The following is a 60948-nucleotide window of genomic DNA, read 5'->3' as shown; positions in this document are numbered from 1 at the left end:
GCAAGGTGGCTTGTGGACAAACGAGAGGGTGTTCCGGGTTTCTCGTGGATATCCGTCTCTGATTGGCTCCCTCCTCCTGCTCTGCAGAGAGATTGTAATGGGTTATAGACTCGCCACTTCCCCGGGTAGTACTGTACAATAGACCCGTTCAGAGTCTATGTCCTCATGAATGCGTGCGCATCGTCGACTCAAACACGCCAGAGATATTGTATGGATATTACAAGAGACTCCACTTTTCTGGGTGGTACTGCACTCTAAGGGGAGTGCAGACTCCATTCAGAAAGAAAGGGCTGCTGCGCTCAGAGCCGTATGTCGACAGCGGCCACTAGAAGAACTGCCAGCATGGGTAAAATCGGGAGTGGTGATTCTGTATGTAATACTGGGTGACAGTGCAGATGTTAAAGAGAGAAAAACTGCCGTTCTGAAGCGTGTACATTGATAAAAAATAGAGATTCCGAAAAGTACACTTGTTATGCTATTTTGAGAGGGAAGAGGCTGTTCCAGAAGCTAGGAGATGTTTGTTGTTACAAGACATTAAACTACTGACTGGACTGATGACATCACCAGGAATGTCCCCCGTGTCCCCGTGTCCGTGGTGCCCACTGCATATCTGAGGTTAGCGTGAGCATCCGTTTACTTATTTCGGAAAAAACACCTGTCGAGTCTCTGTACAAGTGAACGGAGCATGGACGATTTTGAGGCAGCGGTGCGCACGCAGCCAAATTACGTCATACCTGTTTACAAACTCTAAAGGGGTCTATAGGGGCGCCAACGGAGGCGTGCAGGCTCCATTCAGGGCTGTGCTCTTTCGACAGCGACCCCTAGGCGAACTGCAGGCATGAATCGACCAGAGTGGGGAGGCTGTGTAAACTGGTTTTGTTCTCTGTGTGTATCTGAGAGTAGCAACCAGCTGATAGCTAAGCTAAGCTGGTTTCGGGCCACCAGGCGTTCCTTGTTTTGAAAACAAGCAGAAAAAAATTACTCGACATGTTTTTAGAAAAGTGGGTCGACATAAAACTTTGTGGGCAACACCTTCTTTCGATGTGGCGCAACACAGAAAGGCTTTCGTGATTTGCTCTTGGCTCTGCATTGTTTATGTCAATTGAGATAGTAGTTTTGGGTAGGGTGCGCAGTGAGCACATCCAAAAACACTTGTTGCAGGTGCCAGACAAAAAGTCAGACATTTGAAAAAGGTAGGTCTGCACACTGCCGATAAGCTCCAAAAATAAACTTTATTATTTAAAAAGCAACGTTTCGATTACGCTGGATCTTCATCAGGCATGTCAATTGGGAAACACAGCCAGTCGAGGTGACGCACCACTATGAAGCCTTGCATGTGAGTTTAACTTGTGACCGTCTGATTTTCAAAAGGAGTGAGAAAAACTGTTTTTCATCAGAAGTTCAGAAGAAAAAAATCTACAGCTTAAAAAAAAAGAAAAAAAAAAGATCTTATCTGGTGGCCAGGCATCGGACACGACATACATCGAAACGCTTGTCAAGGACTATGTACCACGCCTCCTGAGTGGGAAGACTGGAACTCCAGCGCCAACGCCCCTACAGCCTGTCCCATGGCCGTCTCCAGCGTTTCAGATGCTGGGCTGGGAAATTGAGCTGTCATTGGACAGGCTCAAGGCACAAGGCGTGGCAGCATCTGCAAGGGGCCATGACAAAGAGCAAGTGGAAAAGTCGGTGCACAGACACAAGCAAAAGATGTAACAGTACTTCAACAGGAAACACAGGGTCAAGGACACACACTAACATCACAACAGGTGACTGGGTCAAAGCTCGCAGACCCCATCGGAACAACAAGATGACTTCATTCTGGAGTCAGCCCTGTCAATTTCAACGGCTGCTGGGCCCATCTACATTTCAACTTAGCGATGGATCACGCTGTCATGCTAAACGGCTGAGGAAAGTGCTGCGTCCAGGGGAGGGAATGGTGGCTTCACAGCCATCGACCTGTTCTGCACGGCTACCTAATCTAGCTGAGGCACAAGGGACACTCACTTCTCAAGACCCACAGCCACCAGTGCCTCAGTGTCCACAAGTGGTGCCTGAGGCACAGCCAGAGTTGGGTCCTGACAACCCCCCAGCTCCAGGGTTGGGGCAGCCGTAGGGCTTGATCCGAGTGCAGCCGCAATCAGTGAGTGGGGAAGGTCGCCCTGCTCGTCCCAGGGTCCGTCCCTCACACTTGGATAGGGGTGTAAATAATAATCGGAATGTGTCGATACAGGTATATCGTGACATAATCTGACTATCGAATCGAATGGCATCCTATCGTGGGGCATTCTGAAGTATCGAAAATAATCGAATCACTGACCTCTGCCCAATGCTCAAGCTCCATAACATAATAGAAGTGGAAAACTAGTTGGAAAAAAGTGAAATCGAATTGTATTGTATCGTACCGTGGGGCATTCTTAAGTATAGAAAATAATCAAATCGCATCGCATCGAATAAGATATCGATATTGAATCGTATTGTCTTGGAGGCTGTGATTTACACCCATACACTTGGATGACTTTTCATAGAGTTTTGACTTAAATTTCAGTTTATGCCCATTGCAAGGGCGTTATGCAGTTATGCGTTTGAGTTAGTTCAGAAGGATGGTTCTTGGGGAGGGGAGGGGAAGGGGAAAATGTTGTGTATACTAATGCACAAGTAAGAGTACTTTAATTATGAAGTCACTGGGTGTAGTGTCTGAGTGATGTGTGTGCACATGCGTGGTGTAAGCGTGAATGGCAGAGTTAAGTTAAGTTTAGTGTTAACCAGTAGGCCTACCTGTGCCTCTGCATCTGTTATTCATACATAATAGTGTAAAACAAAATCAGAAAGTCTGGAGCTCGCTCTCAAAAAAAGACTTATATGTGTCTACATTTGAAAAATCATGAATAAAAGAGGCAAGAAACAATTATGGGAAACAGGTCAAGTCCAAATCCTCTTTGAGGCCCTTGGGAGACAATGTTTGCATGTAAAAAAATCCATTTGGCTTCCATTGCAATAATTTGGATTCCACAGCACGGTTTCTGCGGCTGGGAGCCAAACGGTCAATCCCAATGAATTGCAGTTGGGCCATGGTGTGTGATGTGCTGTGGAGAAATGTCTGGCAATGGGTGACTTTGGGTCATTCCTGGAGATGGCGCTCCTGTGTTCATTTATGCGGACCCTCAGTTGCCTGTTGGTCTTGCCGATGTATTGTAGGCCACAGGGGCATGATAGTAAGTAGATCACACAAAAAGAGCTGCAGGTGATGAACTTGTTGATGTTTTATTCTTTGCCCGACACATTGCTCATGAATTTGCTGGTCTTCTTGATGCCTGCGGTGGTACAAGATGTACAGGTACGGCAAGGAAAAGCCCACACAGCATCATCAAGTCTGTCTTTTGGCGCCTTGGAGTGGTCAAAGGTGTAGGCATGGACTAGAATGTCCCTATGTTTCTCGACCTGGAATAGGTGAACAATGGAAGATCTTTGAACAAGGCTGAACATACAGGATCTGTGTTGAGAACATTCCATGTTTTTTGATGATCTGATTGATCTGGTTGCTGAGGGGGGTGTAGGTAGTGCAACATATCAGAGAGTGTTCTTTCTTTTTCTTCCTAGTTAGGGTGTGTGTGTGTGTGTGTGTGTGTGTGTGTGTGTGTGTGTGTGTGTGTGTGTGTGTGTGTCAGTCACATTCACACACATACTGACAATAGCCTGTGTGTGTGTGTGTGCGAGAGAGAGAGAGAGAGAGAGAGAGAGAGAGAGAGATCTGACCTCGTGAATATATGTATGGTGAATATACTGTATGTGCAATGTTGTTTGTGATGTATTTGTGTCTTCTTCTGCATTTATGTAGCCTATGTATGCTAGGCCTACTTGACACCTTAATTTCCCTCGGGATCAATAAATGATACGCTACTCTACAAAATGAAAGGCATTCATATGTTATCCCTGCAAAAATGAGGAGAAACACCGAGCCATGCATGTCCTGTTCCAATTTAATTATTGGTAATTAAATTATTGGAACAAGTTTGGAAGTTATTGTTGTAGCATTAGGACAAGAAATGTAGCCTAAGCATTTGCAAAGTACATTTTGTTATTTCTCAGAGTTGATCGACTCAGAATTAAGTTGGCACAGAAGGTGCAGAATGATATCATAGTTCTAAACAGACTGGATTTGTAGGCCTGCTTGAATCCTTTCCGACCTTCAGAAGCACACCGTTATGTCTTTGAGATGAGCTATTTGGTTATGCAATTTATGAAAACCGAACATAAGTTGCAGCAACATCATTGGTCAAACCCACGACTGGCGGGTGACGAACCAGTAGAGTGATAGGCTTCTAGAATAAACCCCGCCTTTACGCGCTTCCTCATTAGTGAACTAGAGCGGATCAAAACTTGTCGTCAACACGCTCAGCCTGCTTGGAGAAGTGGGGCAAAAAAAATACGGTGTTTGATATTTTTTCTTTCCCTGGCGGATTATCTTTTCTACGTACAGCTGGTAAATCGATAACGCAACAAGGTACAATTAACTGACATGGGCTTACAGGAGTTATTGTTATTAACGAATAATAGCCCGCGAAACAGGCTATCATGAGCACATTTCATGTGGGCTGGATTTAGCAAGCTAACGTCACTTTTGTGTATGACTGTGCGGGACTGGGAAGCGTGTGTCACTAACAAAGGCTGGATTTCCTCTTGAAATTTCTCGTAAATTATCACTTTCATTCCGCACAATACACAGAACATTGGCTGTCATCCATCAATATGATCAACTGCAGGATTCAATGCTTCGATATTGTCCTTTAAATAAACACTTCTGACTTTCTTTTCCCTCCTTTTTTTGAAAGTCCAGAAGAGGACAAACCAGAAGACACGAAGTGATAAAGAAAGATGCCGCTTCTTCACAAAAAGCCGTTCGTCCGACAGAAGCCGCCCGCTGACCTAAAGCCTGATGAAGAAGTCTTCCTCTGCAAAGTCACGCATGAAATTTTCAGAACTTATGAGTAAGACGGAAATATTATCTTAATTTTATTCTCGTTTGGCTCCAATACAAACTGTCCCGGAGAACAACAGAGAAGTGTCAGTCGGAGCCCTGAAACAAAGTTTCATTTATTGTTAAAAGCTCTTTAAATGGCACAACAACTTTTGTTATTTATGTTAGTGGTGCTTGTGATGATAGTTTCTGAGACATATTTGATGAACTCCGTTGTAAATAATATTCCCTTTATTGTCAGTGATACTAGCAGGTGTAATTCGCTAGCTGACTGGCTACAGTGCTAGAAGCGACAAAAAACTAGCTAGCCCAACAACTCACTCTGAACTCATCATGAGGCCTTGACTTGCTAGTATGGAGCTAGTACGCTTAGCTCGTCAACTGTTTTCGTTAAGTTGAAACTGTGAAACTAGTAGAGCTCTAAACGTATTTATGCGGTGTTTCACATACACATTCACTATCGTGGAGTGTGTGTTTCTTTCCAGCTCAAGTGATGGACCATAACCTGTTAGGGGTCGTGATGTACAACCACCAAGCTATTAGCCAGTCTCGCTAACTGTAACGTTGAATGACGATTAACCAAGTTAGCTAAGCTTCGGGCAGGATGTTGTGAGAAACGTGGTAGCTTTGCTAAAGCCATTGTGTCTGGCACTAATGCTCCATGCAATATTAATTCGCTTGTGACTCATGGCCAAATTCGTCACCGACTCGATCAGGAAAGTGTGTAATGGCAGAGTTCAGCGATATCACTTTGTGAAAGTTTCTGTACAGTAACATCCATCGGCATTGACCGGTTCATTGATAACTTCATAACAATACCAAGTAGACGACCGCTGCCACGGCGCAGCATCACTCCGCCGACCCAACACAGAACCTTGGATGGTTCGAGGCGGACTGACAAATTCGAAACTAGAACTACTCAGTTTTTTTCTGGAGTTCCCTCATCTGTCAGATGATGTCAAAACAAAGACTGCACTCCTTACGCGTCTACAGACTTGCTGTAAGACCATTATGCCCGACTTTCCCCACAACTTTTCTTCAAGAGTTGTGAATATAGTTAACACAGATAGATCTTGGATTTAGGAGATGGATTCATGGAATGCCTGTTCAGAAGAATCTTGTCATTTATAAGCACAGCAATATATCCAAATGTAAACAATACATTCAGTTATGCCCTCACAACAGTTCCGCACACTCTGAGACAGTGTCTTCCCCTGTCAGTTTGAGTTTGATTATTTGACAATGTATTTTGTGTTTTCAGTTACCCACAGCTATAACACCTTTATTTATATCTGACACGCCATTTCTTCTCCCCGCAGTGAATTCTTTGAGAGGACCATCCTGTGCAACAGTTTGGTGTGGAGCTGCGCGTTGACTGGCAAGCCCGGGCTGACCTACCAGGAGGCCCAGGAGAGCGAGCGCCGGGCAAAGCAGAGCCTGCAGAGCTTCCCCACCAGCCTGGTGGTGCCTCTGCTCCACCTGGCCACCCTCACCCACCGCACGCGCCTGCACGAGGTCTGCGACGATGTATACCTGTATGTCAAGGAGCGCTACTTCGCCGGGGAGATGGTGGACTTGGTGGCCCGCTCAGGAGCCAGGTGCGTTAGTGTGTTTGCGATGGGCAGGAGTGTGTGTGTGTTTGTGTTTTGGAGTGTTGTGTGTGTTTTATAATAGATAGATTTTTATGGCTGTTCAATGAGTTATAACCATGTTTCATAGTCTGAAGTAAAAGAGCAGTTGATAATTAATTGGGCTCGGTATTGTAATTATGTTGTAAGTACAGTACAGTGGAGATGCTTTGTTAATTCCCAAGGAAATGTAGGTGTCGGCGAGTAAGATGGTACAGTATTACATATATACGGGTAAAGGGGAGGAGGAAAAAACGAAACGTGATTGCCATGTTGTGTTTGTGTAGCCTGTATTATTGTTTTGTGCTGTGTGTGTATGTGTGGTGTTTTTTGTGCCCGCTGTGATGCCACTCGTCAACACTGGGAATGCTGACTCAGAGAGTGGTCATCTTCTTCAGTAGTAATTATTTTAAATCCTTTGGCTAATGGCTTTGCATTGGCAAACGTTGTTGATGCATTTGAGTCAGAGTAGAGAGAGAGATCATTGAAAATATAAATAAATGATAATGTAGAAATCTTGAGTTGTAGTAAATTCGTAGTAGTAAAAGACGTCATCACTTACATTGAAATTACTTTAAAGTTGCAGTGAGATGGTGTAACACTTCATTATACAAAGATGTTGACATTATTTTTAGACTTTTTAGAGGCTAACCAAATGTAAGACTTGGAAGGAACGGTTGTGCCCAACTGTCAATACAACTTTCCATGCGGGGGGCCATTGAGCAATTTGGGGAGCAGCGCCTTTTGGTGCAGAGATAGGGATGGGTGTGTCTTAGTTCTTGCGTGTAAGCCAAATCCCCTCTAACCCACAAGCCTTGAGTTTCACACTGGAGGTGGTCCACACTACTAACCCTGTGCTTAAAATCTTATCATCCAAAAAAAGAGAGGAGGAGGTGGAGGGGGAGCAGACAAGGGCTTCATGTGTGTTAATCTCCAACCAAGGACACGCAGCAGGGCCCAGCCTTTTACAGAATGAATTAAAAAGGCGTGTCAAGATGGGAGCCTCTCTATCAGAACTATATTGTGGCTCCTTCGCACTTTCTTTTTCTCTATCTCTCTCTCTTCTCTCTCTCTCTGGGTCTCTATCTATGTCTCTCTCTCACCCCCTCTCTCTCTCTCGCCCGCCTGCCCCACTGTTTCCTGCCCGGGCAGGCAGGCAGGCTTTGCTCCGTGATCACAGTCAGCCATCGTGGGGCTGACCTCGCAGCTTGGAGATAGCACAAGGCTTGGAAGAGGCGGAGGGGGGGTGGAGCTTTAGAGATGGGTGCTCCGGATTGGCCGGCCCCCGGCAACAAGGAACACTTCCAGACATCACATCATCAGGAGCAGCAGCGGCAAAGTAGTAACAGCAGGCTTGAAGTGTGTCAGGCAGCCAGCGAGGCACCACAGAGCCCCCAGCAGGGGAGAGAAGAGGGGGGTGCATGGGGGTGGGCGGCTGCCGGGCAGATTTGGGGTGTGCCACTGCATGCGTGAGTGGAGGAAAGAGGGAGAGGGGAAGTTTAGAGATGAAAGTAAGGGGAGGGGCTGTAGTGTAAAAAAGGGGGGGCTCTATGATGAAACAAGGCTGGGTGCTGTTTCTTACACATCGGGCACGTGATCGCAACCCAGGGCCTTGCCACACCTGAGTGTGAACAGGTGGACTGGCTTTGTGGCAGGTGATCGTCAGGAGACTTCACGCCTCATCGCACTGGAGCCAGCTTTGTTTCCATTGTCTCCGCTGCCAGTTCATGCAGGCTGTCACTTGTTATTATGCTATACATGTGACTACTATCTTAGGAAGATGTAGTATGGCATCGCATTGTTGAACCCATTTAGCCTGGTGTATGTACGAAAATGTACATGTAGTAGTGTAGTACACATGGTACGCTTTCGCACAACATTATCTAGACCTTTTTTGTTTTAGTGGTATTTTTAGTGTTATGGAAAATAGTCTTTGGATTTGAGCAAGGACCATCATAATTCTTGTGAATTGTGATGCCTGTTTGGCTATTGACATGTGTGTCGTTTTGGTTTTGTTTTTACATATGAGCTTCTTTAAGTGGTTCAAATGCATATTCCTATGCCTGTTTTTCCCAAACGCTTGTCTTGAGATGACTATGCTGCTCCCTTTCCAAGTATACAAATGTTTGTGAAAACATTTGTCCAAATACTGCTGCCATATATTTATGCCCCAGAATTGATGGTTAAGGACAAGACAAGGGCAAAATGTATATTTGATTGATATCTTACTTAGTCATGATGGTTATTTGTAATTTGTCTTCGGTTGTTTTTTATGGAGAGCATAAAAATCAATAGTAGCACACTGTGTAGGTAACTGTCATGATGTGTCCTATGGTCACCTTAGCAGCCTCCAATGCTGGTGTGTGAATGTGTATATGTGTATTTGAAAGTATTGAATGTATTTGACTTTGAGTCAACTTCATAGTTGTGATATTGTGCTACAGTGCCCTCCATAATTATTGGCACCCCTGGTTGAGATGTGTTTTTTAGCTTCCAATTATTTTATTTTTTTTCTAAATAATATGGGACCTTAATGGAAAAAAAGAGAAAAATCCAACCTTCAATACAAGTGCATTTATTCAGTGGGGAAAAAATCCCACATAAAGAAATAATTATTTGACATCAAATAATGTGTGTCACAATTATTAGCACCCCTGGTGTTAATATTTTGTACAACCCCCTTTTGCCAACAAAACAGCACCTAATCTTCTCCTATAATGTTTCACAAGATGGGAAAAGACAGAAAGAGGGATCTTCAGCCATTCCTCTTTGCAGAATCTCTCTAAATCATCCAGAGACCTGGGTCCTCTCCTCTGTACTCTCCTCTTCAGCTCACCCCACAGGTTCTCAATGGGGTTGAGGTCAGGGGACTGAGATGGCCATGGGAGGAGCTTGATTTTGTGTCTGGTGAACCATTTCTGTGTAGATTTGGCCATATGTTTAGGGTCATTGTCTTGCTGAAAGACCCAGTGACGACCCAGCTTCAGCTTTCGGGCAGAGGGCAACAGATTTTGATTTAAAATGTCCTGGTATTTCAAAGCATTCATGATGCCATGCACCCTAACAAGGTTCCCAGGGCCTTTGGAAGCGAAACAGCCCCACAGCATCACTGACCCACCCCCATACTTCACAGTGGGTATGAGGTGCTTTTCAGCATGCGCATCTTTCGTGGTACGCCAGACCCACTTAGAGTGTTTGTTGCCAAAAAGCTCAATCTTGGTCTCATCTGACCAAAGCACACGGTCCCAGTTGAAGCCCCAATACCGCTTGGCGAACTCCAGACGCTTGCGTTTATGATTGTGAGTGAGGAAAGGTTTTCTCCGTGCATGCCTCCCAAACAGCTTGTTGGCGTGTAGACAGCGCCTGATGGTTGATTTGGAGACTTTGTGACCCCAGGATGCTACCATTTGTTGTAATTCTGTAACAGTGAGCTTTGGAGATCTTTTGATTTCTCTTACCATCCTCCTCACTGTGCGTGGTGGCAAAATAAACTTGGGTCCTCGTCCAGGCTTGTTTACCACTGTTCCAGTTGTTTTGAACTTCTTAATTATTCCTCTCACAGTGGATATGGGCAGCTGCAGTTGAGTGGCAATCTTCTTGTAGCCTCTGCCTGACCTGTGAAGGTCGACGCACATCTGCCTCACTTGTATGCTGTGTTCCTTTGTCTTTCCCATGTTTAAGAGTGGATAAGAGAAATGGCCTCGGTGTCACGTCATATTTATACCCCAGGGAAACAGGAAGTGATGAATTACTAATTAAATGTTCCTACATACTCTGGTAAACTTTGTAAACTACTGTAGAAATGACAGAAATGCTTCAATTATATTTATTTCCTGGGAATTGTTAAGGGTGCCAATAATTGTGGAACAGGTGATTTAATGAAAAATAATTATTTCTTAGTCAGGGATTTTTTTATTTTCTTACAATTCATTTGAGTTGAAGGCTACATTTTCCTACAATTTTCAGTGTGACAGTATTCTTCTGCAATAAACACTGAATTTATATTAAGGCTTTTAACACATCTCAACCAGGGGTGCCAATAATTATGGAGGGCACTGTATATGAATGCATATTGTACTCTATTCCACAGGCATCCATGTCAGGTACTGGAGGTGATGTCCCCCCAGGCCAACGGTGCTCTGAACGGCCACGCTCCACACCGCGTAGAAGGCGACTCCATCGTCATCAGTGATGACAGTGATGAGGAGCCCGCCACCCCCATGTCTCCCAAGTCCCCACACACGATGGCCAACGGGTCAGTTCACCAATGCCTGTGGAAATATACATTTCAGGAGTTATATTAAACGTATAGTTCTACACGAACATTTTTGAGTTAATGCATATTAAGTTTATAGAGTTTACCAGTGTCTTTATTTCACGTTTCACTTAACAACTCGGTTCATGGTTTCATGCTTCACTTAACTACACACTTCACCAGTCTCGCATTTCATCGCAAAATACACACTGTTATGACTGTGCATTGATTTCTACATTGTTTTGTTTGTTAATCCAGGAAAAAGAAATCATCCTTAGACCCATCAGTGTTCAAATACAAAATCCGCCTGGTCAAGGCTGAGAACGGTGAAGCTCAGATCGTCAAAGCTGCACAGCTCTGGTAAGTTATTACACAATCCACTCTGTATTTATTTTGTTTTTCACACATTCCGGATTGAAAAGGCTTTTACTGTCTTCTATGGCCCAAAGCTGTCTTCGGTCTTTGGCTGTGAAGAGATAAATGTGATTTTTTTTTTTCCCCTGTAGCTGAAAACTTGTTGTGATCAATGCTTCTCTCCTTCTCTCTCTGTCTCTCCCCCCTGCAGCCGTAAGAAGAACGTGTTCACGAGAGACCGACTAAAGCTTCTGCTCAAGCAGCACTGCGAATTCCAGAATGGAGTCATCAGAGTGAAGGTTAGTAAGGCCAGAATTAAGATGCGCAGAAGGGATTTAGGGAAATCTAGCTGTAATTTGCATCGTTATTATCCAACTGACTCAAACTGTTGTGTGAGAGTGTTGGACAGATGACGGAGGCAATCAATAAAGCTGTTTAAAAACGGAATGCTTCACTTGTTTGCAGGCAACCACATTGGCACATTATAAGCTATCAGAACAGAACTTCATTCAGATCTTTCCCGATGAGCCTCCAGCATTCCCCTTCAGTCCGCCTGGAAAGGGCAGAGGGCGCCGTCCAAACGAAGACTCCCCTGGACAGGTGAGACCCTACTGCTGGTCACAGATCATGCCACCGCTCAGCATTGTCAAGGGATTGCGTATACACAAGTGATGAAATATGTGAACAATTAATTATTTTACAATATAATTAAGTTGGCAATTTACTTGGTTGCAGTGCAATTTCCCATTAGCCACTTACTACAAACCCCAACTCCGATGAAGTTGGGACGTTTGGTAAACAGTGAATAAAATCAAAATGCTATCATTTTCAAAACATTCAATGTATTCATTAGATGGAGAATAGTGAAAAGACAACATATTAAGTGTTAAAACCGAGAAAAAATATTGTTTTGGGGGACATACAGTGAGTCCAATATGTATTTGATCCCTTGCTGATTTTGCCGGTTTGCCCACTAATAAAGACATGATCAGTCTATAAATATTATGATAATATGTATTCTAATATGGAGAGACAAAATTTCAAAAAGAAAATCCAGAAATTCACTGAAGAGAATATATATTAATTTATTTCCATTTCATCGAGCAAAATAAGTATTTGATCCCCTGCCAACTAATTACAGTTCCGGGCCCACAGACCAGATAGGCACTTCCGATCAACTTGTCATCTGAATTAAAGACACCTGTGCATACTAACATGCATAAAAGATTGAAAAAGATTGAATCAGCAGAATCAGTCCTTAGTATGAGTGAATCAGTCACACTCCAACCTCACCAGCATGGGAAAGACCAAAGAGTGGTCAAATGATATCTGGGACACGATTTTAGACCTGAACAAATATTAAATGGGCTGCAAAGCCACAAGAAAGAGACTGACTATTAATGACCCAGCTGTTGATGCATTTCTTCCAAAATGTGAGGAATACAAAATGACTATCCATCAGCCTGTCTGGGGTTCTATACAAGATTTGACCTTTTGTAGGGATTTGATAATCATGAGAACAGAAAGAAATCACCCTAGAGCTGTACGGGATGAACTAGGCAATGATATCAAAGCTACTGGGACCAAAATCACTGAGAAAACTACTGGTAGCACTTAATGCCACAGAGGTTTAAAATCCTGTAGTGCACACATGGTACCTCTACTTCAGAAGGAACCTGTGCATTCCCACTTGAGGTTTGCCAACGGACATCAGACTGGTTTAGGATATGATAAGGAGGTGCTGTAGTAAGATGAAACCAAAATCAAGCTGTTTGGCATTATCACAATTCAATGTGTTTTGAGAGAGAGTACTGCTGTCTTTGATCCCAAGAACACCCTGCTCACCATCATGCATGAAAGTGGTATTATTATGGTTTGAGGGTGTTTGTTCTGGCCAAGGCACAGGACAACTTCACATCGTCAACGAATGGATGGAGGGAGACATGTAATGTGCAATCCTGAGTGCAAACGTCCTTCCCTCCACCACTACACTGAAGGGTGGGTCATTTTTGGATCTCCCAACATGACAATAATACACAACATACAGTCAAAGCAATGAAGGAGTGGCTCAATAAGAAGCATATTAAAGTCGTGAAGTGGCCTAGACAGTCTCCAAATATTAACCCTATAGTAATTCTATAGAGAGAACTGAACCTCCCATTTACCAAGCTACAGCCACAAACTATTCATGTTTTAGAGATAATGTGCAAAGAAAAAAATATTTTCTACTATATGCACAAACATTGTCATCAACTAAAAGAAGCATCTGACCTCAGTGCTAGACAACTAGGACTTTGCCACAAAGCACTTTATCTTCTTTAGCTAAAGGGGTCGAATACTTATTGGCCTAAATTAAATACAAATAAATTAAAATATATTATTTTAAGTTATTCTCTGGAATTTCTTTTGGATATTCTGTCTCTCCATGTTTGAATACATATTATCATAAATTTATAGACTGATCATGTCTTTATTAGTGGGCAAACCGGCAAAATCAGCAAGGGATCAAATACATATTGGACTCACTGTATGTACTCATTTCTAATTTGATAAATCCAACACGTCTCAAAAGAGTTGGGACGGGGACAATAAATGGCAGCAAATGTCGAGGAAGACTAAAAACAAAACAAAAGACAACACTTAACAGTTAAATACATTAATCGATGAGATGATTTTATATAAAAAAAACAGTGTTAATTCCTATCTTGGACATGATTTCACCAGCTTAAATGGTGGGTGTATTCCTTGTCATGTTTTGCAATGTTTTCCTTTCTGTAGTGCTTACAGTGTGACAGGTATTGACCAAAAACCCACCATTTTATCACCTGCTGGTCCTTATGATGGAGCCAAACTGTTAAAACATAGTAGAGAATGCAATTTGACCTTACTATGTGGCAGTAATCGAAGATCTCCCTTCAAAATATAATGCATGAGTGGCTTTTCATGCTGTTTAAAACCCATTTATACCATTCAGCACTGTATTTAACTCTACAGATGAGTGAGAACATCTTAACCAATGCACTACTGCACCCGCATGCCATCATGGAGGCCGGTTTTTGAAGCCAGCACTAACACAAGTTGGATGGTCCATTTTCACTGTAGCACAGGATGTGCAATGCTCTATTATTGTCAAAAAAGAATGGACTTCTACAACTTCTGCTGACTTCTGTAAGCAAAGGACAGTTTCCCATGTCTTCTGGGTTTATTTCAAGTGAGCTCAGGTGCTTAGGAGAATGTTACACCCCTGTATCATTTGCACGCATTAAGCATTCTTAATATGGTCAATTTTCAATAGCTCTAGCACTCCAGGAATTAGAGTGAGACTACAGCCAATATATATTTCATGATGTCATGAAATATGTCATGATGTCATGATGTAACAAATATATGTCTTATATACACTCAATCGTGGTAAATCAAAGGGAATTCAAAAATGTATGTAATAACTATGGTAATTATTCCCTTTGCATCTTTAATTCTGAGTGACTCAGCCTCTCTGTGATGATCTTATACCTGGACACCTATATTGTCCGTCAGTACAATTCATTTTGAAATGTTCTTCTTTGTTGTTTTATCTTATTTGGATGTTTACTAACTTTCACTGATCCCCGTCCCAACTCTTTTGAGACGTGTTGGATTTATCAAATTAGAAATGAGTACATATGTCCCCCAAAACAATATTTTTTCTCGGTTTTAACACTTAATATGTTGTCTTTTCACTATTCTCCATCTAATGAATAGATTGAATGTTTTGAAAATGATAGCATTTTGATTTTATTCACTGTTTACCAAACGTCCCAACTTCATCGGAGTTGGGGTTTGTAAGTTGCTGACGGGTTAGCAGCAACACTCGAGAAACGGGGTCATGGTCATGAGATGGACTGAGTGCATACTTTTGTGTGTATTTTGTGCAGATGGCCTTTTCGCCAGGGAGCCCGGACATGATGCGGGCTGCTGAGGAGAAGCTGCTGCTGATGAAGCAGAGGGAGGAAATGGCTGCTATGGGTATGGAACAGTCTTTTAAAAAGATGAAAGATGGAAAAAGTCTGCTTCAACCAGGATTGTTCTGCTCCCACTTTTTCTTTTACGTTTTGGATGAAAATTCCTCTGTGTTCAGTGCTGGAAACTCCTCCAAAGCGGGAGCAGAAAAATACTGGTTGTAGAGCCCTTTTTTATTTAGACTTCATCTTAATACCATTAAATACTTTAAATAGAGCATGACTGCTGCCTATACAACGTGTTATGAAAATAATAAATTGGTTCACATGTTGGCCACTAACTCACATGCCTTATAAGTAACTCATAAGACATGTGTTAGGCAAAATCAAAGGCCTACTTAGTCATCATTACTATTATACTGTATCAATAGTAAGGCTTTATTTGTAACGAACAAGACATTTGTTAAGGCACTTGAACACACTTCTGCTAAATGACTTATACAGGCATGTATTATTGACATGTGAACCCTATTTATTGTTACCAAAATTAAGTACAAATTCTTCTTTACCATTTTACATAGACAGTAACTTTTCTTTTTAACTCTTTTGGTCTGGTTTGAAATGAATGTGTCTCCTCAGCTCAAGAGAAGGCCAGAATAAAGAAGGAACGTGAAGACCTCTGGGAGGCTAAGAAGAAGGAAAAGGAAGACCGCGAAAAAAAGAGGGAGGAGATTAAGAAGCTGATTGAAGAGGAACGACAGAAAAGAAAAGAAGAAAAAGAGAGGATGAAGATTGAGAAAGAGAGGGTGAGCTTTCAATGGCTTCTGACAATAATGTTTTCAGAAATCACATGCTACAAAGGCAGATGGCACTGAAGCCATGGGCATTTTTTTTTTTTGGTGAATTTAGGAGCGAGAGAAACTGAAAGAAGAGAAGAAACGGTATGCAGAACGTCTGAAGCTGTGGAACAAACCCAGAGAGGACATGGAGTGTGAGGACCTCAAGGTCAGAAAACACATACACACAAATGAACACATATTTGGTTTTATCAGTTCCAGGCTTTTAGACTCAAACCATGTCATGAGGGAGAGCTGAAACATTACCCAAAGCCAGGAGAACCTGTTACCCTGGAATACAATATTTATTATAATTTTTTTATCAAGTATGTAGGCAAAACAACAAAGCATTGTAGTAAATGTTTTATGCTTCTTCGGGAGAAGCAATATTTTTATTCTTCATGGTAGTAAATTATTTTTGTAAAATACTTGTGTGTTTTTCTGAATATGCATTTTTTTTAATGCTTGTATACGAGTGTATGAATTGGACACTACCTGAGCCCATTGCCAGCGCACACAGCTCCAAGAGTAGCTGAGCCAGAGTATTGTCTAAGACTCTGAGCTGAACGCGGAGCTCTAAGCAATGTCTTATTTAATGTGCTCATAGGAATTGCCTGCTCCTGTCCCGGTGAAGACTCGGTTGCCTGCCGAGCTGTTTGGAGACGCCCTGATGGTGCTGGAGTTCCTACAGGCCTTTGGGGAGCTCTTTGACCTTAAGGACGAGTTCCCAGAGGGCATCACACTGGGTGAGGCTCTCCACCCACCCAGCTCATTTACATAATATTATGTCTGATGCAAAAAGCATTTTGATATGCTTCCTTGCTGTGGTACATTGTGACAAATCTCCTTTGTGTTAATGCCCTCTTCAGAAATTTAGAGGCTCTATTTTTGTCACAGGGCTTGGTTATTGCATTAAATTTAGATGTTTTTTGTTTTTACACAAAGCGACTTACAAGCGAAGGACAACAGAATAGTTGAGAAAATCCAACAGAATAATTGAGAAATCCCAATTAATCAAAGGCACAATAGCAGTTTGAACAAGCTATGTTTCACAACAAAGAACACACAGATAGATGCCTCCTGCAGTTCTGTCCCCTGATGTGTGTCATGTTTTGTTCTTTGTATGTTGTAATTTCCATTCACTTGCCTGCCTGTCGCTGTTTTGTGTGTAATTCCTCAGAGGTCCTGGAGGAGGCGCTGGTGGGCTGCGATCCTGAGGGCCCGCTGTGCGAGCTGCTGTTCTTCTTCCTGTCAGCCATCTTCCAGGCCCTGGCAGAGGAGCAGGAGGAGGTGGCACGGGACCAGGTCGCCGAGGCCGACACGAAAGGTCAGAGGTCACGCCACGCCACACCACACCACTCCACGCCACCAAGGGGAGCGCTGGCAGAGCTGGTCAGAACCAGGCTCGCTTTACTCTCCACAGAGATGCCCAGAACAGAAGCCTCTGTGTTCTCAGCCAAACTGAGCATGAAAGGCCCGCTGCGCTGCTAGAAAAGCCTTAGCCTCTTCCCTTTAGAATGACTGCTGAAAAAGTCACTGCTTTGCTTAGTCTAGTCCTGGACAACTTCATCAAGTCCCACAGAGTCCCTCCCACGCACCCTTGGAATAGCATCCTACTGTATAGAGCTTGAAAGTGACCTCACTTCCCCCGATTTCATGGGACCTCAACGGCGTTTTTAGCCAAAAGTCGTATCATGTAATCCAATGGCGGTATTAAAATATTTCGATCCCCTGGTAGTTGTGCCACGAGCTCCACATATGTTGTTTCTGATATTTTTGTTGAATTTTTCGTACGAACCCCCAAACTTTTTAGAAAGCTGTGTTTCTTCACATTTTTCATGCAGACGGCCTCAGAACAAAACATTACTTCTGCATGAAAAATCTTTATCTAGCCTCTTAAACAGCATATTTGTAACCCAGCGCATATAATGACTGAGATCAGAAGATATTTACTCGCTACCATGTTGTTAGATGGTCAACTTAGGTCCTGTGAAATGTGGAACTAAGGGGCGGGACTTTCAAGCTCTATGTAGGGGAGTGTAGGCTGTAGGCACAGTATGAAGGATGTGGCGGTAACGTGTTGTTTTGCCCTGCATGCTTGGTTATTGTTTAAGCATTCCAAATTGCGAAGGCTTGTGAAAAAGTTTATTTTCTTAGACTTAATGTTTGTTTATAAAGCACATATCATTACAGTGGTTACTGGTCATGTGCTCTGAAGTAAAACGTCAGAAACATTTGAAATTGGCGCCACCAGTCTGTTCATGTAAAATAGATTTCCCCACAGGCATTTCAGATATCTTTTTGCATCAAAAGTATCTGGTCTTTCCCGCAACACGGACCAGTAAGATAGTGTGTTTTTTTTTTTTTACACTTGTCTGCGAGTTAAGCTAGTGTCTAAACCACGTCTGGAATTCCATAGTGATTCTTATTCCCACAACTGGAGCAGACACCTTTGTTGAAGGTACAGAGAGAGGGAGAGAAATTGAAATACATTTTTTATTTTTACATTTTCCCTCCTGACTCCTGTCTTCAGTAGTCGACTCCGTAGTGACGTACACCGTTCCAATGTTTACACATTCTTCCTCCCTCGCCTCCTCCAGCTCTCGTCCCTGTGCTGAATATTACAACCTGCTGCATGTGTGTCAGCGTGTCTGCATGGATTCCAGCTTGGGAATACTTTGGATCTTTTGCCTTGTCCTTATTTAAACTCTTCATTTAAGTAAATCAAGTCATTACTGTTGATGTAACCTACTTTTGGTGCTTCACAAAGGGGGAAAAAAAGAGATTCATATCTCATATTGAAAGAAATCTAGTCTGCCCTGCTAAACCAAAGTGGTGCAAATGCCTGGACATATAAACTGACAAAAATGCCTTCAGAAATGTAGTTATGGCCTTTTGGCTTTTCTACGGTGATATTGCGTATGTGCAGTACGCATACTGCCAAAAGTCATTTCATTAAGTACATTGATTGATTGCTGTGGTTCAGAAGGAAAGCTTTTGACATAATATTTTAGGGCTGTAACATTTTGCATGTGTGTGATTGTACCTGTAGACTTGAGCGAGGCACTGGATGATGACGCGGACCCCACCCAGACGGCCATCACTGCTGTAGCCACCCTCGCCGCGGCCTGGCCTCAGCTTCACCAGGGTAAGTTACTTGGACATGGCACACCACAGCTCACACAGTGCACAAAGCAATGTGATTGCATTTATGCTTCACTCCTTTCAAGGGGGAAGCCCTGTGCAAAAGGGCAGCCACCCACCCCCATCCTCCTCCATGACTTGGGCAATGCTCACTTTGGGCACCGTTTGGGGCTGCCCCCTTGCACGGTAAGGCATACATGCACTTTTGTTGTGTGCTGTGAGCACTATGGGAGTTTCCCTGGTGGGCTTTCACTTTCACAACCCTCAGGCTGACATGCCTGATGTTGTACTCGGGTTCATGCTACAACCATTGAGTCGGTGAAGGTTATGGGACTTGCATAGCTGATGTAACGACCCCTCTTAAGCCGCCATTTTGGTATTTGACAAGCGTTATAAGAATTGTCTTTGGGACTGATACTTCCGTCACCGTGAAGAACACTGTAAATAACATGCATTCGCGTTACTCGTGTTCACCATGTAAGGGCCCTAAGGTACGATTCATAGCACCCTTTCACACTGTTTCATAAAACGCAGTAGCTGTTGACTCAGTCACATATTTGAAAAAAAATCTCACCACACAAGCTGCCCAAAATGAAGCAGGCTGAAAATAGTAACTATGGCAGAAGGATACATCTGCTCTGCTGTCTTTTTCTTTCTTGTGTGTTTTCTTGTGTGCTCTAAATATCCTGTTTGTCTTTTTTTCTTATCAATTCCCTCGTCCTTTGTCTTAATTTCCTTTCTTTCTTCCCTTTTTTCTTGTCCTTTGTTTTTCCTTGCCCCCTTTTTGCTCTTCCTCCCTCCCGTCTCCCTTTCTCCCCACTGTGTCATTCGATCTATTGTGTGTGTCCGTGTGTGTGTATGCGTTTCTCTGTCTCCTCTAATGTCCCTGTATTTCTTTTGTCTCCCCCCTCACCCCACCACCCCCAGGCTGCAGTCTGAAGCAGTTGGATCTGGACAGCTGCACGCTGACTGAGATCCTGCGCCTCCACATCCTGGCCTCGGGGGCCGACTGCAGCTCAGCCAACGCCAAGTTCCGCTACCAGAAGCAGGGCGGCTTCGACTCAACAGACGACCCCTGTGCAGAGCTGCGCCTCTCCAACCCCGGCCTGCTCAAGAGGCTGGCCTGCACCCCCGTCTACGACCTCCTGCCCGGTAAGACTAAGTAGAATTTTCATTTGGGATTAACAGTGGAAACGTATCAATCAGACAATTGATTATGCTGAAAATTTCTGAAATATGTACATGTCATTATGCCAGTAGTCAGACTACGGATGCAATCTATCGATTAATTTATAAATTTTTAGTTGATTGACTTTATCGATCGACTTGCGAACAATTGATTATTTCTATTTATATTCTTTAATCCAAAAGGGATTGAAATGTTCCCTCTCTTCACACCCCTCATCACATGCACTTTGTCATGCTCATTTCACTTGCTTTTTTTTATTTTATTTTTTTAATTGATTTCGTTTTTAATTGACTAAAGCTTTAATGGACTTAAGTCGACTAATTGATTAATTGTTGACATCCCTGGTATATCCTTGATCGGTTATGCATTACCATGCTTTGACCAGCAAATGCCAGATCTGCAATTCAGAAGCGGAGCTCCACAGTTGAGAATAAAATCATGATGTCATCTGCTGCACCATCCAGTTGAATTTCACAGCCCTCTCCCAGCCCACATAGCCATTGTGTAAGCAAGCAGATGAGAAGGTTAGCTTGGACGGAAGAATTCACTTTGGGTTCATTTCACTCCGGTTATTTTGTCAAATTTCATTGAATTTTTTAATAAAATATAAAAGCTAACCAGAGCAATACTGTGTGCAACGCTACCCCAGCAGGACTCCTGGCAGTTTCTCTGTCCCTTTACAGTACTTGTGTGTGAAATTAGAGCTCCCCTAAGGCATGACTGGCTGGTTTGTGTACTGTACTCTGGCCATTCAGGACAATTTCATGCCCAACACCAATATGCTCCTTCACTGTCCGTCTCTTGCATAACAAATGCTGATTACCGGCTGTTGGCCCAACATCATCCGACTTATGGAGTCTTTGGATGACTAGATGCAGTGCTGATGCTTGTCAGACTGTTTTTACTTTCTGTGTCTAAGAAAATTGCACACGGAAAGTTTCGTTGTTTGCTACTTTTGTCAAATCTCATTCCGAAAAAGTACATAGCCAGAGAGGAGTGAAAGTTAAGGGCTCCTGTTTTCAGTGGACCTAAACATGACCTGGTACTGACATTCCTGTATTCAGCATCTATTGAAATATCAAGGATCCTAAAGTGTGTGTGTGTGTGTGTTTGTGTGTGTTTGTGTGTGTTTGTGTGTGTTTGTGTGTGTTTGTGTGTGTGTGTGTGTGTGTGTCTGTGTGTGTGTGTCTGTCTGTCTGTCTGTCTGTCTGTCTGTCTGTCTGTCTGTCTGTCTGTCTGTCTGTCTGTCTGTCTGTCTGTCTGTCTGTCTGTCTGTCTGTCTGTCTGTCTGTCTGTCTGTCTGTCCTGCAGGGGAGAAGCTGAAGATCCTTCACGCCATGTGTGGTAAGCTGCTGACGCTGGTGTCCACGCGAGACTTCATCGAGGACAGTGCAGACGAGCAGCGGCAGGCCAAGCAGGAGCTGAGGGAGCTGAAGGCCGAACAGCACCGCCGGGAGAGAGAGGAGGCTGCAGAGAGGTACAGCACAAACACAATACTTATTCATACACACACACACTGCAGAGAGAGAGAGAGGAAGCCACAGAGAGGTATAAAGACTTATACACACACACACACACACACACACACACACACACACACACACACACACACGTGTCAAATTTATTTGCCGCTACATTCTCCTATTGAGCTAGAATGGAACATTAAACGTCACCTTGACTTGTTAAATTCATTGCATGCATTTTCACTGTACGGTAAGCGAAACTGCACAGTGCACACTTCACATATGACCTTTTCTGTCCTTTTGCACGAACGTGAAATGAAACAAGGGTGTGGGTTCCACAGCAGAGGTCCCATAGTGCGTGTATGCCATGTACAGCCGGTTTTGTGGTTTACCAGCTTGTGCCCTAAGCTAACCAGCCAATCACATGGCTTTTGTTTTCAGAGTCCGCAAGCGCAAGGAAGAGAAACTAAAGGAGCAGGAACTGAAACTGAAGGAGAAGTTGAGGGAGGAGGCGCGCAACGGCATGCAGGCCGCTGGGTAAGACATGGAGTCCTCTACACCATCATCACACTCACTCCTGTACTATGGATCCAAGACTCAAGATTCATTTATTTTGTTCCGAAAGAAATTTGCTCTGGACGTTCAGACAAGCTGCCACATTAGAGCTGAAAGAATGCACAACGCTGACAGTCTTAAACCAATATTGTTTAGTGGTAGGGATGTCCAAGCTGCAATTTATATCTTGTACACAGTAGTAGGATATAAATGAATACATTTATATTGAGAATATATCAAGTCAACTGGGTAATGTTTTTATTATTGATTGGCGTATTGACAATGTAGCTAGACTAGCTGTACTAGACCTTCTGACTATACTGTGTATGATGGGCAGTTTGTTGTCCAGCCATGGCCTGAGATATGGTCTACATGTTATGCATCTATATGTGACTGCAGGGAGGAGCTGGACACAAGCACAGAGAGCCAGGAAGTGCAGGGAAATACGGAGGATGAGGAGGAGCCTGCCCCCAGCAGAAAGACCAAGAAAGGTAAGCAGCCATAAGCCCACCTCCGTCTTTTTTTTTTTTTTTTTTTTTCCCCCCGTCTCTCTCAAACCGTTTTCAGGCCACTAGAACCTTTTTTTTTCCAGTTCCGGCATTGCGAACCAACTTTTTCAGTTCGCCAACGTCTGCAGCATGAACACACCGGCCGGTTCCCGATAAGGTGTGGGAATGGGCACTGGCATGGTTCTCAGTCGGCCTGAACTATCAGTCAGTCTTTGCCCTCCTATCCTTTCCTGTAGCCTTCGGCTTGGTGGCACCGGGCTTGATGTCATTGATGATCAGTTTTTATTCAATAGCTTGTAAAAACATAATTTGAAGTAGGGCTGCACGATATATCGAAAATATATCGATATCACGACTTGCGATACACGTATTGCAAAAGTTGCGCTCGTATCACAAAAAGTTTTTAATTTTTAGTAACGGCAAATTTGGTGAAAAGGTTAAAAAATGTATTAAAAATGTTTGCATTTTAAGTTGATGCTGTATATTAGCCATGTTCTTTCCTCAAAAAATAATGTTGGAAATAACACATTGCTCTCAGTTGTTTAATACATGATAAAGTGTAGAATGGCAAGTAGAGAGGGGAAAATATTTGTATTATAATTTCGATATCGCGGTATACAGTCATGGTATCGTGTATCGCATATTTTTCTAATATCGTGCAGCCCTAATTTGAAGGACTTTCTGTTATTTGCAGTTGCAATGCTGAATGGTTTTAAGCTCCCCAACAAGTCACTGCACTGGTTGACAGCGGAGAAATGTTATGCTCTCCCCACAGAGGCGAGGTGATGCTGAGGGTAAAAAGGCATAGGACGGAACGTGTGCAAAGATTGACCCTCTGTCCCTGTATTCATCCTCTCGTGTTTCAACTTATCTCTTATCCTCAACAATATCTATCTATTTTCAACACCAGCACTTTGCCTTATATAGACAGACATCAACTGAATCCTATGGGTGTGCTGACCTGTGACCCCTACATCCATATCTCCCTTACACGGTCTACATCAGTGGTTCCCAAACTTTTTGTGCTGGGACCCCCTACAAATATTTCCACGCCCCTCCCAAAATCATATTCCAAACACGCAAAAAAAAAAATGCCCACCAATATTGCTAAATATTCATTCAGTCATCATAGACATGTACTGTATATGTAATTGAATAGGTTTTATGCAAGTATTGCCTTCCCTTCGTGATTCCACCAGGGGTCCCGACCCCCAGCTTGGGAGAAACACTGGTCTACATCATATGGTCAAGGTACACTATAGTCAGGGTTCCCGCGGGTTGTTAAAAATATTAAAAAGGCATTGAATTTAGTTATCCAGCATTAAGAGCATTAATAGCATTGAATTAGCTGTTAAAAGTCGGGAATTTTTTTCACTGCGGCATTAAATTTTCAAAAAACATTTCAGTGTGCAACCTAAAGGACGAAGTTTTTTTTTTCATAATGAAGATGACGCACAGAACGTCAATATCCATGATTCGTTGTAGAACGCTACTGTAAACACAAATCTAGAGTGCAGCGGCGTCATTTTTTGATGAGGTGAGGTGAAGAATGGGAAAGTGCCGGTTTAACCCCAAGTGGCTGCAGGATCCAAAATACTTTTGGGTAAAATCTGTGCCGAATGACCGCGAGGCGTGCTGCACACTATGCAAGAAAACGTTTACGCTGGGCTTTTTTCATAATGAAGATGACGCACAGAACGTCCATTCGTTTGCACTGTAAACACGTGCACAAACCTTTGAGTGCTGCAGCGACAACGGGAAGTTGTAGCATTAACAATTATCTATCCTCGATGTAGCGCACAAGTATTTTTTCCACTAACCAGCAAAGTTTTATTTGTGCCGTCCAAGCACCAGTTGAACTCGAGAAGCAGGTTGTGATCAAAGCCACCCCCCTTTATATTCATTGTGTTCATGCAAACAGTGGAGAACTGACGTTGTGGAGTGTTACCGGTTTTCTTGGGGTATTCTTTTTAAGGCTATTGAACGTTGTGAAGCAAACTTAAGGAGCAATCAGAAATCCACCGCTGTCATTTGTAGCCATTTTCAATTTCATGACAAAGCTGTGTTACAAACGCAATTAGGCTACTTGGCGAGACAGACCTATCGATTGGTCGCAACTAGTAGATGTATCACCAACGACCACCGACATTAATTAACACACTCTTGTTTGAGGAGCTCCTAAAAGCGTTAGCAGAAAACAAGGCGACGTCATGCAACATTTAGCCTCTTTTTTAAAATCTTGCATTGAATTTTTGAGTGGCTAATAATAACCACAGACGCGTAACCGCGGTTAAAATCACACACTGGTTAGGCTACAGTGCACTCCACACACCAACGCGTGGGCACGCTATACCTGTTGGTAGCAAAATTTGACTCGTATCAAAATCCCGTCTCTGAACTATTTCCCCTTGCTGTTCGGAAAAAAAGACGACTACTTCGTTGATCTTGTTTTAATCGATGCGCTGCTAAACCAGGAGACCTGACCCATCTATGAATAGGGGGCTCACGGCGCATTTCCTTACTGAATCATGCCCAGATAATGCATACTTCCCAGAATTGCGCATGGTGAAAAATAGTAAACAAGCATGGACGCATGCATGGTCTTATCGGATAATCATTATTGTGGCCATTCGACTATGGCAGTGCTATTCTGAAATACCTGTAAAACACTACATTAAGGGGGAATCATTACTTGCACAACTAGCCCTATGACCAATAACTTGTTGACTCAAAAAATGAGTGGGTTATTGTCAGTTTAACGCTCAAATTGTAAATGGTACATTTAAATGTAGGCAATTATGCTTTTTTGAACGTCATTATAATGGAGTGAAGAAAAACGATTAGGCCTAATTATTAGGCCCAACAACAATAATAATGGTCTACTCCAATTTAGTCTGATAGGTTTACATATATTGGCTAATACATGTTGATAGACAGATAGGCCTACTGTATGAATATAGGTTACAGTACATGTGCAAATTATGATTAGGCCTATGATTGGTCTACTTCATCCTAGAAAATGTCAATAGCCTATAAAAAACAGCAAATGTTCCAATTCTTTCTGTGTTTGGCTGATCGGTGATCATCACAGCAAGTCGTCGGTTAATCTGCAATTAACAAATAAATAGTGCTTTTTGAAGCAGCTTTTGAATTCAATTCTGGGGTTTGTTTAAGTAAATAAATCTGAGATGCTACAATGCAACTTTGCATGTGTTTTAATTGTATTTTCCATAAATGTACATTCTTGTGCCAAACAGAGAGGTAATCTCTTAAGAAGTAATGAGGTTTGAATTTGATACGCGCTTTCTTAATTGAATTTCGTTCAATATTATTGAAATAATGGGTGCGATAAAAGTATTAAATTTTATGTGAACATGCATTAAAAAAGGTCTTAAAAGCATTGAATTTAGGTTTAACAATCCTGGGGGAACCCTGACTATAGTCAGGTAGAGTCCTCCCCCCTGACAGACCCGCCACTAGTAGACCTGAGCTACCATATGGTCCTGTGTCACAAGACTGTGTGTTTGTGTCTCAGTGAAGCGCGCCCTTCTTTATGACTTGAAATAGTTGCCCTTTTTTCTATTGGGTGTTTAAACTGCACAGTGCTGAAGTGTTGCATGAGTGGTGGAAAACAAAAATAAGAGGAGGAATGTGCTGATCTGTCTACTGCAATTTTAAGAAAGGAGAAACGACTGCCAGGCACCTTTTTGGTAACAGATCAGGAAGTGATTGTGTCTTCACTTCATGCAAAATGTTTGTCCAATCTGGACACACACACCACCTTTCAATAAAGGGAGTTCCTCTGTCATTTATTTTGTGATTGAGATGAAAATTGACTTCTATTTGAAAATTGCACCAATGCCCCTCTTCCATAGCAAACCCATATAAAAACTTACCTTTCACTACCTATTGGAGCATGAAACGGGAGTGGATTTTCACTCCTGTTCCGTCCTGCTCCAAAAGAGAAAAATGGCATAAAAGTAAATCCCATTCCCCAATAGGATACGTCCCATTCCCAATGACTCCGCATCCCATTCAGACCCCAATTTTCATGATTTTTCATGGCCACTCCGGCCCACTCCGATTTACTTTTTTTTTACTCTTTACTCTTTACTCTTTACTCTTTTTCCACTCTTGCCCTTTTCCCCTCCTATCCTATGGGAATTCGATACATATTTCATCCTCTATCTGGTCTGTGTGATCTTTGCCTGACTTGAGCTTCCTTTTTGGGCCTGCTCACAGCCAGTAGAATGTGTATACAAGGGTCTTAAACCACGCCTAGATTGTGGTTGGCTCTGAAGCGATGGGTGAGAATAATGATCAAGAGGCTTTGGAATCCGACAAGTCGTATGTGCCCATAACACGGTTAAATGGTTACGTTGAACGAGCTCCTTATCCAAAAAGTTTACTTGTAAGCGACCAGACTTCTTCATTCGTTCTTCATCTCAGGAGCTTCATGTTGATGTGAACTTGCTCTCCTGACATTTCTAACCCTTTCCTCTCCCACCAGGTAAGGGCTCCAACACCAAGGAGAAAGACAAGGACAAGGAGAAGAGTGCAGAGAAGGAGGCGCTGAGCCCCGCGGATCTGGAGGAGGAGCAGCAGCGTGAGCGTGAGCTGCTGGAGCGCATCCAGAAGGCGGCGGCCTGCACCTACATCCTCCCTTTGGGCCGCGACCGCTACTACCGACGCTACTGGCTCTTCCCGGCCACCGGAGCCCTCTTTGTGGAAGACGACTTCTTTGGGGTCACCGAGGACATGCTCATGCCCCAGAAACCGATCCCCGAAGGGGAGTCCAAGACTGTAGATGGACAGCAGCAGCAGGAGCCCAAGGAGGAGAAGATGGAGGTGGATGGGGTGAAGGCTGTGGAGGAGGAGGGGGCAGGTGACTGCAATGCTAAGCCACCTAAGGAAGAGGAGGAGGAGGCAGTGGTCCACAACTGCGGGCCCCCCGTGGAGCGGCCCAACCAGTGGGCGTTCTACAGCTCGGTGCAGGAGGTGGAGGAGCTGATGGAGGCGCTGAACCCGCGCGGCCACCGCGAGAACGGCCTGAAGGAGGCGCTACAGCAGGAGAAGGAGCGCATCACACAGCTGCTGGACGGAACCTCCACCCAGCACTTTGCACTCACAGGTGAGGATACAGCAGCACTTTCAGTTTCAGTTATGATCCATGATGAGATTCGAACATGACGTTGACCAATAGCCGAGTAAGACCCAGGTGTGGTTTAGTCACAATACGGAACAGTTTCATCAATCATATCCTATGGAATCATATCCATCTTTGAGGAGGGTAGTGTAACGTTACAGAGATCTCTGCCGAGCCAGCTTAGGCCAAGGCCCAATAAAATATTATTGGCTTGAGACATTGTCCATACCAACATACTGGCAAACATTTTGGACCGATGCATTAATGTTTGGCTGGGTTATTTAGCAAACAAACAAAAAACTGTACACGCATGCAAACCCTGGTGGAGATATTACCTCCTTGGTGGCCATAATAACTCACTTTGATATAATGCATAGTAAAAATAATATTGTATACCACAATGGACAAGGAGGTTGTTTGACACATTTGTCAGACTATTATTACAATTTCGACCTTGGACCAGCACATTACACACATGACTCATGAGCCAAACCAGTTCCAAGCTGAAAAGTAAGTCTAATCCACAAATCTAGAGTAATGTGGAAAAATGCTGTAAAGTTAGCCATACTGTATAAAGCCATCAGTGTTAAACTTGCTCCACTGATCATTACTAATGGCTAATGTGGTCAGAAGCCAGTTGTTGTCTATTTAGCGTGTGGTCTTGCGACATCACATGGGAAGCGTCTGCTCACCTCAAAGCCCTTAATTGCTGCCTGGCAACTGATACTAGCCAAGTGCTGACGTCTGTGTATGTAATGAGTACTGGTCACATTTATGACTTGTCGGCAGTGTATTTGTTGTCGTCTCAAGTGGGTTTCGGTTACGTTTATGATGACCTATGATGGCTATTTCATGAGGTACTGTATATACATGTCATCACTCATGATGACTGTATATTTGTTTTGTGCTGTTTTAGATAAGGCCGATGGCAAAGTAGCCCCAGCGAAGGCCAAGGGTAACTCCGCCCCCTCGGACAGCCCCGCCCCTCCTGCGGAGAGGCACATGGAGAACCGGCTGAGGGACCTGCTGTTGGACATTGAGGACCGCATATACCAGGGCACCCTGGGATACATCAAGGTACACACACACACACACACACACACACACACACACACACACACACACACACACACACACACACACACACACACACACACACACACACACACACACACACACACACACACACACACACACACAGCACTCGCATGCCAGGTACATCTCCCACAGACGTAGTCCTCAAAGTTTCTTTGCACCACCAAGGACCATTTCTGACAAATGTTCTTTTACTTGTATAAAAAAAAAACCGAAGGGGAAAGGAAATTCCACTTAGGTTTACATTTTTTGTCACCCTCATTGTCCATCATTGAAATTGTGCAAACGCAGCAAAGTACAGTAAAGACATGTAGATGTCCATCAGCAAATACACAAAGAAGAACACAAACAAGAGAAGCAACACAAGGGACTGGATCTGGTACCTGTACTTGTATATGATGTGTATGCTGGAAAGGGTGGCTAGTGGAAGGGGATATGTGTTTATGTTTTGAGCAATGCAATGTTAATATGTTCATATACAGTTAGACCGAAGACAAATTTCAAGCTTAATGACGTTAAGTTAAGTCTGTTCTATTCTATTCTAAGCACACATTGCATACATCTAACATATCACTCGTTACACAAATATACATGCATTGAGTAGTGCCGTAAGTAATAGCTGAAGACTAAAGAGTGTTGCATTTTTGTGTGTGATGCATTGCAGGAGATAGAGAGAGATGCGTGGCGGGCAGCCCTGGCGAGCGGCAGCTACGAGGCGCTGGGTTCGGAGCCCAGCGAGAATGGGGACGTGGAGGCCATGGTGCTGGATGACCCTCAGCTGCCGAGGGTCAGCACCAAAGACCGGTAAGGCTCCCTGCCGCATGCTGCCACACCAGATCAAGTTGCACCCAACTCCCCGATACTCTCATCACTACACTTGTTTGTTTTTGTTGGCCAAACCATGTATTCGTCACACCTTGTCCTGAACATTTCATCTCACCAACCAGGACTGTGTTAATGCCATACCTTAATCCATTTTTTCCCGATTCAAATGTGCTTTATTGGTATGAATCTGCACAAGCCAGCTTTGGCAAAGCTTTTAATTTGAAGCCATACAAAAACATTTGAGGTTTATGCATTTAAACATTTTAAAAACGACAGGACAGGGGGTGTGGAGAAACTTAAGAATCAGTAAATTGGTAACATCAATCCAATTTGCTGATTATCTTGCTCTTCCACTCAAGAAGCCAAACCTGTCACACCACACAGTGTTTCAAGTTATTATGCAAATTGTATGTTTCTCTGATGTCCCTAATTACTCAGTATAAATGACAAATCAGCATATTGTAAGTCATCAACTGTTAGAGAGCACAGTGTATATCTGTGCGCGAATCAGGTTTTGCTTGTTTCATTCTATTTCATAATCTGATTGGCTAATTGCCCTACCTGTCCTCTCATCCTGACCAATAGGCTGCAGGAGCTGAAGGCGGAGACCATGAGCACGGCATCGACCAGTGCCAGCACTCCGCAGCCCGTCAACAACACAGTGCACTTCCTGGCCCAGGTCTTGGCACAGATCGAGCAGGGCATCGAGCGCAAGTACCTCAAGGCTCCACTGGGTAGGTTAGCCACACCTGGCAGCTGTGGATATGAAGAGTGAACGAGCAAAACCATCTGAGTGCATTTAGCAAGAGTCTTTAACATATGGTAAATTTCAGTGAATTTGCCTTGTATTGATTGATTTGCCTTGAATTGATAATACAATTTAAATGGCTCTTTTTAGATGGGTGATGATGGTTTATACATATTTCTGAAACTGCACTTTGAGGCTTTTAATCTGAACTCTTCTTATGGATACTAAGAAAAGTTTACCAATACAGTGCCACTGCTCACAGATTGCATATCTATCTAGTTCAATCACTTGGGATCAGTGGGTGTATGGGAACGTGTCTCTAAGATATAGCTGTCACTTCAAATAAGAATGAAAGACTTTTAATACTTCAGTGTTTAATTAACTTTAGTAATGAATACCTCAGTTTTTCCTAGTCAGACACCTCCTACTTTACCCCAATCCCAGTTTGGCCCAGGGTTGAGGGGTGAAGCACTGTATTCCCATATACGTATAGCCCTTTTAATATCCCTCTACTAACGTCCTGCTAATTATTTTATTATGATTACAACAGTCTAAATCTTGTTATGAAAGGGGTAAGCGTAGTGATGACTGTTGTTGTGAGTTTTGCCTCTGTAGCAGTTGTGCTGTTCTCAGTGGACACTACTTACTAAGGGAGGCTGGCCAAGGATCTGGTGTAATTAGATTTGGAGGCAGTTGAGTGTGTTCAGCTCTGGCACAATGAAGTGTCTGTGGTGGGCAGTCATACATCTAACTCCTCTTTTCTTCCGGTCTGTTTTTTTACCCCTTCTTCTTCTTCCCTCCCTCGCTTCTTTCTTGGCAGGAGACGATGACTCCAAAAAGGACCCGAAGGACAAAAAGAAGAAAGACAAGAAGAAAGATGATGATCAATCGAGTGAGAAAGATGGTGCGTAACACTAAGCAATTTTAGTGTTTGCTTTTTTTTTTCAAGTGGGCAGTATCCCTCTGTGCAGAAGAAAAAGGAGGTTTTTGTCAGTGAATAATTTATGTTCTGGAAACACTCCTAAAAATAGGCTGCAGTCTTGTAAAGGCTGCTGAGCATGAAACTGCAGCACTGTTGTTGTCTATGCAGCTGGAGAAACATCACTTACAGCTCTCACTTACTCTTACTGCAAGACTTTCTTTTCACTCACTAGATGCTCTCTCTCTCTCTCTCTCCCTCTCTCTCTCTCTCTCTCTCTCTCTCTCTCTGAAGCACAATTTCATTTGATTGGTGCTGCTGTCAAAACTAAATTCACATAATATAAAGACAAATGATGAAAAACAATAATTGCGTAGCTGTAAATCAAACCACCAAATGCAGTAAGCATTCTATAACTGAAGACCTTTTAAACACATTGCCATCTTCTTGCTTCTCATTGCGTGTTTGTTAGATGGAAGTGACTGTGGGCGTCAGGTGAAGACCGTCCAGGAGCGCTGGCGGGAGTCCCTGCTGGCCTGCTCCAGCCTGTCGCAGGTCTTCCTGCACCTGTCCACACTGGAGCGCAGCGTGGTGTGGGCCAAGTCGCTGCTCAACGCCCGCTGTAAGGTGTGCCGGCGGAAGGGCGACGCCGAGAACATGCTGCTGTGCGACGGCTGCGACCGCGGCCACCACATCTACTGCGTCCGGCCCAAACTCAAGGTCTGTGATGCCTTCCTCTCGGGTCTTTGGCCTGATCCATTTGTTTTAGGCAATTTTGAATGTTCGGGAGTGCCACACAAGTTCATTGATGTTTTGTCTCATGAACAGATTATATAGAACAAGGAATTGTTCTTTTTTTATCACACTGTTCATACTTAATACCAGTTCAGCGTGCTTTACCTAAAATATGGGAACCCAACAGTAATAACAGTACTGCTTTGTAGATTCAAGGGGTGGGCAAATTGAAAGTGAAACACTGCTTTGCTCCATCTAGAAGGATCAGAAAGGCTGAAGGAATTAACACCCCTGGAGTAGTAACATAGGCCAATGTACTTGTAGCGAAGGGAAGTAGGGTTGCTCTACCAGGACTTGAACCCATACCTTCTGAAGTACTAAACTTCTGCCAGGGTTCCCACGGGTCATGGAATTTCTGGTTTTTCCAGTCATGGAAAGTCATGGAATTTTATCATTTTGCATGCAGTCATGGAATATCATGGAATTTGTTGTGTAAAAGCAAAAGCTTTTTTGTTAGGTGTATAACATTGTCTCTTACTGGTTATACTACAATGCTTTACCAGAGACAGTTTGGTTTTGCGCTGTAATGTGCAACGTTCTAGAATGCAATGAGCCCACTGAATTCTGGCGATGGCTCAGCGTTGGCTCTAGGGGTGAAGATGATCTTCAGTTTTCACACTTTAAAAAAAAAAAAGTTTTAATGTCTTTTTTTAACGGAAGTGGTCATGGAAATAACGTTTTTTGGGTCTGGAAAGTAGGGTGACCAGATGAGGTTTGCTGAAATTCTTTGGGGGGGGGCTCGTTAAAAAAAAGAACTTTTTGAAAATTAACTAGGCCTATATGCAATTCAGACCTTTCGATAGCCTGATCCCTGACAACATGATTGATTGAAAGGCAAGAAATAAATAGATTATTACAGTAGTAGCCTACTTGTTAAACTTCTTTTCCCCACAGCTGCGATGCCTGCATTGTTTCCCCCCTCGATGCCATGTCAATCCGCAGCTGCTGTTGACCTCTCATTTTCTCCTTCATTTTTTAACGCTTTCTGTGACGCCTACCTGCATCGATGCTTTGGCATCTAAGCTGCGAGGTTGTTGTACTACACTTGAACACCGAATGGATTAGCTTGCTATCACTGCAAGTTAGCTTGTCAGTGCACTCGTGTGCCTGAACTCGGAAAGTCAAAAAATAAACAATACAATGCGAGGATGCACGCTGACAGAACGGTCTAAAACCAGAATATAGTTCCCCTCCCCATTCCTTCATCTACCTGCACTGTCGCTTCTGTTTTTTACTCGCATGGTGGGGCTCTTCATCTGCCATGTCGCTACTAGGCTACTGTCATTTTGTCGATGAAAGTGAAAATGCGCGCCGGTAATTGCTCGCGCTTACTGTTGCAATCGAATAGAATGTCAGCAAGATAAAATAGATACATTGCTGAGGGGGAGCGAACGCCCACGTATTTGGGGCTGCACAAGCAGCCTCTCAGGGGCACAGGCGGCAGTAGCCAAAAGTTTGAGATGTGTACCTGGTTAAAACATTATTATTAAGGCAAGTCTAAATTTCGGGACATGCACAGTCAGATTCGGGATTCGGGACAAAAGCTTATAATTCGGGACTGTCCCGAATTTTTCGGGACATCTGGTCACCCTACTGGAAAGTCATGGAAAATTATGGAATTTCATATCTGAATTAGAGTGGGAACCCTGTTCTGCACTACCCCAACTGCTACGGCTTGTTGGCATGGCAGTCCGAGCACACCCACAACCCTAGCTGATGGTGACTCCATCACAGTACCCTAAAATCTCAGTCAAGTCTAACCACCAGCTTTATGTTGTGTTCTGTTGAGCAGGCGGTGCCCGCAGAAGACTGGTTTTGTCCAGAGTGCAAGCCCAAGCAGCGCTCCCACCGCATCAACTCCCGCCAGCGCTCCTCTGTGGACTCAGAGGAAGAAGTGGAAGAGGAGGAGGAGTCTGAGGAGGAAGAGGAGGACTCCGAGGAGGAGGAGGAAGAATCCGAAGAGGAGGAGGAGGAGGAAGAAGAGGAGGAGGAGGAGGCGTATGTGTTTAGTTTATCTTCATCAATTCCCTGTTCACTCTACAGTTCCCTTTACTGTTGGGAAAATTTTCCTGATTTGTCTACATATCTCATATTGCAACAGTAATGAAAACGTTTGGTAGGTGTGTTTGACCAGTAGCCCTCTTTCAGTGTGGCCAATTGGCAACAATGTTTTCTCTGTCAGAACAGCACAAATAATTTCCCACTCTGCTGACATAGGCTCACAACTTGTGACCCATAACAGGGTGTTCAGTGCACCTAATTTCTGTTCAATTTAACGTACTGCAAACATTTAACACGGGTCTCACGGCAACCACCTGCTTCCCCTCCACAGTCCCCCTCCCAAGAAGAACGCTGTCAGACCTCCCGTCGCCACGAAAGGCAGCCGATTGTCCGGCAGATCCACAGGCAAGCAGAACGACTCTACGCACTCCACCCCCCGCAGCCAGCAGAACACCCCAAAACAAGGCGCGAAAGGGGGCTCCAAGGGCTCGGCCAAGAAGGCCACCCCCGTGTCCAATGGGAAGAAGGCCGCCACCACCCCCGCGTCCAATGGGAAGAAGGCCGCCACCACCCCCGTGTCCAATGGCAAGGCTGCTCCTCCACCTGCTCGGGCGGGCAGTCGGTCCAGCTCGCGGCTCAGCCAGGAGGTCCCGGCCACCAACGGACCCAGCAAGACCAGCAGCCCCGCCACCACAGACTCCAGGAAGAGGCCGCTATCAGGTACTGATGGAGAGTTTGAGATGGCTTTTTTGGTAGTGTTTGGGACAATTTAATGCCCACTTTTGACAGGATATCCACCGTATCTGATCTGATTTTTCTACACGTAGTGTCAGATAGCGAGTGTATATTCTTTCTGTTTTTTCATTATTAACCACACTCCAGTCTACATTTTATTATTTAACTGCTTTTATCTACTGCTTCTGAATATGATCTGACATCTGGACTTGTTAAGTAATGACCTTTTTAAAAGGAGGAAATCAAACACATGACCATTTAATCATCACTGTCTTTATTCTGCAGAGGTCTCCCCCAAAGCGAAGGTGGTTTTGACCCCGCTGCCAGCCAGTGCCTCATCATCATCTTCATCCTCCAGTCGTCGCAGCTCTGGCAGGAACCTGGGAGTTCATGAGCTGTCAGCCTGTGAGCAGCTGACAGTGGACCTGGTCAGGAACGAGGACAGCTGGCCTTTCAAGAAGCTGGTCTCCAGGACACAGGTGAAGCACCCATGCCACCACAACACACTACATCACCCTTGGCTGGCCCAGTCGGCTAGCTCAAAACAATGCGTTTTGGACTTTCGCAAAACATTATTGGATACACAAGCATTAGGACAACTGTCTGTCTGTCTGAAAATGTCATTTCAATCCAGAATGCCCAGAATGTATTGAGAATCTGTATCAGTAATGGTGCCCACTTTATTTGTAGAGATTTAAAATGGCCATTGCATTTGCATACATGTGCAGATATCCTATATTGGTCTGGTTGTCAGTGTGCCACTGATGAGATGCAAATGCAGATGCAAAATCACTACTTGTATGTAAAGCTGCCACCATTGCCTAGCTCTCCCCATTATGTTTTTAGTTACTTAATCGAATACAGCTGTTTCACCATTTGCTTTGTGTGTCTCGTTTTTTTATTTTGTTTTGGCAGGTGCCAGACTACTATGACATAGTCAAGAAGCCAATCGCATTGAGTACAATCAGGGAGAAAGTCAACAACTGTGAATACAAAACTGCTTGTAAGTAGTATTTTGCTCTTGTATTAAATGAATATTTCACATATTTTATAATGCTTGCTGAGTTGTAGTGTAGTAGAATTACCACCAATCAAATTATTTTCTATCAATGACATTTTTCAAAGTTGGTTGTGTTGCATAGCTGTTGGTCTGGCAGCCACTCCTCTTATGCTGTGGTGTAATTGCAGATATATTAATTTTGGTTTGTGTTTTGTGGAATCACAATGAGAAATGTCAAATGTGAAGTCATTCATTCATTCATCTGATGTTCTCTGCCTTACTTTGTTTGTCCTTCTCCAGTGGAGTACATTGAGGACGTAGAGCTGATGTTCTCCAACTGCTTCGACTACAACCCTCGCACCACCAATGAGGCCAAGGCCGGTGCCAGGCTCCAGTCCTTCTTCCACTCCGAGCTCCACAAGCTGGGCCTCGGCGACCGGATACCACCTCCAGCCAAAAAACCCAGGGTGTAGAAGAAGAAAAACAATAAGAAGCGAAAAAATAATAAACTTTGTACTTAGGCGTCCAAGTCAGGTTTTTTCTCTTTTTTTCCCCCTCAACTTCCCCTGACCATCCATGACCACTAAAGGCTCGTTCCTTTTCACTTTCTGGTGAAATCACAGACTGCTGGGCCTTTCAGAACCAGATGGTGGCGGTGGTGGAGAAACAACAAATTTCCAAAACACGAGTAGTGTAAATATCATTCCTTTTCTATGACTGTAGAGGAAGGGAAGGGGAGGGGAGAAGAGCAGGGAGGTTTAACCCTGTGATGTGAAAAAAAAAAATTGCACTGTGTTCCAGTCCTCTCCACACACTCAGGACAAAAAAACAAGCACTGTGATGTGTCTTATAACAGTGCTGTACATTTTATATCTAGGTTGCATTTCTAGACTACTGTTTTTCAATGTAAATATGGCTTTCCTATGATTTCAAGCAACATTACTTTTTCATTAATTAAGTATTGCAGCTGGAAGCAACAAACATTGGTTTGTTCCATAGTAGTAAAGTTGTCTTTGAATCAACTGTTATTGGTCCCTATCTCCCTGCTGAACACTACATAGGAACCAAAATTTGTTTTTCCAAGTCCAAATTTGCTTTCTTTATGTTTCTTGTTTTGTATCATTTGGTTATTTATTTAGGATATAATTTAGAATTTTAATACTTGTATTTATAAGGCTTTCGTTTTGTTTTCTGAACATGTTCTCAAACAACCTTTTTGTAATTACTAATGTGTAACCAGAAATTGTTTTGCGTTTAAAAACAACAAAGGTGCAAAAGGTTGTACATTTTGTTTTCCTGTTTTGTGACTGCTCATCGTGTACATTTTTTCTGTATGTAAAATAAATGCATTTTGTTAAAATATGTGGACTGGACTTGTTGGGTTATTATCACGAAGTTCTTCTAACTTTTATGAATCTTGTGTAAATGTCATTCAAAGTTAACACAGCACAGCAGTCGGCGCACAAGATTAACCCCTTGTCACTAAAAGGGCATTCGATTCGTCCACACCCGCACCAATCCCTGTCCGTCGTTGCGATTGTGCAGTGGTCGCAACGCGCGTATCCCTTGCCTCACCTCCTTCTCTAGCTCCCTTACCCACGGTCGGTCGCCCACATTCCCAGATACACAGTCCCTTGGAATTTTTTGCACATTCATTTTCAAACACCGCCGAACTAGCAATAGGAAAACATGGTAAGCTTGTCCATTGAAAGTTGTTTAGATTGCTATTCATTTTTAACTTGCTTAGTTATTGTTGTGTGCGCTGGCCACTGATAAATGAACTTATTGCAGTCGGGACCGTTGTTGGGACTTAAAGTAGAAGTTACTACGTGGAAGGGAAGCTATCAGTTTCGAAGATTATTGAAAACTTATTAAGGTTTTTTTTAATGACAGAACAATTGTCTGTTCTGTGGATAGCTAATAAAACTATTTCTACTTTGAGGATTGTCACTGGGCCTAAAGTACCGTTATGGCCTGAGGCGGCCATTTTAACCTAATTTTAGCCGCTTGTGCCTTGCGGTAATGTTAATTGCCTTTTAGTTAAAGTGCAATAAATTAGCAGTAAATTTAAAATCAAAATAAATAATTTCCAATTTTAATCAAACAATCAAGACAGAACGTGTTGTCGGGGTTGACTGCTGGATTCGTAGACTTGGCGAACTGGAATACCGCTACTTCGGTGTCCTCAGTTGCTAGCTTCATTTCTTATGGATTTAGTCAGCAGTATTAAGCCCGTGAAGGCTAACGTGCCTTTTAGCCGATAGTAGCCGGATGGCTAGCAAGCTAGCTGAAGTTTATTTTGTCAGTAATCTGAGTTCATTAAGTACTTTAAAGTTGTTTTATAAACCGTAGCTGCAATTCCATCCCTGCTTTCTACATTTGGAAGTGTGTAGTAGGGCTTTGTCTCACGCGCGCCTATGACATTTACAATTTAGTGTTCATTGGAGATTTCTGTAACTTTGACATCTGTGGTCATAGTTTCTTCTGTGGTAGGATAGCCCAGTAGCTTTGCCACCCATTTGCTGGTGAGGTTAAAGTGACATTTAATGTATTAGGTCGACTGGCTCGGCATTGCCTTTGGAAGCTGTCGGTGGCAAGGTTGGTAATGCCTGACGCGCAGATGAATCCGTACGTGGCTGTCCCTATAGGTGTGTGCTAGCTAGTGTGACAGCGTGTTCCTCGTTTCACGACTGCTGTCTCATGCTCCCTGTCCCTGTACTCGTGTCGCTGCGCTGGTGTGGTGTCATGATTCAAATGTATCCGGCCAACGCGTTTCCCCTGACTCATAGGTGCCATCCTGACTGGTGGCACTTCAGTCACATCAATATCTTGATCACTGAGTCACTTGCAGGGCATTCGTCCTGAATAATAACACCATAGAGGATGTGATGTGCTGAATGAATTGAAACACATTTGATTCAGGTCTTCCTACTTAATAGTGGCCTCAGCTACGTAGAGAGAACTGATATAAGATTAAATGGGGACTTAATTAGCATGGCTGCTCAAATAAAACATTTTTTAATCTAAAACGGTCATGGATCAGTTTAGATCTGGAAAGTTGAACCCTGTCCCTTGTTATAATTTTCCACTGTGTGTGTGTGTGTGTGTTTTTTCCATCACTGTCACAGGCCTCAGGTGTTACAGTCAACGATGAAGTCATCAAGGTCTTCAACGACATGAAGGTGCGCAAGTCCTCAAGCTCGGACGAGGCGAAGAAGCAGCGCAAGAAGGCCGTGCTGTTCTGCCTGAGCGACGACAAGAAGAAGATCATCGTGGAGGAGGGCAAGCAGATTCTGGTGGGCGACATCGGCGAGACCGTGGAGGACCCCTACGCTACCTTCGTCAAGCTGCTACCTCTCAACGACTGCAGATATGGCCTGTATGACGCCACCTACGAGACAAAAGAGTCCAAGAAGGAAGACCTGGTATTTATATTTTGGTAAGTGTGTGGGGTTTTTAAAGATATTTTTGGGCCCTTTGTGCCGTTATGACAGGAAGCGACTGGAATGAATGAGTTAGGGGTAGAGCTGGGAAATGACCTAGGTCGGACTCGAACCCGGATGCCCATGGGCATGCAAGCCCAAGTGTGTATGTGTGTGATTTTTAACCAAACTTTCACATTTCAGCCATTTCACTCTTGTTTGGAACTGTGTGATCATCCATGTGGGTTGACCTGCCTGTTTTTGTGGTTTTGCATAAAACAATGACTTACATTATGTGGTGGGAAGAAGCACTGATTTCTGCATTTGTTTTGTTACAGGGCACCAGAAGGCGCGCCACTCAAAAGCAAAATGATCTACGCTAGTTCTAAAGATGCCATCAAAAAGAAGTTTACAGGTGAGTTCCAGTTAGCTGGCGTTTAGAGATGGTTGCTCTCAAAGCACAGGACATTGTGTGTGTGTGTGTGTGTGTGTGTGCGTGCGTGCGTGTGCGTGCGAGCGCGTGCATACAACCTGACTTTTCAATAAGCTTTCAAATTCTCACACTTCTCTTCCCTTCTATTCTGCTGGCTATCATCAGCTCAGGTTAAGCAAATTGTATTGTCACTTCAACTGTGTACACTTAAACTGTACACGGTGAAAAAGAAATTGTGGCAACATCGGCCCATCGACATGGCCCATTCACTCTTTGCCAGAAATTAGACCATATTCGTTTTGGTGACAAAAAGGTCATAACATAGGCTCTGCACAAACTGTTTAAAGATGGAGACATTATCCATCAGACAAAACAGACAACTTACACAGTAGGGAGGACAAAAACACTTGTCACAGTTATACTATATGTAAGTTTACCAACAATGAAACTTAGTGGAAAGATGTTGAATGGGTCTTTGGAGCAGGTCTCTTAGCCAGCCAAACTGCTTCTCTGTTCATGCTTATAAGTAATCCCTATCTCATGATTGTGAATAATAAACAAGCCAGGTTATTAGGCTATGCACTCTGTCATTCCGATTTTTCACACATACAATTGAGTCTCTCCTATTCTCTCTCAGTGCAGGATAAGATACACTTGGTTTATTATTAACACGTTATGCATGGATGAGTTAAAATAATCTCAGGGGTACACTTCATGTCATTGCATACTAATATCTGTAGCAACGATAGAGACATTTCAGTGATAATGGCAGTTACTGTCATTGCATAGTAATATCCTGTTTACGGCTTTTTTCAGATAGAACCCAAATGAAGCTGGTTAACGTCGTCATTTGTTGGAAAAAGTCTTACACCTTTTGTTTGTCATCTCATAGGTATCAAGCACGAATGGCAAGTCAACGGTTTAGATGACATTCAGGATCGCTCGACTTTGGCGGAAAAGCTGGGAGGCAACGTGGTCGTATCGCTGGAAGGAAAACCATTGTAAAAGGAAACAAAAAGACATGTGCCATCTGGATTCCGCGCGCTTTCATCTTAGCAGCTGTGTCTATATCATTTGATCCTGAAGGAGTAGCATTAGATTAACTTTTTTTTGTTTTGTTTTGTTTTATCTTTGTTTTTTGTTTTGTTTTTCCACAATGAAGGAGATCTCATTAACATGTACAAAAAGAAAAAAAAGAATGAAGGTCCAGCTACTTAATAGCCAGCTGATGTTATCAATTCCTGGTAGGAGTTTTTTTTTTTTCCTTTTCTTTTTCTTTATTTGTTTTCCTTCCGTTAAAACCTTCATGGAATGTTCGCACACATTGTGTTTTTTGCCAAACGAAAAAAAGCAAGATATGACACTACCAGGAACTAATAACGCTCCCAACACTAAGAGACAGAAAACCCCCACAAAAACGACACTTGGCTTTTTTGTTTGTTTGTTTTCGTTTTATTTTTTGCTGTTTTTTTTCTTCTTCAGCCATGACAGTGTCGTATCGAAGCTTAAGTCATACGAATCTGAGAATGCTTTCTGTCTATGCCTTGACAATTACTCACTCCCCTGGGTGCTCGCCACTATCCAGAGCGCTTTGCACTCTTTTTGAGTTTGAAATGTATTTGTATATTGATGGCTCTACCTAATTGGGCTTTATGTTGACATGGCAAAACACGTTTTACACTATGCAGAAAAAAGAGACGCACTTTTTTTGTATACACTACAAGTTGAGGTAGGAAGTTTTTCAAGAGAGAATGACAATTTGAATATCTTGTTTGTCATGCGGACAGAAGTTTTAAAGAACCACAGTTTTTTTTCCATTCCTGTTATGCATATGGACAAGGACAGATGGGTATATTACTGTTCCGTTTGCAGCCTTACTTTCATTGGAATGTACAGTACACTGCTGAATACCAAGGAGAGAGGGGTGCTGCTCACAGTTTTTATAAACACTGAAAAGAGAACACATACACAACTATCTGTAAAGATGGCAGTATCTGCATTTGCAGCCTTAAGTGGAATATTGTTTTTGAGATCAAGGAAGTTTCGCCACTTCGCAATAAAAAAAAATATTGTGGCAGACAACACTAAGATAAGTCTCTGTTGGCTTGTTTGCATGGTTTCCTCTACCTTTCGCTAAAAGTTTCCTCCCCTTCAAACAGCAGCCTGCTCTTAAAAAGCAGTATCATGAAATCGGGTTAACCTCCTAATTCTTCACACTGAAGGGCCAAGTGCCTGTTGAAAGTAAATTGAATTTCCCTTTGTTTCCACGTAGAGCATTACAGACACCATGCATGTTTAATTTAAGATATTTTGGTCTTTTTAAATTCTGAAGTAAAAGATTGTGAAGACCTCTTGTCACATAACTTGTTGGGGGAGTGGCAGCTAACACTCGCCAGGGTTAAAGGTGAACATGTCCAACAGCGTGTTTGACAGTGAAGGAAAATGGCAACTTGTTTACAGAGCGGTCGTCTTCATCTTGTTCTCACTAACTCCAAACGTTTTTATGTGTTACATTTTACTATCTTGGGAACAGTTAAAAACAGCAAATCTGGCTGTTCAGAAGCCAGTCTACCACTGCACTACAGTTTCTCCCCTGCTGCCTTTCCTGTGCTGGAAGATCTGCTACTCACTAGCTCCCTGTTAGAAGTTAACGTTTGGGGACGAAAATGCCATTTAACTGAAACTACAGAAAGATAATTATGCCACGTTTTACTTCTAGTACTAATCACTGGACTTTATCATTTGTGTGGCCAGAGTGGGTGAAGCAGAGGAAGTGGCTTAAGGCTGCATGTATTATAGAAAAGGCAGGCAGACAGGCAGGCATGGGGCCGGGGGGACAGAGTGAGCTTGCTTGCTGTAGTCTCTGCTCTTCCCTGCTCTCTCCACTGCTGCCTCTTCCACTACTGCTGCTTCTCTGGCTTTGGAGAATTTGATCTGCCGGCACGGCAGCGAACAGCAATCCTCCTCGCTGGTCACAGCTATTTATGGCCCGCGTGCTTTTGTGTCTTGTCATCGCTGTCCACAAATGGCAAAACTGGACATGCTTCCAAAGGAGCAAGCGAAAGGGAAGCCCCCACCAAGCTGCAGCAGCCAGACGCCTCGCCGCGCCTTGCCTTGCCTCGACAGCACAGCCCAGGAGCAGATAAATTTGTTTTTTAAACATGTGAACACGTCCAGGCACACTGCTCTGCTCAGACTTCTCTGTGGAAAGAAGGCACGTCAAACCAAGAAGCAAAAAGCAAGGAGGTGGAAGGAAGACGGGGATAAAGAGACACCATTAGATAATGCAGTGTTGAAGGAACAGAAGATTTGTGACTTGGGGATCATCAGTTTTACCACGAGTCATTATGAATTGAGGCTTATGATTTACTGGTATTTTCATGTCTGTTTACTTTTCAAAGAGAGAAAAATTTTAGTTCATTTCCCTGTGAGTCCTTAAGCACACTTGTGTCATTTGCAAACATCTGATAAGTGACTTCCGAGTCTTCCAAGTGCAGATATCATGTCCCCTTGCCAAGAATAAGTAAGATGCTGGTGCAACAAAGTGCAATACAACATTCAATTCATTATTTAGGAGACAGTAGCTGGTTGATTTATTGAACAGACCTTAACACCAACCTTGACATAACCTTTTGACAAACATAGCGCAACCTTCCAATTAAGGAAATATTCATGGTTTCTTTCTCCCTTAAACCATGTTAGATATTTGCCTTGTAAACAACTGTGTGCACTAAAGTATGCTATTGATGTAAGTATTGGTGTTCTCCATATCATACTTTGACCACACATACAGTACTGTACGGTTATGATGAATTTCAGCCTGTCGAAACACATTCCTCTCTAAAGAAACCCATTGGTTGGGATCTAAAGATGTCTGTTATTCACAATATTGACGCACACAGTAAGTGTATTCAGTGACCTGTTTACAAGTATGCAGATATTGGGGGGGGGGGTGTGTCGTTTTAGTCAGGACGGTGAAGAGTGGGACAGGAAATGAGTGGGAGAGAGACACGGGGGAGGACCAGGAAATGACCAGGGTCGCCCGCATAGCAATCCAGTGCCCAGTCGACTAAGCCACGGCTGGGCTGTATATGGATATTTGTGAAAACATTGTTTTGGCCTCTTGTTTACATATAAATTTGGGGAGCTACAAGGCACCTGTCACAGTGGAGTTTTTATTCATACCTTCATGTCATGTTTAAACAGATTTAAAAAATCTGCATTTAAAAGTATTCGCATGGGCCCTACCTTGGCCTGATAGTAGGGCACTCGACTGCTACACGGTTGACCCAGGTTCGATGCAGGCCCTTCCCCGTCTCTGTCTTCTCTCTCGCTTCCTGTCACCATTTTCACTGTACTATCAGAAATAAAGTAAAAAAGACCAAAAATATATTTAAAAAAAAAATATCCGCATGTGTATGCGTCACTAGCACCTGCATTTTTTTTGCTCAACTTATCCAGTACCCATGGACACCTTGAGTCAGCAGGATGAGCTCTGTCTGGCAGCCAAACCTGTCAATAACAGATGTATAGGTTAATTAAGGTCAGTGTTGCCAGATGTGTCCGATCATATCCCGCCCAAAAGGTTCTCAAAAAATGCACTAAATTCCGCCCAATTTCAACAAATTGCATTGATATCTATGGGCACAAAACTGCAGAAAAAAAGCCAATTTTTCCAGTTTTTACCTGCAGACGGCCATTCCAAGTAGCCCAATTGGGCAGGTAACCGCCCAATCTGGCAACACTGATTCAGGTTGTGTATAATCATACAGAAAAGATATGGGGCAACATGAGGTAACCCAAAGAGCTTGGTCAAAACATATTTCACAATTTTGTGCACAGCCACATGTTTTGCTGTTGCCATACCTTAGAGGGAGGGGAAGTCAACAAGGGGTCCTTCCACCATATTTCCTGGAGTCAGCCAGCAGAAAACAGAAAAAAACAAGCACTGTTTTTAACTTTAAAAAAAGTCCATGCACTCTATTTAAAAATAAATGTGGATGTCATATCCATATCTGAAACTGTTGCCATCTGCAAGTGTTTGTATGTGTCTTAAAAGCATCACAAGATTGTGCTTTTACATGGTTGTAAATCCACCCCCAGCTGAGGAATTGGGTCAGTGGTGTCTTTGGAAACCATGTAGTCGTGGCAACCAGTACCGCCTGCCTGGCTCCTACCAACATGAGCACACAATGCTTAAAAGCCATGCTGATTGTTTATGGGAGTTGAACAGGAAATACTTTGAGATGCTGTTTTCCGCTTTTCTCTCAATCCCAAGGGCAAGAATAACATGTGGGGCTGCCCCCAAAAATGCAACATATGTCAAGAAGCTAGACTTGTGGAGTTAATTAACAATTGACAAAGGACAACAGTTTTGTGGAATTGAATATTAATGACTATTATTCAAAGGACAGTTTGTAAAACAATAATAGTTATGGAAAAACATTCAGTCCACACTGGTTGAAGCAAACTTACTGCAAAAGTGAGTAATGATCATTTTGTGTCCTTGTTAAAACATGTTTAATTGGCCCAGCCGTGGCCAACCGGTGGGGCACTCGCCTGCCATGCGGCTGACCCGGGTTTGATTCCCGGCACGGGTCCTTTGCCGACCCCTCCCCATCTCTCTCCCGTTTCGCTTCCTGTCCACCTCTCACACTGTCCTATCAAATAAAGTAAAAAAAGACACGCAAAAAAATCTTAAAAACATGTTCAATTATTACAAAGATTACCAATGGGCCTATATGTAGGGGAGAACGGGGTTGGTTGTCACAAGTTATGTGGTCACACTCATATCTCAGCCTCTGAAGGTTGCTGATCAAAATTGTTGACAGACACAGCAATGTTAGTGTCACAGGACACTACTACGTTCATATTGGAGGTAAAAACGCAATATCATTGAGGTGAGACAATATAATGTATTTTTCACATGAAAATGAACATTATTAAAAGTCTAGTGTTTTTTTTCTCACTTATTGCACTATGGGCTGACATCAAAATCAGTAGGCCTATGGCCATTAAAAAGTACAATGAGTGAGTTACCATTTTGTTTCATTTTTTTCTTAGCTAAAGGGCAATCCATGTGGGAACTACACTCCGAAAGAGTTAAACATGTCAGTTGGGGTTGGTTGTTACACTGTTACAGGGGTTGGTTGTCACAATACTTTTCATTGTACAAACCCCAACTCCATAGAAGTTGGGACACAAGGTAAATTGTGAATAATAACAAAATACTGCCATTTTCAAAACGTCTGATTCTTACATTAGATGGAGAACGGCACAAATAAACACATCAGCCATCAAAACTGACCAAAATTATTGTTTTGGGGGATATTCATGAATATGTGAAAACAAGACGTCTCAAAAGAGTTGACAATAAAAGGCAGTAAATGTCGAGGAAGACTAAAAATAAAACAAAAGGCAACACTTAACAGTTAAATACATTAACCGATGAGATGATTTTATATAAAAACAGTGTTAATTCCCATCTTGGACATGATTTCACCAGCTTAAATGGTGGGTGTATTCCTTGTCATGTTTTGCAATGTTTTCCTTTCTGTAGGGCTTACAGTGTGACAGGTCTTGACCAAAAGCCCGCCATTTTATCATCTGCTGGTCCTTATGATGGAGCTAAACTGTTAAAACATATAGAGAATGCAATTTGTTATATTATATGGCAGTAATTGAACATCTCCCTTCAAAATATAATGCACGAGTGGCTTTTCATGCTGTTTAAAACCCATTTATATCATTCAGCACTGTATTTAGATGAGTGAGAACAACTTAACCAATGCACTACTGCACCCCCATGCCATCAGGCTGACTTTTGAAGTTAGCAACACAAGTTGGATGGTCCATTTTCACTGTAGCACAGGATGTGCAATACTCTATTATTTTCAAAAAGAATTGATTTCTGCAACTTCTGCTGACTTCTGTAAGCAGAGGACAGTTTCCCTTGTCTTCTAGGTCTATTTCATGTGAGCTTGGGTGCATAGGAGAATGTTAAACCCCTGTATCGTTTGAACACATGAAGCATTCTTAAAATGGTCAATTTTCAATAGCTGTAATTCTTGGAGTGCTTGAGTGAGACTACAGCCAATATATATTTCATGATTTCATGAACCTATAATGATTTTAATGACAAAAATATGTCTTATATACACTCAATCATGGTAAATCAAAGGGAATTCAAAAATGTATGTAACTATGGTAATTACTCCCTCTGCATCTTAAATTCTGAGTGACTCAGCCTCTCTGTGATGGTCTTACACCAGGACACTCATATTGTCCCTCAGTACAATTCATATTGAAATGTTCTTCTTTGTTGTTTTATCTTATTTGGATGTTTACTACATTTCACTGATCCCCGTTCCAACTTATTTGAGACGTGTTGCAGTTATCAAATTAGAAATGAGTACATACAGTGCCCTCCATTATTATTGGCACCCCTGGTTGAGATGTGTTTTTTAGCTTCCAATTATTATTATTTTTTTTCTAAATAATATGGGACCTTAATGGAAAAAAAGAGAAAAATCCAACCTTCAATACAAGTGCATTTATTCAGTGGGGAAAAAATCCCACATAAAGAAATAATTATTTGACATCAAATAATGTGTGTCACAATTATTAGCACCCCCGTTGTTAATATTTTGTACAACCCCCTTTTGCCAACAAAACAGCACCTAATCTTCTCCTATAATGTTTCACAAGATGGGAAAAGACAGAAAGAGGGATCTTCAGCCATTCCTCTTTGCAGAATCTCTCTAAATCATCCAGAGACCTGGGTCCTCTCCTCTGTACTCTCCTCTTCAGCTCGCCCCACAGGTTCTCAATGGGGTTGAGGTCTGGGGACTGAGATGGCCATGGGAGGAGCTTGATTTTGTGTCTGGAGAACCATTTCTGTGTAGATTTGGCCATATGTTTAGGGTCATTGTCTTGCTGAAAGACACAGTGACGGCCCATCTTCAGCTTTCGGGCAGAGGGCAACAGATTTTGATTTAAAATGTCCTGGTATTTCAAAGCATTCATGATGCCATGCACCCTAACAAGCTTCCCAGGGCCTTTGGAAGCGAAACAGCCCCACAGCATCACTGACCCACCCCCATACTTCACAGTGGGTATGAGGTGCTTTTCAGCATGCGCATCTTTCGTGGCACGCCAGACCCAAGAGTGTTTGTTGCCATAAAGCTCAATCTTGGTCTCATCTGACCAAAGCACACGGTCCCAGTTGAAGCCCCAATACCGCTTGGCGAACTCCAGACGTTTGCGTTTATGATTGTGGGTGAGGAAAGGTTTTCTCCGTGCATGCCTCCCAAACAGCTTGTTGGCGTGTAGACAGCGCCTGATGGTTGATTTGGAGACTTTGTGACCCCAGGATGCTACCATTTGTTGTAATTCTGTAACAGTGAGCCTTGGAGATCTTTTGATTTCTCTTACCATCCTCCTCACTGTGCGTGGTGGCAAAATAAACTTGGGTCCTCGTCCAGGCTTGTTTACCACTGTTCCAGTTGTTTTGAACTTCTTAATTATTCCTCTCACAGTGGATATGGGCAGCTGCAGTTGAGTGGCAATCTTCTTGTAGCCTCTGCCTGACCTGTGAAGGTCGGCGCACATCTGCCTCACTTGTATGCTGTGTTCCTTTGTCTTTCCCATGTTTAAGAGTGGATAAGAGAAATGGCCTCGGTGTCACATCATATTTATACCCCAGGGAAACAGGAAGTGATGCATTACTAATTAAATGGTTCCACAAACTCTGGTAAACTTTGCAAACTACTGTAGAAATGTCAGAAATGCTTCAATTATATTTATTTCCTGGGAATTGTTAAGGGTGCCAATAATTGTGGAACAGGTGATTTAATGAAAAATAATTATTTTTTAGTCAGGGATTTTTTTTATTTTCCTACAATTCATTTGAGTTGAAGGCTACATTTTCCTAACATTTTCAGTGTGACAGTATTCTTCTGCAATAAACACTGAATTTATTTTAAGGTTTTTAACACATCTCAACCAGGGGTGCCAATAATTATGGAGGGCACTGTATGTCCCCCAAAGCAATATTTTTTCTCGGTTTTGACACTTAATATGTTGTCTTTTCACTATTCTCCATCTAATGAATGGATTGAATGTTTTGAAAATGATAGCATTTTGATTTTATTCACTATTTACCAAACGTCCCAACTTCACCGGAGTTGGGGTTTGTATGTGGTGTTAGCCATGGCATGAGGTGTTTTACTCTCAGTTTGTGTGTGAAATACACTACAATTTCATAAGTTCTAAAGATTGTTAAAAGTAGCAAATGGACCATTTATGATGAGTATGCATGGGCTAGGCTAAGATTCATATTTCATTAAATGTTGTAGGTCTATCCGTTATGATTTTCCACCCCATTAGAATAACATTGTGACAACCAACCCCATAGGCAAGGTGCCTTTGAGAACCCCTATCTTTTGAAGGGAATGGATTCTATGGGATGATCTAAAACTATACAAATATACCTGACAAATGTAGCATCGAATCTGTTTAGAAATGGTTTCCTTGCAATATAATCTCCCCGAACCCCCCCATTAAATTTAAGTTTAAACAAAAGAAAAAAAGTGCCAAGAAAAGCAGTGCCATGAATGTGTTTTATTCATTATTCTTCTAAACAAGCATTTTAGACTTATAGACATTTTAGAGCTGCTTTCTTCATACATTTAAGCTTTCTTTGCCTGATGGAAGAGGGTATTTGAGGTTAGTGGTAAACATGGTCCAGAGAGCCTAGAAGAAAAACGGCACACTGTTTTAGATCACTGTTCAGTTTATTTGAGGTCACGTTGTTAGTTCCAGTCGGACGTCAACTTGCTCTGGCCGTAAATGACGTGGGTAGGTTAAGTTTTTGCTGAGGTCTGTAAGAGGAGTCATGAATGACATGAAAGCAACGGCTACATTGTTTTTGTAGTGTATTAGATACACTTTTTGTATTTTGTTTTTCTATGACTCTGTCATTTATGTTGGGGGTTTTATGCTTTTTATGTTTTTTTACTGATTGTACATTTATGTTAACCTCTGACCCTGGTTTTCATTGGTGGGCTGCTTGATATATATATGAAAGCGCGCGAGGGCGCGCGCTGATCAATGCAGAGACAAGAATGTGAAGACTCATCCTGTTCACCTCTCGAGCAATGTTACCGGGCTGGTAAATTAATAAAAGGAGAAAACATGATCCATTGTTTTTGGTATTTGCATACTTGTGTGTAGATACATGACAACTTTGGCGACGAGGAGGGGATTGTTTTTCCCCTTTGTTATTTTTGTACCGCGGGTCGCTCCCGTTTTGACCCGGTGACGAGCTAACTTATGGAAGACGCTAGCCGTGAAGAAAAAGAAGCTAGCAGCGCGGACAATAGCAGCGACGAAGCTAGCACTACTGAGCAAAACGCGAGCTCGGAAGCTAGCAGTGGCACAGAAGAACCAGGCACCAGTCCCGAAAGTGCTAACAACGAACAAAACCAAGAGACTGTGAGTGAAATACGGGGACATACGCCATGGCGCTGTACAGTAGTGACATTGGTCTACAATTTGACGAAACGGCGGAGAATTTCGAGAACTATGAAGAAAGGTTCCTGCAATTTTTGGCTGCAAACAATATCGAAGAAGCACGTAAGAAAGCCGTGTTCTTGTCAGTGGTAGGGCCAAGACTTTTGCCTTGCTGAAAGACTTGATATCACCGAAACAGTTCAGTGAGGCCACGGTGACACTTAAGGTTTTGTTGGGACTCACTTCGGGATTTTTACATGCCAAAGAAAAATGTACTGGCTGAGAGGTTTCACGTTTCAGAAGCCGTCGTCAGCAGACGGGTGAGAGTTTTTCTGACTACATGGCTAGTTTGAAGGGGTTTAGCATCAACGTGCGATTTTGGCGCAAATCTAGAAGAGCAGCTGCGTGATCAGTTCGTGTGCGGCACGTCTAACAATGACCTTCGGCGAAAATTGCTGAATGCAGCCATGGGGAGGTTGAGTTTAAAGTGGGCGAAGTTGGTGGAAATCACCAACAATTTCGAGTGCACTACGGCTGGACTGGAAAGCATGCCATAAGGGGCACGGCCAGACACCAATCCACCTGCGAGCTGATCACGTCGGGGCGAGAAAGCCACGAGAGACCAGCAGGACTACGCGGACCGTGGGGGAAAAGATCGACGACAGCAACCGGGACTGCTACCGATGCCTGGGAAAGGGACATGGACCCGGGAGCTGCCGTTTCAAAGAATTCAGATGTCGCGGATGCGGCAAGAATGGTCATCTTGAACGCGCTTGTCGTAGCGGGCGCAACGACGCAGGCGGGGAGCAGCGAGACTGGCGACGTCCGCCTAGTGCAGGTGCTGTTGGGCGCCTTCCGTCAGAAGCGGCCCTGGGGTCCAAGTTCGTGGACCAAGGAGCCGACTACGAACCGCAGCCCGAGACGGAGCTGTCTGAACAAACTTGACATGAGACTTTATACTGTAAAGACTGAATGTGAGTATGTGAAACCATACAAAGTGATGATTAAATGCAATGGGGGTATGACGTAAATGTAAGTAGACACTGGGGCACAATGTCAGTTATCTCAGAGAGTTTATACAGAGCAAAAACTACAAGGGGCCAAGTTACAGCCATGCAACATTACACTGCGAACATACACCGATGAACCGCTGATTTTATTGGGTAAAATCGTAGTGAATGTACAGTGTGGGAAGCAAGAGGTGCAACTGCCGTTGTTAGGTGTGTCGTGGAAAAGGCACCCGCCCTTATGGGCCGCGATTGGATCCGAGTGCTAAATTTAGATTGGTCCAAAGTAAATCGCGTAGCCGTATCTGATCCCGTGGAGCAAGTGTGCTCCGAGCACAGAGCAGTGTTTGATGGTGAACTCGGGCGCGCCACCGGCGTTACTGCCACCTTACATGTGTCACCTGATGCGAGACCGAAGTTTTGCAAAGCAAGGAATGTGCCTTATGCACTGCGCGAGGCCGTAGATAAGAAGTTGATCGAACTCGAGCAGCAGGGAGTTATTTCCCCTGTGCAGCATAGCGAATGGGCAGCGCCGTTAGTGTGCATTCCCAAGAAGGATGGATCCGTGCGCATTTGCGGCGATTATAAAAGTGACAATAAACCAGTGGCTCGACGTGGATCAATATCCACTTCCTAAAACGCAAGATTTGTTTTCCCCCTGGCAGGGGGAAAACACTTTACAAAACTTGATCTTACACAAGCTTACACTCAGGTGGAGATGGATGAGAAAAGTAAGCCTTTTCTCACCATAAATACTCCGCGGGGTCTGTATCTGTGCAACCGTTTACCATACGGAGTTGCGAGCGCACCGGCTATTTTCCAACGCACTATGGATGAAGTCTTACAAGGGCTTGATGGGGTAGTATGCTACCTAGACGACATTTTAATTACAGGAAAAGACACGCATTCTCATGTAACAAATTTGAAGTGCGTCTTGCAGAGGCTGGAAGACCGTGGGCTTAGACTCAACAAAGAGAAATGCGCATTCTTTCAGAATAGCGTTACCTACCTCGGGCATGTAATCGATGCCGAGGGGGTGCGCCCGATTAAAGAGAAAACAGAGGCTATTGACAAGGCACCGGTGCCTAAAAATGTGTCCCGAATTGAGGTCTTTCCTCGCCATGCTCAATTATTATGGAAATTCATACCAAACTTGGCTATAGTGAAATTAAACCAATGACTGAGTTGTTGCACAAAGATAAGCTGGAATTGGTCTAAGAAATGTCAAGACGCGTTCGAACGCACCAAGGCTCAGCTTGGAGCTGCCACCAGTGTTGACACACTACGATCCAAGTCTGCCTTTGATTTTAGCATTGCGATGCTTCGCCCTATGGCATAGGTGCAGTTATTTCTCATGGGTTCCCAGGTGGAAATGAAAAACCCATAGCATATGCGTCGCGCACGCTCACTAAACCGAAGTAAATTACTCTCAAATCGAGAAAGAGGCACTTAGCATCATATTTGGGGTGTCAAAGTTTAATGACTACTTGTATGGGAGAAAATTTACATTACTGACTGACCACAAACCATTACTCAAAATACTAGGACCGAAGACCGGGGTGCCCGCACTGGCAGCCGCTAGGTTACAGAGGTGGTCATTGATTCTTGCGGCATATCAGTATGATATATGTTACAAGCCGTCTTCACAACATGCAAATGCTGACGCCTTATCGCGTCTTCCGCTACCGAAAGCGGAGCCAGATTCAGAGTATAGCTCTGTGTTTAGGATTTCGTTTCTGGACAAAGTTCCCATTTCGGCACAGGAGATAGCCATTTTAAAACAAAATCTGATGCGCTACTGCAGAGGGTAAAGCATTTCACATTAAATGGCTGGCCAAGGCGGTTAACTGAAGAGGAGTTGAGGCCTTATTTCAATAGAAATACTGAACTGACAGTGGAGTCTGACTGTGTGATGTGGGGTTTTCGTGTGGTCATACCTGAAGTGTTAAGGTCACAGCTATTATGCGAATTACATGAAAATCATCCAGGAATTGTCAAAATGAAAGCAGTGGCCCGTAGTCATTTTTGGTGGCCCAACTTAGATTCAGATATCGAATCGCTTGCAAGCAAGTGCCAGACATGCCTGTTAAACAGGAACAAACCTGCAACTGCTCGGTTCATAACTGGAACTGGCCGAATCGACCTTGGCAACGGATACATACTGATTTTGCACAGAAAGGCAAACACAACTTCCTGGTAGTCACTGACAGCTATTCACGCTGGCCGGAAGTGGCCATTATGAACAGCACAACCACTGAGAAGGACCATAGAGGTTTTGAGGGGATATTTTGCAACTTGGGGTTTGCCGGATGAGCTGGGTCTCCGATAACGGCCCGCCGCAATATGTGTCGGCAGAATTTGAAACATTTCTTAAAAATAATGGGGTGAAGCACATCAGGAGTTCCCTTACCATCCAGCATCTAATGGTGCCGCTGAGCGCTTAGTGCAAAATCTAAAAAGGGGCTCTTGATAAGGGACAAAACAGTGGGATGTCATTGCAACACTGCATCCCACAACTTTCTTTTCTGTTACAGAAGCACACCGCAGTCCACAACGGGAAAACGCCTGCAGAGTTATTCCTGAGGCGCCAGTTTCAAAACCAGATTATCACTCACAAAACCCCAGTTTTGCGGACTCCATGCAACAGAGGCAGGAGGCTCAGCAGACCAAACAAGCTGATTCACGCACACATACAAGACACTTCCTTCCTCAACAGAGGGTTTTGGTTCGAAAACCACAGGGGAGGGGAAGGTGGGAAGTGGGTACCAGGGACTATTGTCAAGGCACTAGGTCCTGTTACTTACCTGGTGAAAGTGTATGGAAAAGTGTGTAAGAGACATGTTAACCAGATGATTGAAACTGCACTGGAGATGTGTAATGACAAAGTGGATCAATACAATGATTCAGAGGACTTTTCAGACCTGGAGACGGGTTCCAGGGTGCCACAGGCAGGCGTGGCTATGCCTGATAGCGTGGTGGAGTTCCCTACGAGGGAGGAACCCCAAACTGTTAGTAGTGGGGTTTACCGTTCCGGTTCCTGAGGTTGTGCAGAGGCCCAAAGCGTCACATTAAAACCACCTGAAAGGCTAAATCTGTAGAACCCTGAGTTGATGTAAAATATATACAAGAGAGAGAAACATGTTTTTGTTTGAGGGTGTGGGGGTTTCATGCTTCAGGGGAGGAGTGTAGTGTATTAGATACACTTTTTGTATTTTGTTTTTCTATGACTCTGTCATTTATGTTGGGGGTTTTATGCTTTTTATGTTTGTTTACTGATTGTACATTTATGTTAACCTCTGACCCTGGTTTTCATTGGTGGGCTGCTTGATATATATATGAAAGCGCGCGAGGGGGCGCGCTGATCAATGTAGAGATAAGAATGTGAAGACTCATCCTGTTCACCTCTCGAGCAATGTTACCGGGCTGGTAAATGAATAAAAGGAGAAAACATGCTCCATTGTTTTGGTATTTGCATACTCGTGTGTAGATACATGACAGTTTTACTATGTGGAAGTGAATGGATACAGTCACATTTAATGGAAACATTGTTTCTTTCTCTGTCAGTTGTTTGATTTGTCTGCCATCTAGTGGTAAATAATTGCATAGCATCACACCAGAAACTTCAAATAGGCCAGTGTTTAATGTTATTTTAGTAAATCCCTTTTCCCTTTCCACCCCTTTTTCAAAAATGCGTAAATATAGATATAATTGTATTGTTAGAGGTCAGTTGGCTTTAGGCACGATTTACTGCGTTTACTATTTAAGCCGTTCAACATTTAAAAGTAGCAGAAGTTTAAGGCAACATGAAGATATACCTGTGATGCACTGCACGAAATTGTAGGCCTATATACATTATGCAGGTGTATTGATGGCGAGGATCAACACGCGAGTGTCCTTAGTCGGTCCTTGGACTGGTGAAAACGATTCACAACTTCCATGTCATTTATATTTCAGCTATTTCCATGTATTGACTAGATGGCAATTAGTGAATTTGCCGATTTCACTCATTCTTCCTCCTTTTAAAATGAGATCTCAGACATTTGAAGTGTCTGCTGTAGGCCAGTTATAGGCTGTATGATTATCTGATCTGATATGCCATTATCTCTCAGTTGGATCATCACACAACATGCAAACAATAATTCTGAATTTGCCGCCAGTTGTTTAAATGTACTACATCTCTCAAAACAGGTTAGGCCTGCTCACCTCGATTCTGTTTGCACCTTCACATGGTTGAAGGTTCGCCCAGCCTCAAGTCTTGCTTCCCAGGCACTGAAGGCTCCTCCTCCAAATCCTGCTGCACGTCACACGGTTTCGCCAGAACCCTACTCCACCCGCAGCAGCCATGATGGTAAGTTATCCACAATTATTGCATGCCCTGGTTTTGATTTCTAACGTAAGAATACATGTTCTTTGTCTCTGAATCTCCCTATGATGATACTGTTAATAAACTAACACGAACTGTGAATTGTGACTGTGTTTGTGTAGCAAGAAGGGCTGGACGACGGTCCCGATTTCCTCTCTGAAGAGGACAGGGGTGTAAGTTTTTCTTTGATTCTCCACTTTCTTGTGGCCTTACACTCGTCATTCATCCTACGTGTGATGCTCTAAAAGCAGTCTTCAAATGCAGTCTATATTTTGTTCAGGGTTGCTGCCTGGTGGCGCGGAGAAATCGTTCTTGTTAACTAACGTTAGCGAGCTAGCTTTCCTAGCTCTGTGTTGCTGCCTATGTCATTTGACTTCCTACTGTGGCTAGTGCTATCGGCTAGCGGGGTTCTGCATGAAATTCCTACATGTATCTTAGCTAGCTGGCTAATCAGCCCATTATTTGTCAGCTGAATTGAACAGAGCAAATGTCTGACCGGCGCTGGCTTTGGCAGCGTTTGATCGAAGGAATAAAGGTCACCAGTGACTGCTTGGTCGTAAAATCATGTAAAAAGAAGTTTACGATGTTGCTAAGTATGAGCTAGCGAGACAGTTTCTCTAGCTTCACGAGAGCTTTCAATGGCGAATCAGATCTCAGCATCACCTATGTTTAATATTTACTTGTATACGTAGAGAATTAGCTATGGCTGGGGATAAATGGAGGCTGTAATCGATCACGTGCGTTTGTCTTGTTTACAACAGTGACATGTCAAAATGAGGCACTTTGTGGTGGTGCGTCCACCTGGAACTGTCTACCACCCAAACAATCCGTGTTGTTTTGACGTCTGAACGCTACATGTTGAACCCAAATCATTTGCGTTACTTCTAACACAATTAGTTTTTGTATGGTTTAGCGCATTTTGCTTACCAATGCCTTGCCATAGCCATTGCATGTCTGTGTAACCAGCAAAAAAAAGATTAAGGGCAATGGGCTCTCGATCAAAGTCAAACGTCATGGCGAGAATTCTATTGGTGTGTTGATGAAATGCGCTGGCCTGTAAACTCATATTTTTTTCAATCTCGTTTCAGCCAAGAGCAGTCAACGTGGATCTCCAAACTGATGCAACTTTACAAGTGGATATTTCAGATGCACTTAGTGAACGCGATAAGGTCAAGTTCACCGTTCACACAAAGGTACCTCTCCCTTCTGCACGTTTGTGTGTCTTTGAACTACTTAAATGAGTCCATTGTATCTGATGCTGTCGGCTATCTGCATGCCCACTATATCCCATGTCTGGTATCTGATTTGTGACTTGAGAAGGTGTAGTCCAGGGACCAGGTGCAACCTGATTCAATTATTTTGCGTCGTAGAATACCAAGCATTTGCTGTGTTTTTGTTTCCCCTTGTCAAGCTAGTCATTACATGGCTCCTCATTGGTTCATTACTGAATGGCTATTAGCAGCGTTTAAAACTCTTTTTAATAATTAATGACCGCTCTCACTTAGCTCTGACAGTAGCTCTCCTAGGGTGGCGAAAGTATAGTCTGACACCAAAATGCCTGCCCATACTTAAAACTGGATACTAGCGATTTCTCAAAGCCCATCCATAACTCACTTACTGTGATGGCTTTCATGTTGTTCTGCTGCGAACCGTTCTACAATAAAAGTCAACATGATTTTAGAGAATGTTAATGTTTGTGCTTGATACATTTTTCTTTTCTGCCCTTCCCCAGACCACTCTCCCCAACTTTAAACAGAATGAGTTTTCTGTTGTACGTCAGCACGAGGAGTTTATCTGGCTGCACGATTCCTTCGTGGAGAATGAGGAATATGCGGGGTACATTGTGAGTACAAGAGTTTGCTTTGTTACACTCCAATCCCAGAACTCCTTTTATACCCCCTTCAAGGTCACTTTGACTCCCTGTGCAAACAGCTAAACGCCACACTGTGTTTGAAAGAAGAAAAAAAGGAGGAGACTGTGCCATTGCTTTTTTTTAAAATTCTTTTCCGTGAGCTGTAAGATTTTGCTGGCCTATCTTGATGCAGCATGGTGTTGTTTGTCACATTTGTCAAATTTGCTTCATTCGGTGTGTAGTGAAAGGTGCTCTATGTCACCCTTCCTCAGAAATTAACTTAACAGGCCTGAGCAAAAGTAAGCTGTTCCCCAGTAGCATATGAAGGGTTAAAAAGAGGATGGGCCTTGTTGTGTTAGTAGAGGTTCCTCGCCACTTGTCAGCAATTTTGCATGTAATGCAATTTCGTGATTACCAAGGAAGATACTGTATGTTGGACATGACATCAGTTTTAGATAGAAGTGGCCCAAATGCTTGCATTTATGCAAAAGTGTTTTTTCACGCCTGTGTCAAGGAAAACACTAGCTGTCATTGCCTGATGCGCAGGAGACCAATTGCTGTTCCCTCCATCATGCTGTGAGAACCGCATGCAAAAGAGGACAGTTGGATAACCACTCGGAGGCCACAGAGTGATGTTGAATTAATGATCAATCATGTCAATATTGTTTAACTTCCTTGAGGAAATAGGCGCCAAATGAATAGTGAACAGTGTCTTCCTTTGGTCTTGTTTGCCCTACATGTCTGTAGTCATTCAATGGTGTATCTTTATTGACCGCATGAGTAGGAGTAGATTTCTTTGTCACTGACTATGGGTTATTCCATAGGAACTCAGACTCTTTTTCGGGCCCGAAACTGATACTTGGTATGCCTTTATAGTGACAAGGTGGTATAACCCCAGAGGGAGAGGTAGAACCCTGGAACTGTATTTGCATTATTCTGGCTCTATTAAGATATATCAATATTATCAAATACAAGACATACAAGTACCAATGGAATATTGCCTATCATTTAGAACAGCCAGTTGGAGGTCCATAAATGATGAGCAGTAGATCATGAAAATAGAAATGGACAGGATTCATCCGGTATAGTTCATATAAATATTTTTGCTGTACGGCACTATAGACAACATCTGTCTGTTGTCGACTGAGACTTGTCTGCCTTGTCTGTTGTTGTCTAACGTTCACCCAGTATTTGATTTCCAATTAGCCTAAACCACAGAAGGAGGAAACCCAGTCACCTTTTGAGTAACGAAGACTCCTTAGGAACTCTTTACAAATGCTAAAGTGTATTTTGGACAGTCTTGGCTGGCTGACACCCAGCCATTTTCAGTAGGTGAATAGGCCCTCTCCGTTTTGAATTTCAAAGTAGACACTGAAAAACCTGAAGTGACCTGATTTGAATGCCGACTACCACACACACACTCAAACGAGCACAAACAGAGCTGTATATCAAATGTTCTCGTGCATTACTGTGAGATTTATCACGTCTCGTTTAGAGTGCATTTTAAAGCCAGCTGTGGCGGACGGCACTTGTAGTCCATTTACGTGATGTGCAAGGCACAGGCCTTTTCCTCTCAAGCCAGCCAGTGTAAATCTCCATCTGACTCCTTTGACAGCCAGTGGTCACTTAACCCAAAGAAAGGACACAGACGGAACCGCACAGAATTTCCATAAAATGAGTGAGCTACTAAACCTTCAACCTGTTTATCAGTGTCGCTGTTCAGCAGGCCTGCACACTTCAATTGGGTTTGCTTGCAGGTGCGGCCATTTTGAAAGATATCACTTTTCTATAGAACTGAACAGCACGTCACTGTCTACAATGACAGACTGTTTAATGTGCAGCAGCTGATGTTTCAATTGATCCTTCCTCAGGGACCTTCATCTGCTCAGATCCCGCTAGCACCCTTGTAACCAGACTTGCCAAACAAGAGACACAGACTGAAGAACCACTACAAAAATGTTCCGTAAAACAGGAGGGCTACCATTCTTCAATATGTTTATGATCACTGTCACCCTTCAGATCCCGCCAGCGCCCCCGCGGCCAGACTTCGATGCGTCCCGTGAGAAGCTCCAGAAGCTGGGTGAGGGTGAGGGCTCCATGACCAAGGAGGAGTTCACCAAAATGAAACAGGAGCTGGAAGCGTGAGTTTCTCTGCTTTTTTTAATCTTTCTGTTGGGGGGGGTGTTGAAGTTAATTAAGGGAGAGGACAGTGAAGAATTGGACAGGAAATGAGTGGGAGAAGTGGGTGAGAGAGACAAGAATTGAACCCAGGTCCCCAGTGTAACAGTGCAGTGCCCTATCGTTTGAGCCACGGCAGGGCCGGCGTGAGTGTCTTCTTGGCTTGTTGTGGTCGTTGATTTGTTTATTTGCTTCCTTTTCATTTTTCAAGTTCATACAGTGTTGTTTAAGTGTAACAAGCAAGCATTACTGTCACAGGTCTTAGAGTTATTTTTTTATCATTCATTTTCATACTGTGCCTGGTACGTGTCACATCATTGGGGCAGTTAAAGTTGAAAGGCTATTAGAACAGTTCAACTGACACAAATAATGACATTTTCTTGGCAAGGTGGTTGCGTTATTGCTGCTGTTGCCAATGTAATTATTGCCTTTCTCTCCTAGTGAATACCTGGCTATTTTCAAGAAGACGGTGGCAATGCACGAAGTCTTTCTGTGCCGCGTGGCTGCCCATCCTGTGTTGCGCAAAGACATGAATTTCCATGTGTTTTTAGAGTACAACCAAGACGTAAGTGAATATAGCCACAGCTCTCACTCTTGATGTTGATCTACTTCCTTTGAAGTGTTTTTGCCTATGCAACATGGTCCTCTCGTTCATTCATTCACTTTCAATCTCTTGTGCTCCTTCTCCCCCCCTCCCCCGCAGCTGAGTGTACGAGGCAAGAACAAGAAGGAGAAGCTGGAAGACTTCTTCAAGAATGTGGTGAAGTCAGCCGACGGCGTGCTTGTGGCTGGAGTGAAGGTGGGTGCCAAGGTGCAAGAGGGCAGGCCGCTGCTCTATCAGAATGGGCCTCTTGTCGAAACGAGCTACCGGTAGCCTGTTAACATTTTCGTAAGCCCTGGAGGTGCAATTGTAGCATTAGTTTCATTGGCTTTGTAGCTCAGTTCGATGGGTAGGCCATATCGATAGGGCACCGGTTCAGTTAAAAGGGGTGGAGCTGGCGCCTATGTGTGAGCTCCACCAGCCCCATGTGACCGCCATGTGACTCGGTTAAGCTAAGGCTCTACTGA

The 60948-nt window shown here is 43.3% G+C and overlaps 3 protein-coding genes and 1 long non-coding RNA gene across 8 annotated transcripts in view; 3 read left to right on the top strand and 1 right to left on the bottom strand.

Annotated features, from left to right (window-relative positions):
* Window positions 1-4160: 4160 nt before the first annotated feature.
* Window positions 4161-37475, top strand: baz1a (bromodomain adjacent to zinc finger domain, 1A). 5 transcript variants are annotated; one of them, XM_063184384.1, is made up of 28 exons: window positions 4161-4504; window positions 4838-4988; window positions 6298-6576; window positions 10697-10861; window positions 11120-11221; window positions 11427-11514; window positions 11681-11815; window positions 15130-15220; window positions 15793-15959; window positions 16063-16158; window positions 16597-16735; window positions 17170-17316; window positions 19042-19137; window positions 20061-20285; window positions 21634-21799; window positions 22227-22322; window positions 22740-22831; window positions 27360-27980; window positions 28912-29072; window positions 29755-29894; window positions 30501-30649; window positions 31484-31567; window positions 32055-32302; window positions 34170-34375; window positions 34710-35098; window positions 35399-35592; window positions 36029-36116; window positions 36414-37475. In XM_063184384.1, the coding sequence occupies exons 2-28, from the start codon at window positions 4876-4878 to the stop codon at window positions 36584-36586; spliced, it is 4650 nt and encodes a 1549-aa protein (XP_063040454.1). In that variant the 5' UTR covers window positions 4161-4504; window positions 4838-4875; the 3' UTR covers window positions 36587-37475. The 5 variants fall into 5 exon arrangements, with proteins under 5 accessions (XP_063040454.1, XP_063040453.1, XP_063040458.1 ...); XM_063184383.1 differs by having other exon boundaries at window positions 4833-4988; XM_063184388.1 differs by lacking the exon at window positions 4161-4504 and having other exon boundaries at window positions 4523-4988; window positions 34710-34905; window positions 34939-35098.
* Window positions 37476-37651: 176 nt separating this feature from the next.
* Window positions 37652-42056, top strand: cfl2 (cofilin 2 (muscle)). The gene is made up of 4 exons (XM_063184382.1): window positions 37652-37805; window positions 39242-39552; window positions 39874-39950; window positions 40861-42056. Exons 1-4 carry the CDS (start codon window positions 37803-37805, stop codon window positions 40971-40973), a joined length of 504 nt encoding a protein of 167 aa, XP_063040452.1. The 5' UTR covers window positions 37652-37802; the 3' UTR covers window positions 40974-42056.
* Window positions 41903-45431, bottom strand: LOC134435431 (uncharacterized). Its single transcript, XR_010032007.1, has 3 exons — window positions 44835-45431; window positions 44433-44480; window positions 41903-44325 (listed from the first exon to the last, which is right to left on the bottom strand). It is a non-coding gene; the product is annotated as an uncharacterized LOC134435431 (long non-coding RNA).
* A 10289-nt stretch (window positions 45432-55720) lies between these two features.
* snx6 (sorting nexin 6) overlaps window positions 55721-60948 on the top strand; it is an 11323-nt gene continuing 6095 nt past the window's right edge. The window contains exons 1-7 of the mRNA XM_063184380.1: window positions 55721-55835; window positions 55973-56023; window positions 56939-57043; window positions 57583-57693; window positions 59722-59843; window positions 60322-60445; window positions 60584-60679. Of these exons, the coding sequence (XP_063040450.1) occupies window positions 55830-55835; window positions 55973-56023; window positions 56939-57043; window positions 57583-57693; window positions 59722-59843; window positions 60322-60445; window positions 60584-60679 (615 nt within the window). The 5' untranslated portion in view covers window positions 55721-55829. The remainder of the gene's footprint in view (window positions 55836-55972; window positions 56024-56938; window positions 57044-57582; window positions 57694-59721; window positions 59844-60321; window positions 60446-60583; window positions 60680-60948) is intronic.

The sequence above is a fragment of the Engraulis encrasicolus genome, chromosome 19 (assembly GCF_034702125.1).
Source record: "Engraulis encrasicolus isolate BLACKSEA-1 chromosome 19, IST_EnEncr_1.0, whole genome shotgun sequence".
NCBI lineage: Eukaryota > Metazoa > Chordata > Actinopteri > Clupeiformes > Engraulidae > Engraulis > Engraulis encrasicolus.
The sequence above is the reverse complement of the archived record's forward strand: the minus strand, read 5'-3'. Positions and strand labels throughout refer to the sequence as shown.

Excerpts from the sequence above, each read along its gene's own strand:
- baz1a (XM_063184384.1), top strand. The coding sequence starts at position 4,876 with ATGCCGCTTCTTCACAAAAAGCCGTTCGTCCGACAGAAGCCGCCCGCT. Across the intron at positions 11,515-11,680 it reads ATGGAGTCATCAGAGTGAAG|GCAACCACATTGGCACATTA; the intron begins GTTAGTAAGGCC and ends ACTTGTTTGCAG. Across the intron at positions 32,303-34,169 it reads GCGTCCGGCCCAAACTCAAG|GCGGTGCCCGCAGAAGACTG; the intron begins GTCTGTGATGCC and ends TCTGTTGAGCAG.
- cfl2 (XM_063184382.1), top strand. Across the intron at positions 39,553-39,873 it reads GACCTGGTATTTATATTTTG|GGCACCAGAAGGCGCGCCAC; the intron begins GTAAGTGTGTGG and ends GTTTTGTTACAG. Across the intron at positions 39,951-40,860 it reads CATCAAAAAGAAGTTTACAG|GTATCAAGCACGAATGGCAA; the intron begins GTGAGTTCCAGT and ends GTCATCTCATAG.